The sequence below is a fragment of the Bos grunniens genome, chromosome 23 (assembly GCF_055505025.1).
Source record: "Bos grunniens cultivar Pamir isolate PY7600 chromosome 23, Bosgru_T2T1.0, whole genome shotgun sequence".
NCBI classification, from domain to species: domain Eukaryota; kingdom Metazoa; phylum Chordata; class Mammalia; order Artiodactyla; family Bovidae; genus Bos; species Bos grunniens.
This window is the reverse complement of record NC_141187.1, coordinates 29,998,529-30,050,872: the sequence shown is the minus strand read 5'-3', so window position 1 is coordinate 30,050,872 and position 52,344 is coordinate 29,998,529. Positions and strand designations below refer to the sequence as shown.

General features: G+C 44.7%; 1 protein-coding gene across 1 annotated transcript; it reads left to right on the top strand.

The window, feature by feature from the left end:
* The first annotated feature begins 17,650 nt into the window (after window positions 1–17,650).
* On the top strand, window positions 17,651–30,109 carry LOC147347154 (BOLA class I histocompatibility antigen, alpha chain BL3-7-like). Its single transcript, XM_086370574.1, has 6 exons — window positions 17,651–17,776; window positions 20,450–20,660; window positions 24,151–24,430; window positions 24,550–24,650; window positions 29,860–29,987; window positions 30,071–30,109. Exons 1-6 carry the CDS (start codon window positions 17,651–17,653, stop codon window positions 30,107–30,109), a joined length of 885 nt encoding a protein of 294 aa, XP_086226700.1.
* Window positions 30,110–52,344: the final 22,235 nt, after the last annotated feature.

Here is a 52,344-nt window from a genome sequence, read left to right as displayed (position 1 = left end):
CACTGGCTCACAGAAGAGATAAAGTATCATTGATTAAGGCGGACTTATATTCTGGTGACTACCCTGGTGCCAGAAAAATTGCAGGATTGAAAAAATAGGCCTAGAGATTCCATTTTCGGTAACATGGTTGGCCTGGTTTAAAGGCTTCCTTGTTTAGTGAAAACAAATAAAAATAATAGATTAGGTATAAAAAGCTTCCATAAAATACAGCATCAAGAGAATGAATGTGTAGGCCAAACTGTAAATGTGGGCAATATTTCAGAGGGAAAACTTGTTTTTATGCTTAGAGCATTAGCCAAATCTGGAAAAATCTTACCTTTGGTTTGCTCAAGCTTATGAGCTGTAACAGAGAAGACAATGGCACCCCACTCCAGTACTCTTGCCTGGAAAATCCCATGGACGGAGGAGCCTGGTGGGCTGCAGTCCATGGGTCGCTAGGAGTCGGACATGACTGAGCGACTTCACTTTCACTTTTCACTTTCACGCATTGGAGAAGGAAATGGCAACCCACTCCAGTGTTCTTGCCTGGAGAATCCCAGGGACGGGGGAGCCTGGTGGGCTGCCGTCTCTGGGGTCGTACAGAGTCAGACACGACTGAAGAGACTTAGCAGCAGCAGCAGCATGAGCTATAATAGGAAATGTAACCCAGAATTTATTCGCCTGAAGAGCATAAGAGACATCCTCTCTGTGAAAATCCAGAAACCAAGATTCATATCCTTAGAAAGGATGTGAAGAATTTGGAACCATGGAACCTGCTGGTGGGAGTATAAAAAGGTGCTACCACTTTGGAAAACAATCTGGAAGTCCTTCCAAGTTGGAACCTAGTGTTACTCTGTGACTCATAAATAAATTCCATTCCTAGATATTTACCTGGGAAAAATTAAAACATCTGTCCACACAAAAGTTTATATGTGACACTCACAGCAGCATTAATCATGATAGCCAAACAGCAGAAATAACTCAAATCTCCATCCCTTCATGAATGAATAATTAAAGGCAGTATAAACCTGCATTGGAAAATTATTTGAAAATGAAAAGAAGGAAGTACAGATGTCTAGTACATGGATGCCTAGCATGGGTGAGCCTTGAATACATTATGCTCTGCAAAAGAAAACAAGAATAAAAGATCTTATATAGGATTTTATATAGGATTTATAAGCAAATCCATTTAGACCAAAAATAGATTAGTGTTTGTCTAGAGATGAGGGGAATGTTGAAGGGAAATAGGGGCTGACTTCCCAGGAATAAATTGGTACCTCAGTGCTTGCTTGCATGCTCAGTCTCTCATTCATGTCCGACTTCTTTGGGACCCTTCAGACTGTAGCCTGCAAGACTCCTCTGTTCATGCAATTTTCCAAGAATACTTGAGTGAGTTGCCATTTTCTTTTCCAGGGGATTTCCCAACCCAGGGATCGAACCTGTGTCTCCTGATTCTCCTGCATTGCAGGCAGATTCTTTACCACTGAGCCACCTGGGAAGTTGGTACCTGGATAACAACATTCTAAAAATGCTTCTGGGTGATGAAAACCTTCCAAAATTGGTTGTGGAGATGGTCACATCTCTCTGTGACTATGCTAAAATTGATTCTTTTCAGTGGGTGAATTATATTTCAATAAAGTTGTTCTAATAAGTGCTATGTTGTTCAGTTGCCCAGTCATGTCTGACTCTTAGTGATCCCATGGACTGCAGCACACCAGGCCTCCTTGTCCCTCACCATCTCTTGGAGTTTGCCCAAGTTCATGTCCGATGCATTGATGATGCCATCCAGCCATCTCATCCTCTGACACTCTCTTTTCCTTCTGCCCTCTATCTTTCCCAACATCAGGGACTTTTCCAATGAGTTGGCTGTTCACATAAGGTGACCAAAATACTGGTGTTTCATCTTCAGCATCAGCCCTTCCAATGAGTATTCAGGGTTGATTTCCTGACTGATTTGATCTCCTTGCTGTCCAAGGGACTCTCAGGAGTCTTCTGCAGCACCACAGTCTGAAGGCATCAATCCTTTGGCTTTCTGCCTTCTTTATGATTCGGCTCTCACATATGTATGTGGCCACTAGGAATATCATAGCCTTGGCTATAGGGACGTTTGTCGGCAGAGTGATGTCTCTGCTTTTCAACACACTGGCTAGGTTGGTCAAAGCTTTCCTGCCAAGAAGTAATCATCTTCTGATTTTATGGCTGCAGTCACCATGTGCAGTGATTTTAGAGCCCAAGAAGAGAAAATCTTTCTGTGGAAAGCTCTTAAAGAGATGGGAGTACAAGACCACCTTATCTATCTCCTGAAAAACCTGTATGTGGGTCAAGAAGCAACAGTTAGAACCCTTGTATAACAACAGAGTGGTTCAGGATTGAGAAAAGAGTACAACACAGTGACAACAGAGCTTTCAACAGCATGTCATGAGCCACACAGTCAAAGGCTTTAGTGTAGTCAATGAAACAGAGGTAGATTTTTTTCTGGAATTCCCTTGCTTTCTCTACGATCCAGCAAATGTTGGCAATTTGATCTCTGGCTCCTCTGCCTTTTCTAAACCCATCTTGGACATCTGAAGTTCTTGATTCACATTATTCTGAGGCCCAGCATGCAGGATTTTAAGCATGACCTTATTAGCATGGGTTGTTGTTCATGTACTCAGTCGTGTCTGACTCTTTGCAACCCCATGGACTGCAGCACGTCAGGCTTCCCTGACCATCACCAGCTCCCAGAGCTTTCTCAAACTCATATCCATTGAGTTGATGATGCCATTCAACCATCTCATCCTCTATTGACCCCTTCTCCTCCTGCCTTCAATGTTGCCCAGCATCAAAGGTCTTTTCCAATAAGTTGACTCTATGCATCAGGTGTATTGGAGTATTGGAGATTCAGCTTCAGCATCAGTCCTTCCAATGGATTTCCTTTAAGATTAACTGGTTTGATCTCCGTGAAGTCCAAGGGACTCTCAAGAATCTTCTCCAACATCACAGTTCAAAAGCATCAATCCTTTGGCCCTCAGCTTTCTTTATGGTCCAATTCTCACATCCATACATGACTACTGGAAAAATCACAGTTTTGACTATACAGACCTTTGTCAGCAAAGTAATGTCTCGGCTTTTTAATATGCTGTCTAAGTTGGTCATAGCTTTTCTTCCAGGAGCAAGTACCTTTTAATTTCATGGCTGCAGTCACCATCTGCAATGATTTTGGAGCCCAGGAAAATAAATTCTGTCACTGTTTCCATTGTCTCCCCATCTATTTGCCATCAAGTGCTGGGACCAGATGCCATGATCTTAGTTTTCTGAATGTTGAGTTTTAAGTCAACTTTTTCACTCTCCTCTTTCACCTTCATCAAGAGGCTCTTTACTTCCTCTTCACTTTCTGCTGTAAGGTTAGTGTCATCTACATATCTGAGGTTATTGATATTTCTCCTCACAGTCTTGATTCCAGCTTGTGCTACATCCAGCCCAGCATTTCGCATAATGTACTCTGCATATAAGTTAAATAAGCAGGGTGACAATGTACAGCCTTGATGTACTCCTTTCCCAATTTGAAACCAGTCCATTGTTCCATGTCTGGCTCTAACTGTTGCTTCTTCACCTGCATACAGGTTTCTCAGGAGACAGGTAAGGTGGTCTGGTTCTCTTATCTCTTTCAGAATTTTCCAGTTTGTTGTTATCCACACAGTCAAAGGCTTTGGTGTAGTCAATGATACAGAAGATGTTTCTCTGGAATTCTCTTGCTTTTTCTATGACCCAACAGATATTGGCAATTTGATCTCTGGTTCCTCTGCTTTTTTAAAATCTAACTTGAACATCTGGAAGTTCTCAGTTCATGTACTGTTGAAACCTAGCTTGGAGAATTTGGAGCATTTCTTCACTAATGTGTGAGATGAGTGCAATTGTGTGGTAGTTTGAACATTCTTTGGCATTGCCTTTCTTTGGGATTAGAATAAAAACTGACCTTTTCCAGTCCTGTGGCCACTGCTGTTTTCCAAATTTGCTGGCATATTGAGTGTAGCACTTTCACAGCATCATATTTTAGGACTGGAAAAAGTACAATTGGAGGCAGGATTGCACTTTACAATTTTTCAAAATGATCCAGTAAGGATGACAAAAACCAGTCCACCTTATGAGCCGACTGAGGAGGAAGTTGCCTTTAATAGGTCACCTAGTGGCAGGGCCAGCTCCAGGCCAGATGTCTGCCCCTTCTGCCTCTTGTAGCTGAACTCTTACTCCATGGTGATCGGGCCTCCATTTCCTCTTCCACAGGCCATGTCACATGTTGGAGCAATACCAGGCAACCCGGGGAATGGTTTTAGCCCCAGCAAAAACATCCAGGACACCAAGGTGAAGCCCACTATAGCTAAAGAGAGTGAATTTACCCCTGATATAGAATGATGAGGCGCCTTCTCCTTCCCACTCTAAGTAAAGGAGCAGGGAAACTCTCTAGCCCCTTTCCCCTCAACCCACTTTGTGACATTCTCCTTAACTCTCCACAGGCCCAGCAGAGAAGGGTTTTCCTGAGGTCCTAAGGATCCCTGAGAGCCATTTGCAGAGAGTAACGGAAAAGAGCTTGTAGCTGTTGAGCGAAAAACTGTCCTCTTTACTTCCGTGGATTTTGATTTAAATTTTTATTTTGATTCCATTATTTAAAACTAGATCATTTTTTTAAACTTCTGTGAGATTAGAAAACTGAAGAATCGTCATATTGCTGAAACTCAGTCAGTATATGATTTCTTCTCTGATATTTTCCAGCCGAAAGATGAGGGAATCCAACCGGAAAGAAAGATAAGACAATCATGTCCAGTACATTTCTAAGTATAATAAATGTGACTAAGATCCACCTAGAAGGCTAACCAGGAAAAGAACTTACAAGGAGACTATGAGGAAGTTTGGGGCCATCATGACAGTACTGAATTAATGATGCCTTCATGTGTCCAGTGTATGTGACTTAAAAATTACTCTGTAACTGTTGTGGGGCAGGTCTTTTCATTCATAATTTCACATCCCCTCAACAGTAATGCACCCAAGGTAGATTCTCTAACATGTATTTATGCACAGGAGATTGATACTCAGGAAGAACCACACATGCATTGAGGTCACACAGCTCATAGAGACTGCTAGCCAGACAACAGTCCTAGCCTCGGTCTTGTTTCTATTTTGATTGGGGGTCTGTGCTCTCTGTACCCCACATGCTGCTTCTCCAACCCTAGGGTCCAGCATCCAGAGGACACGTGGGTCAATCAGAAGCAGGGCAGGCAGTGTCACCACCAAGCCTGGGAGAGAACTACAGGGCAGCACATGGAGGCAGCCTATGTTCAAACACTGTTCTCTCCCTCCCAGAAGGGCCTTCATGTCCATGGCCTGGGAGCGATAGAAGTTATATAGAAGGGCAGGGGCTGAGAGCCATTTCCCTCTGAGCTCTAAGCACGGACCAGCCTGAGCCTAATAACCACAGCCCGGGAAGCCCAGGGTATCATTTCTGATGACGGGGCCTGTGTCCACTCACTCTCAGGGTTATGGAATGAGGATGGACAGGGTGCTGCTTCAATTATCTTGGCTAAAACGAGGAGCTGGAAGAGAGAGATTTATAGAAGGATGTTTGCAGACTTCCTGGTAGGTCAATGGTTAAGAATCCAAGTGTCAATACAGAGCCATGGGTTCAATCCCTGCTCTAGGAAGATTCCACATGCCTCAGAAAAACTAAGCCTGTGGGCCACAGCTACTGAGCCCACACACCACAGCTACTGAAGTCTGCATGCCTAGAACCTGTGCTCTGCAACAAGAGAAGGCACTATAATAAGAAGCCCATGCACCATATTAACAGTAGCCCCCACTCTCCCAAACTAGAGAAAGCCTGTGCCCAGCAAAGAAGACTCAGCACAACCATAAATAAATAATAGAAGGATATTTGTAAGACAGCGGGGCCCACAAGGCTGACTAAGAAGGGAACGTGAGTCACACACTCTCACCCCAACTTGAGCTTCTGGCATGAGTGTGAGCAGTGGAATGGCAGAGAGGCCAGGCCTGACTTCAAACACTGCTGATCAGCTCTCTCCTCCTCGGGGGCCGACCGCGGGCAGTGCTCGTGTTACGCAACCACACGTTGCTGCTGGGACTGGTGATGGCCCCGCTGAAGCGTGTGTGCCTGACACACCTGACAGCCTCCTGGTCTGTTCAGTCTTGAGAAAATCACACCAAATGAGGAGGGTGGAGCTACAGAAAGTCATGACTGCCAGGAAATGTGAGGGTCTAGAGCTTGTGCTTAAAAATCATTCTAAACTCACGTGTACAGATGAGGTAAATAGATTCTTAGCGGCCATGAAGGTTGGTCTGTGGCAGAATGTGGATGGAAACCCAGGACTGCTGACCCCCAGTCCACTGCACTTTTCACTGCTCCTCAAGGAAGGACAAAGCCTGAGGGTCCCAGGAAAAAAGTGGAAGACTCTCTTCTTTCTGTTTCATTTCCTCACAGAAAAAGGTGAGACCCAATGGAGCCAGAGTCAGGCCACCAGAAGACACAGGTTTGTCTGAGAAGAGTCTATTCCTGGTCGCGGTTGAGTGTAAGATATTTGATCATAGAGTTTTAAGTGATGGGTGAGAATAACACTAAGAGGTGGCAGTCTAGTAGCAGGTTTTATTTCGTATTGTCCCAGTTCAATCTTCCTCACAAAAGGTTATTAATTTAGAGGGAACATGAGGAATCAAAATTAGATATCAAAAGGATACCCCAGTCTTCAGGAGTTCTGCATGTTGTAAGTCATATAATCTGTTCTTACAACAATTGGCATGAATTTCAGGACAGTTCACCTTGGGAACACGAGCAGATATGCTAGAAAAAGTGACCCAGGATAAGGCCTATGTGCACAAAGCTAAGGGCCCTATTGAGGAGTCACAGTCCATGCAAACAGCCCTATTTACTTCTGTACAAGTTCAACGTGTATTTGTGAATGAAATATGAAAAAGTCTCAACAGTCTGTGTTGGGGGAGCAATTGTGCTTAAAATAGCAGAGTGAAGAAAGTTTGAGATTCTCTGCTGGAGGAAATAATAATTGAGACTTAAACTTTTGAAAGCAAATGATGATTTTCTATTTCTCTGAGGGGCCATGGCCATCAATCCAGAGAGAGGCCAAAGCATAGTAGGGTCTTCGTGAACTACAGGCTAGGGCAACCTCCTCACTTAGAAATGGCTTCTACAGCAGCAATCACTGAAAGTGAATAAAGAAAATTAAAGCATAAAGATATCTGGAAAGTTCACTTTTCTTGTGAGGAGAATGCAGGAAATAGGAAAAATAGGTCATCCTCCAGTGATCACATTGGAGCTGCTCTTCTGTCTCAGGTGCCAAGTGACTGGACACAAACACCTCATCTTCCTGAGACACACACTCCTGCCCTTAAAAGAGAAGTAACACCTTCTCTCTTTGCCACATCACATTTAAGTTGTCAAGAGCCTTAAATGTGTGTTTTGTAAACCGTAGGATGACATGGACATTTAAGTCCTTTTCATAATATCATTAATAATAATGACTTCTCCCATCCTGTGCAGGAGGAAACTGAGGAACAGATGGCTGAAGGGATAGGCTCTGAGTCTAGTGAGGGGTAGGATCTGGGTCTCCTATTCCAACCCAGTGGAGCTCTGACCCTCGGACGCTTTCTCTAGCTGTGCAAGTGGTTCTGAACCAGGACATTGCTCACTTAAAACTACTGTGTCTGAGAATGGGGAACATGTGGCTATGAGTGGCTCTGTACTAGGACCATCTGCTCCTCCTAAGGGATTTACCACCGACCCCTATGTGCTGGTTCAGGACGGCTTCTCCTCTGGGACCACCCCTGGAGGGTGGCATCTTCACACTAGGTAGACTGCATCCTGGGGGTGGCTCTAGAGTCAAATGGAAGAAAGGGAAGGATCTCCCACTGCCAGAAGGAGGGGATCTGGGCTGTAGGGTCACCAGGGGACAGCACTGAGTGAACTCTCACACCCCCAAAACCAAACTGACTCTGATGAAAATTCCCCAATGACAGAAGTGACTTTCAATATCAGGAAGGGGCAGGTGACCTTCACTACTGCAGATAAAGAGGGTACCATTTTTACTCTTCAGGTTCTTTTACAGGGAAATTAGTCCCATTCTTTGGCCTCGAGGAACCAGGGGTACTGCTGTATCCCTGAGACAGACATGGCCTTTTATGAGACCCTGACGAGAGATGAGATTCTAATCACAATGGTCAAGTGTTTCCATGATTTATTGGTCAGCAGTGAGGGGGCAGATGTGGCAGCCACCCTGCCACCACACCCCTGGGATTCTGGAGGACAGACAAAGCTCTGTTTCCTTCACTGTATCTGCGGGATTCCCCATCCCACCCCGACTGCTCCCAACACAGCAGGATGCTACATGTTGCGGTTGCTACATGTCATCATACTATTTCCAGCCCACATCTCCCACCCCGCCCAGATTGCCTCCATGTAATTGCCTCCAGTGGTCTTCAGACATCAATGTGCACAAGAACCTAGGGTGCTTATTGAAAATGCAGATTCCTGGGTCTACCCACAGAGAACCCAACACAGTACTGCTGCAAGTCGGGCAGAGCTTGAGAATTTTCTTTTTGAGAAGAGTTCTGAGTGTTTAGGGGTGGCTCTGTAGAGCAGTGCTTCTGGAATGTTAAGATGGAAGCAATTATCTCAAGGGCTTGTTACAATTCGGATCCTGATTCTCTAAATTGTGCGCTGGTCCCGAGACCCTGCATAGCTACGAAACTCCCACAGGGAGCTCTTGCTGCTGCTCCCCGGACCACACTTTGAGTAGCCAGAACCCAAAGATTTCTCAGCTATCTGGGCCTAAAAGCAAAAGCGCCACAACCAAACACAGTCCTAACTCTCTCTCACTGACTGTGGAGTAGAATCCATTCTCCTTCTTCCCCTCAGGTAGGTGCCCCCAGGGAAGGTTCCTGCCCTGTCAATTTATCTCAGCTCCACACCTTCCCCCTGTGGAGCTCTGTCCTGACATCTAGCTCTACCAGCCCTCCTATTAGAAGTATGAATGTTCCTGGATCTGTGAATTAGTAAATAAGGAAAAAGGCAGCATAACACATAAGGGCGATTAAATGTCAGGAAGGAAAATCACGGAGTTTCCAAACTTGGACACTTCAAGTGAAGGATATTGGACTCTTAGACTTTCTTGGGAGGCTAGACAGATCATTTCCAAAGTTCTCGGGACTACTGCACAGTTTAGAAAATCAGGATCTATGTTTTAGCAAGCCCTTGAGGCAATTGTTTACATCTTAACATTTCAGAAGCACTGCTCTAAAACGATCTTTCTCAAAATGTCATCCCCAAACACTCAGAGCTCTTCTCAAAAATTTGGGATTCTCAAATTCTTTCAGATGTAATCTATAGTCCCATTACTTTTCTCTTGTAACACAGAGAATAAGATGCATTTAAGTTTTCTCCTGAAAGAATAGCAATCCCTCTCTCTTTTTTTTTAATTTATTTACTTATGGCTGTCCTGAGTGTTCGTTGCTGTGCACGGGCTTTCTCTAGTTGAGCGGGGGCTTCTTGTAGTGGCTTCTCTGGTTTTGGAGCGCAGGCTTTAGAGCGAGGGCTCAGTAGTTGTGGATCACGGGCTTAGTTGGTCTGCCACATGTGAAATCTTCCTGGACCAGAGATCGAACCCGTGCCTATCGCATTAGCAGGCAGATTCTTATCCACTGTACCACCGGGGAAGTCCCTCTTTGTATATTTTAACAATTACTCTCCTGCGGTGAAAAAAGAAGACTCTTCTAAAATCAATGAATCAAACCCTAAGACATAACCCAGAGCTCCTGCTGCTCCTTTGAAGTACAGTGTTGTCCATCTCTTGCTCCAATGAACCTTGGTCTCTGACAACCCCCAGCTCCTACAAGCTCTTAACTACTTGCCTATGTCCTTACCTCCATGATCAAATCCTCAGAGCTACTTGAGAGTGAGTATTTCACCTTTTTCATTCAAGTTCACAGGGTGGCAGAAATGTCCAGTGAATGAAAGAACCCAGAGTTGGTTAAGCCAACCCCAGTGAACAGCTTGGGCTTTGCAGTGGACACGGCACAGTGAGGAAACACTGTACAGTGTTCTTCAGGCTACAGTGTCCACAGGATACTTGTTCCCCATAGGAAGGACAACCAGGGGTGATTTACAACAGTCCTGCAGGGATCACTTTGCTGGAGGTGGGTTAGAGCAGAGTCTGTGCTGGGTATGAGCAGCACAATCATTTGGAGCCTCTGGAATGTTCAGAACATGGAGCTGGGTGACTCCAGTGTCCTGCACAGATGAGCTGACTGGGGGGTTCCTCCTGCTGTTATCTCCTCTCAGTCTAGCCTGGTAGGCCCATCTCTTCTGGGCACTCAGACAATGGGCTTATCCAGCACCTCTCTCTTCAAAGGGCTGGTCACCACGCATGCCCTCCCTAGTCAGGGTCTGGAATTTCCCACTTAGACTGACACCCTCCTTTCATCTCATATGGTCTAACACTAGAGCAGTGGTTCTCAGTCTCTGCGGCACAATTCGATGATTTCTTCCCTGCCTGTGTTTTGATCATGGTTTTAACAACCAAACTGATGTCTCAAAGTGATCATTTGTTTTCTTGTACTATTTATAAGAGATATTCTAAAGGTTGGCATGAAGCAGAGGTGGTTACATCATTTTCAGTATTGAAACACAAGTCCCAGATAGCAATGAGATCCCAGACTGGCCCAGCTGCCCTGGGGGTGGAGGGGTGGAGAGGATGATGAAACTCAGACTGATGGACACCAGCTGTCCATTCTCCTCCTGCGGCAGATGGTTCTTTCCTTTAGAGCCACTGACCACCCCCCCAACCCTGAGGTATCTTTATTCACAAACCTGTGGCAAGAAACAATATTTTAAAAGCGACAGGTGATCATCCAGGGCTTCCCTGATGGTTCAGTGATGAAAAATCCACCTGCCAATGCAGGAGATGCAGGAGATACGGGTTCAGTCTCTGGGTCGGAAAAAATCCCCTGGAGGAGGAAATGGCAACCCACTCCAGTATCCTTGCCTTGGAAATCCCATGGACAGAAGAGCCTGGAGGGCTACAGTCCAAAGTGTGGCAAAGAGTAGGACACAACTGAGCAACTGGGCACAAGGAAATGATCACTCTAGAGATGGCTGTCCTCCTTCTCTTGGGTTACCTCTCCTGACTAATTGAGAACAGGGAAAACACTGGACAGACCCATGGGCTGAGACTCACGGCTCATCTCTGGGGCTCACTACAGACTCCAGGCTCCACCCCATGTTCCCCATCTCTGTGCTCCAAGAGTGACCTATCTGACCATCAGCTGGGCAGCTCCTTTTCTGCTGCTCTGGGGCCACTGTTTTTGACGCAGTAATTCCCACTGTCTTAGAAAATAAAGAGATAGTATCCAAGTAGCCCAGCGCTGTGACATGAGGACAGACTTGGATGTAGCTGTGATGTCTTAGTGGGACTCTGGCAACCTCGGAGTCAGGGCCAGGGGGACTCCCCAAGGGCTGCACGGACCTTGCTCTCCTTCCTCTCCCTGCCATGGTTCTCCCTGCACCCCAGCCTAAGTGGGGCTGGTGAAGGAGTTGGGGGAGGTCTTGTTCTGGAAGAGAGGAATTCCTTTAATCACTTCCCCTCTTTGCTTTTCTCTTTTCCCCTCTTCCATGTGTATTTGCGTTATACCATACCTGTAAGGACAGGAAAATACCTAAACTGTAAGTATAATTTCCAAGCAATAATATCGAGCTGACACCTATGTAATTATCATCCTGGTGGAAAATAAAGCTTTTACTAGTGCCCAGGCCAGAAGCCCCTGTGCCTCTACCCACCTCCTTGCACACGAGTCCACTAAGTGCCCCCCCCCCCCACCGCCCCTCTCTGGTTCCTCGCCCTCCACTCCCGTGGCCTCCATCCCATGGTGTCACTGTTTCCTCCCTCTCTTCACTTCTCCAGGAGCCTCCCCATCTCCACAGGCCATTACCTTGGGGATCTCCTCCTCTTCCTCCCTCTCTTTCATCTCATCCTAGGATGAAGAATCCCGAGTTGATTTCCTGAAGGAAGAGCCTCCAATCACAAAAGCAACAGGAACAAGTGACAGGAACTTGGGGTTCAAAGACTGATTTCAGGACATTGAGGGCACCCAGTATGTTTGTGGGGTCCCTCCTGGACCTGGAAACCAGCTGTTATAGCCTGGAGATCAGCTGCTCCCTGAAGCCAAAGTCCTTGGTCATTTAATGGGGAGAGAAATGTCTGTGTCAGAGTGTATGTTGGGAAAACAACTCGGACTCTGAACTTGATGCTGGATGGGGCCCTGACCCACTGGAAGGGAGATCCTGGGCAGGTCCCTGCTAAGGAGGTCAAAAGGGAGCTCAGGTCTCTTGTCGCCAGCCCTGTGGCCTCATGGGAGCGCCACCACTCTGCTCTCTCCTGTTCAGCACAGCCTGGGGAAATGGCTGCCTTGCAGGCTGGACAGCAGCAATGGGAGATGGAGATGCCTTCAGAGGCATCTCTATTATCACTATTAAGTTCAGCTCATCGTCTGGCCAGGGTAGCATTCCCTAGCTATCTCCTTGGGACCTTTCTTTTTTACTTCCCCACTTTCCACACTGCAGTCTGGAGAAGGAAGTCACAATGTGCAGTGCACACTTAAAGAGTGCTCTGCTAGTACTTCCCTGGTGCTACAGTGGATACGAATGCCCCTGCCAAGGCAGGGAACATGAGTTTGATCCCTGGTCTGGGAATATTTCACTTGCAACTAAAGCCCAGGCATCCATGCGCCACAACTACTGAGTCCAAGTGATGCACCTACTGAAGCTCGTGCACCTACAGCCTGTGTTCCACGGCAAGAGAAGTCACTGCGATAAGTCCGAGGACTGCAGTGAAGAGTGGCTCCTGCTCTCTGCAACTAGAGAAAGCCTGAGCGCAGCAGCGAAGATCCAGTGCGGCCAATAAATAAATACGTAATTTTTAAAGGGCTTTCTGCTATAAACATTGGTGTGCAGGGTTATGTGCAAAACTAAGTTTTCAAATGAGTTAGAGAAATACTAGATTGATTAGTAGCCTGGATGGACAGCTTCCATCCATGAGCTTCATAAAAAACTGCTGACTAATTTCTAGCGGCTGCGCTGCTTCCTATTCCTGCCCCAGTGAGCGTGGGTTTCTGCTGCTCCACGTCCTGATCAATACTCGGCATCACAGGTTCTTGGATTATAGCTACTCTAATAGGGGTGTGAGGATGTATCATTGCTGGTTTTCTTTGCATGTCCTAATAACATGTGACAGTGAGCATCTTTCCCTATATATTTTCATTGAGATACCATCTTTGATGAGATGTCTATTCAGACTTTTCCTCATTTTTATTTTTTCCTCAATTTTAATTGAGTTATTTGTTTTCATATTGTTGAGTTTAAGTGTTCTATGCATATTCTAAGTCCTTTACTAGATATGTAAATTTGTCAATAATTTCTCCAGTCAGTGGCCTGAGGTCTATTACTGACAATAGCAATATATATTGATGCATAGTTATATTTTTCTAGTGAGAAAAATTAGAAATTGCTAACTGTCTTGATATCTGAGTAGAGGACTTGAGTGACTGGAGCATGCAGGGGAGAATATGAATTATTTATTTTGTATATTCTTGAGTATTTTTGCATTTCTCTCAGCTTCCCAGGTGGTGCTAATGGCAAAGAATCTGCCTGCCAGTGCAGGAGATGTAAGAGATGTAGGATCTGTCCCTGGGTTGGGAAGATCCCCTGGAGGAGGGCATGACAACCACTCCAGTATTCTTGCCTGAAGAATCCCATGGACAGAGGAGCCTGACAGGCTACGGTCCATAAGGTCGTAAAGCATTGAACACGACTGAGGTGACTGAACGCACATACACACACCCACACACACACATGATATATGTGCAATGTACGGTATACGTGCAATGTATGATACATGATCTAATGTATATTCACTGTGAAACAACTAATAAAGTGTTGAGAGTGATAAATGACAAAGTAAAAAAACCCTGTAATCCTTACACCCAGTGAAATTTGGTTGCATTTTCTTTTAGTTTATTGCACATCTTCCTGCTGAAACATTTTCTAAGCTGATGAGCCCAGACCTCAGTGGCCTCCAGCCTGCACTCCCCTGATGCCATTTCCCGTCAGCTCACTCTCACACCTCCTGAGAAGGCTAGTTCTCATCCCTCTCTCCCTCCTCAAACCCTCGGCTGCCTCCCTACTCCCTGTTCTTAATGCTGAGCTTTCCACTCAGAAAATAATACTCAGTCCATCCTCCTCCCCCCGCATTCCCACACTAGCACCTGTACCTTTACCTTCCACAGTGATGATGGACGCCCCACCCCGCACATCTAAGGCCGCCCCTCAGCGTGGGCACAGGACCTGATTCCATCCTTCCCCGTGTCATCAGTTTCCCACTCTCTACTGGCTCCCTCAGTCCTGCACACAAACATGCTACAATTCCTCTCATTAAAATTAATTAAACATAAATAAATAAATCCAAACAAAATCCTGCCATAAACATCCACCATTCTATGTCCAGTTTCCTTCCAACTACTGCTCCATGTCTAGGACTCTTCTTACGGAACAATTCCTGAGTCCAAAGTCCACTCTCTCACCTACTGGCTTGTCTTTTTATTTTTAGTTAGTGGATCTATGCACAAAATTTTAAGAAATAAAATACTTCTACAAGACTTGAAATCAAGATGGATGTCCCCCATCTCTTGAATATCAGAGACCAATTGTTTTAGCTCCTTCAGCTGATTCTCTATTTCTTCTATGTCTCTTAAAAGCATACCTATAACACTCCTTTCTGGTTTTCAGTTTTATGTACCATTTGTAGTTAATTGGTTTTTCTTTCACATATCCCATCTTCCCAATTTATAATTATAAATCTATCATTTTTGTAATTTTGATTAGCTCAATGTCCAATATTTGTATTATTATAATGATGGAAAAGCTAGTCACGACTGAGCATTTAGTAGACTACAATTTCTTTTTGTTCTTTCTTTTTTTGTGTGGAGGTGACAGATATCTTTATTACCTTGATTCTGGTGATATTTTCATAGGTGTTTGCACATGTACAAACTCATCAAATTATATATATTAAATATGTGCAATTTTTTGTATAGCAATTATACCTCAATGAAATTGTTAAAGGTTTCTCTGGTAGTCCAGTGGTTAAGAATCCACCTGCCAGTGCAGGGGTTCGATCCTTGGTCAGGAAAGATTCCACATGCCAAGGGGCAATTAAACCCGTGCACCACAACTACTGAGCCCACACGCCCTAGAGCCAGTACTCCACACAAGAGAAGCCACCGCAGGGAGAAGCCCAAGCACTGCAGCTAGAGAGCAGCCCCTGGTCACTGCAACTAGAGAAAGCTCAGATGTAGCAAGGAAGACCCACTGGAGCCAAAAATAAATCAATAAATACATTGTGAGAAAGTAAATAGAAAAGAAGAAGATTGGATTATATAGTTTCTAAAACTACTTTTTCATTTTCTATTTTTTGTTTTTTATTTTATAATTTTTATTAGAATTTAGTTAATTTACAGTGTTGTGTTAGTTTCAGGTATACAGCAAAATCAATCTGTTACACACGTACACATATCGACTTTGCTTTTCTAAAGTGGATATTTCAATTTTCCCTGGAATATATATCTTATTTTTGTTGTACTCATTTTATTTTATTAATATTTATTTTAGCTACTTATTATTTATTTTGCTGCACTAGGGCTTCACTGTGGCATGTGGGATCTTTAGTTGCTTATGGATTTTAATGTAACAGAATAAGAAATAGTCAATGATATTCTTTCAGGTCCACTTTGAAAATAACCTTTTAGAAACTACCACTTGTATAGTTTTGTAAGAAAGATGAACATCCACAATTATCTGAAAAGATTATTAAAAATACTACTCCTACATTTGTGTAGGCCTTTTGATCCTCAGAGACTTCAGTCAGAAAAGTGGATTCAGTGCAGAAGGAAACCTGAAAATCCAGTGGTGGTCTAATGAGACAGACAAGAAAGAGACTTGCAAAAACATAAAAATGTAAAAAGCTCCACTCTTCTCACTACCTTATCTATTCTGGGAAATAGTTATTGTTCACATTAAACTCATGGGTTATTAATATTATTATAAATAGGCTAACAAAAAATTTTAACTCTATTATTATTGTGTGGAAAATAACGATAAATTGGCCACATAAAATTATCCTTGAGGTCCTCACTAAGGGCTGAGACTGGGTCAGGACTATAAGAGTAAGCATGACAAAGAGCTCTCGGTGCAGGAGGGGAGCAATCAGGACAAAGTCCCAGGTGCCCCAGGGCACGAGGCTCTCAGGGTCTGAGTCAAAGGAGGTGTCTGGGGTGGGGACCGGAGAAGGCAATGGCACCCCACTCCAATACTCTTGCCTGGAAAATCCCATGGACGGAGGAGCCTGGTAGGCTGCAGTCCATGGGGTCGCTAAGAGTCGGACACTACTGAGCGACTTCACTTTCACCTTTCACTTTCACGCATTGGAGAAGGAAATGGCAACCCAGTCCAGTGTTCTTGCCTGGAGAATCCCAGGGATGGGAGAGCTTGGTGGGCTGCCGTCTATGGGGTCGCACAGAGTCTGACACGACTGAAGCGATTTAGCAGCAGCAGCAGGGGTGGGGACGCTGGTGCTAGGGATTCCCCGTCTCCCGAGTTTCACTTTCTCTCTCACAACTTGTGTCGAGCCCTCCTGCCTGGACACTCGTGACGCGGCCCTAGTTCTCACTCCCATTGGGTGGCCAGTTTTTAGAGGCCAATCAGTGTCCCCGCGTCCACCTCACTCTGGACTCAGGAGAGAATGAGCACGGAGTTGGGGCAGGACCCCACCTCAGTTTTTTCCCGCCTCTCCCCACTTTGCTCCACTCACAGGCCCTTCTTCCTCCTCTAATCTGGAGGGTTTCGTGAATCTCCAAGCACAAACAGGAGGAGGGCATGAGGTATACAAACTTAGATCCCCACATTCCTCTACAGGAAGTCCTTCTTGAAGTCTGCCCACTCCAGTTCCTGCTGCAGCCTCAGTGTTTGTCTAGTAGAGCCCCAAGTGTGGGCAGACGGTGATCCTGGAACATTCTTCCTCCCAATAATTCAAGAACACTCCTCACCTCCTTTAGGGCTTAGCTTAAATGTCGTCTCTGAGGAAAGCCTCCCTTGTATTTAAAATTACAGCCAGCTCCTGCTGGTTGTTGCTGCTGCTACTGCTGCTAAGTCGCTTCAGTCGTGTCCGACTCTTAGCGACCCCATGGACTGCAGCCTACCAGGCTCCTCCGTCCATGGGATTTTCCAGGCAAGAGTACTGGAGTGGGGTACCATTGCCTTCTCCTGCTGGTTGTTCTCTTTCTCTAAATCACTCACTGCTTTATGGTTCCCCGATCATTACTTCAAGGGCCTTGCTGTTTATTATCAGGTCTTCCATCAGCATGTAAGTGGATCAAGGCAGGAATTTGAGTGGGTTTAAATACCCTGCCTAGAATTGTACCTGGCACATAGTAGATGCCCCAAAATATTTGTTGATGGTTGAACACATCCTTAAAGCTGAGACTGGGGCAGGAAACGCAGGCAGTTCCTGGTAAGGGATGAGGAGGAGACTGTGTTAGAAGGAGGAGGAGCTACTCACTAATTTACCCCATGCTGGCAGCCAAGCAGACAGACAGCTCCACAGCGCCCTCACTTGTGGCCACAAGCACCGAGAACAGACAGCCAGACCACCAGCTGCCTCCACAGACTCGTACTCCTGAGGGACGCCTTGATCTGGTGGAGATGTTCTTAGGTGGTGAAGTCCTCCAACTCCCAGTCTTAGATCCAGAATGAGCTGGTGGCATGGCTCAGCTGCAGCCTGTGGGACTGGGGAGTCTCCCCTGACTGGAGAAGACCCCGAACTCCTGGGTCATCAATGGGGCTAGAAATTAGATTTGGGTCTAGGACATTTGATTTCAGGATTTAGAGGTGGCCTGTCTATCAGGTTCACAAATGGGAAGAAGAGGCAGGATGCTAGGGTCATAGCTCTCTGGGCTGAGAAAAGGAGGCTGCCTTCCAGGCTTGAAAGGTCAGGTGGTGTGTTGTTGTTTATTCACTGAGTCCTGTCCAAATCTGAGACCCCATGGACTGTAGCACACCAGGCTCCTCTGTCCATGAGAGTTCCCAGGCAAGAATACTGGAGCAGGTTGCCATTTCCCACTTCAGTGGATCTTCCTGACCCAGGGATGGAACCCACGTCTCTTGCATCTCCTTCACTGGCAAGTGGATTCTCTACCACTGTATCACCTGGGAAGATCAGAATAGCAATTACTCAGAATAGCAGTTCTCACAGTTTTGTCTGTGGAAACCTTGAATTCAATGAGACCCTTTCACGATCATATCTTGAATCATAAGGTCAAAACTAGTTTCACAACATTTCTTAGACAGTATTTGCCTTTGCACTATATCGACATTTGCACTGAGGTGAAACTCAACAAGAATGAAAGCTATGGTACCAAACTGCAATAGTTATTTATTCTTCACCACCACCTACTTTCACACTGAAAAAAAAAAAAATCAAAGCAATATCACTTTAAACTGCCTGGTTAAAGCATTAAAAATTATTATCTGTACTAAATTATTATCCACAATCCACTTTTTAAAAATATCTTACACGATGACATGGATATATGTATATATACACACACAAGATATATACAAGCATTTCTGCAACATTCCAAAGTACTATGTCCCAAGGAAAATAATTTTTATGAGCTGAACTAGCCTTTTTTTTTTTAATGGAATGCCATTTTTACTTGAAGGAAAGAATGACCCAGAATTATGGCTGTTTAGACTTGGACATTTGGCGGACATTTTCTTGAAAATGAACGTGAGCATCTCCATTCAAGAAAATAACTGACAGATGACAATTCACAGTACTTCCCTTGATAAAAGGTAAGCTCTCCAGAGAAAATCAGATTTCTGGAAAATGTGTGTCCAATCACTGTAAGACTGAGAGTTTCTCAGTACCGACAAACCTTTCTCTTGGGATCTGTGGTAATATTAAAACAAATAATAATTTTTTAAATAGTCTGATTCCAGTGTTGATTTACAGGAGTCAACACTGAAGGATGTACATAACTTAGGTTGTACATAACTTAGTGAAACACTACATTACTTTAAAAACTCATGCATTAGTAAAAGATCCATTCAATGTCCAAGATAGGCCTGTGGATTTTAATGTAACAAAACAGAAAATATTCAACAGTGGTGTTTCAGGTTCACTTGATAAAAGAAAGAAACAAAAACCCTCAAACCCTGAGAAACTACCAATTTTGTAATTTTTAGTATCAGAGTTGAATAGCTGAAATAATCAGAGACATTCAGATAATCAGAGACAATTATCTACTAAGGTTAGTAAAAATACTACTTTAACATATTTGTAAGGCTGTATGTTTTGTCGTATACTTCAACCAAAATAACAATTTAAATACAGAAGCAAATACAAAAATCCTGTGGTGTTCTAATGAGACAGACAGTTCAGTCACTAAGTTATGTCTGACTCTTTGCAACCCCATGGACTGCAGCACGCCAGGCTTCCCTGTCCATCACCAACTCCCAGAGCTTGCTCAAACTCATGTTCATTGAGTTGGTGATGCCATCCAACCATCTCATCCTCTGTCATCCCCTTCTACTCCTACCTTCAATCTTTCCCAGCATCAGGGTCTTTTCAAATGAGTCAGTTCTTCGCATCAGGTGGCCAAGTATTGGAGTTTCAGCTTCAGGATCAGTCCTTCCGATGAATATTCAGGACTGATTTTCTTTAGGGTGGACTGGTTGGATCTCCTTGCAGTCCACGGGACTTTCAAGATTCTTCTCCAACACTACAGTTCAAAAGCATCAATGCTTCAGCACTCAGCCTTATTTATGGTCCAACTCTCACATCCATACCTGACCACTGGAAAAACCGTGGCTTTGTAGCTTTGACTATATGGACCTTTGTCGGCAGAGTAATGTCTCTGCTTTTTAATATGCGGTCTAGGTTTGTCATAGCTCTTCTTCCAAGGAGCAAGCGTCTTTCAATTTCAAGGCTGCGGTCACCATCCACAGTGATTTTGGAGCCCAAGAAAATAAAGTCAGCCACTGTTTCCACTGTTTCCCCATCTATTTGCCATGAAGTGATGGGACCAGATGCCATAATCCTCATTTTTTGAATGTTGAGTTTTAGGCCAGTTTTTTCTGAGACAAGAGACTTGCAAAAATGTAAAATTAAAAGATTTATTCTTCTCACTACCTTCCTTATTTGGGGAAATGGTTCTTTCTCATTTAAAAAAACATATTATTTCTGTTAACATGTAAAGAGTTATCAGTATTATAACCCTGCCTGGGTTGTAATATGTTGGGCCTTCCCACGTGGATTCTCCTGATGCTGTTCCAATTCTCAGTCCCATTGCCTGTTCGGTTCTACAGAAACCAATCAGTCTCACTGTGGTAGACTATACGCAGTTCCTGCAGTTTGACAGCGACGACCCGAATCCAAGGATGGAGGCGCGGGCGCTATGGATGGAGCAGGAGGGGCCGGAGTATTGGGATTGGAACATGCAGGGCATCAAGGACACTGCCCAGACTTTCAGAGTGAACCTGAACTCCCTGCGGGGCTACTACAACCAGAGCAAAGTGGGTGAGCAACGCTGGCCCAGATCCAGGTCACTAGCACCACCCCCAGGTACCAGCCAGGTTGCCTCAACACAGGTGGACCCGCTGGGGACCTTCACCCAGCCAGAGTCAGCGGGTCTTTCAGCCAATTTCATTTTCAGTTCAGTTCAGTTCAGTCGCTCAGTCCTGTCCGACTCTTTGTGACCCCATGGACTGCAGCACGCCAGGCTTCCCTGTCCATCACCAACTCCTGGAGTTTACTCAAACTCATGTCCATTGAGTCTGTGATGCCATCCAACCATCTCATCCTCTGTCATCCCTTTCTCCTCCCGCCTTCATTCTTTCCCAGCATCATGGTCTTTTCAAATGGGTCAGTTCTTTGCATCAGGTAGCCAAAGTATTGGAGTTTCAGCTTCAACATCAGTCCTTTCAATGAATATTCAGGACTGATCTCCTTTAGGATGGACTGGTTGGATCTCCTTGCAGTCCAAGGGACTCAAGAGTCTTCTCCAACACCACACTTCAAAAGCATCAATTCTTCAGTGCTTAGCTTTCTTTATAGTCCAACTCTCACATTCATACATGACTACTGGAAAAACCATAGCCTTGACTAGACAGACCTTTGTTGGCAAAGTAATGTCTCTGCTTTTTAATATGCTGTCTAGGTTGGTCATAACTTTTCTTCCAAGGAGTAAGTGTCTTTTAATTTCATGGCTGCAGTCACCATCTGCAGTGATTTTGGAGCCCCAAAAAATAAAGTCTGTCACTGTTTCCACTGTTTCCCCATCTATTTCCCATGAAGTGATGGGACCAGATGCCATGATCTTCGTTTTCTGAATGTTGAGCTTTAAGCCAACTTTTTAACTCTCCTCTTTCACTTACATCAAGAAGCTCTTTAGTTCTTCACTTTCTGCCATAAGGGTGATATCATCTGCATATCTGAGGTTATTGATATTTCTCCCAGCAATCTTGACTCCAGCTTGTGCTTTATCCAGCCCAATGTTTCTCATGATGTACCCTGCATGTGAGTTAAATAAGCAGGGTGACAATATACAGCCTTAAAGTACTCCTTTCCCGATTTGGAACCAGCCTGTTGTTTCATGTCCAGTTCTAAATGTTGCTTCTTGACCTGCATACAGATTTCTCAGGAGGCCGGTCAAGTGCTCTGGTATTTCCATCTTTTTGAGAATTTTCCACAGTTTGTTGTGATCCACACAGTCAAAGGCTTTAGCGTAGTCAATAAAACAGAAGTAGATGTTTTTCAGGAGCTCTCTTGCTTTTTCGATGATCCAATGGATGTTGGCAATTTGATCTCTGTTTCCTCTGCCTCTTCTAAAACCAGCTAGTGAAGTAATGCTCAAAATTCCCCAAGCCAAGCTTCAACAGTGCATGAACTGTGAACTTCCAGATGTTCAAGCTGGATTTAGAAAAGTCAGAGGAGCCAGAGATCAAATTACCAACATCCACCAGATCACGGAAAAGGACGGCGGCAGACACGGCAGCTCAGATCACCAAGCGCAAGTGAGAGGCCTCTGGTGATGCACAGTGCTACAGAAACTACCTGGAGGGCACGTGCGTGGAGCAGTTCCACAGATTCCAGGAGAACAGGAGGACACGCTGCTGCGCACAGGTAGGAGGGGCGCGGGGCCTCCCTGATCTCCCCTTGGACTGGAGCTGGCTTCCCACGAGGAGAGGAAAGTGGAATCAGTATCAGAATACCACTCTTCCTTCTAGGCGGGAGAGGGAGGAATCCTTCTAGGTTCTCTGCTGGGGTCCAGCCCCAGCTGATTCAGGGTATTCGAAGCAGGGACGACGTCGGCAAGGATCAGGATACAATAGCTTCAGTTAGATATTAATTAGAGATATAAAGAGTAATAGAATGAGGATAGCTCAGTAGGAAAATTCAGTGGAGAAAAGAGGCTGAGTAGCTTGGTTTACACGGGAGACCAATAAAACTTCAAGACAAGAAGTTTGCACCACTTATGTAGGCCGCAGGCGTCCTTCCGTTCTCCCGAAGTAGAGGAGACACTGAGGCCTCCCCGGTCAGATCTTAGAAGCCCAGGCATAATTAGTAAGCATGGCACGTTCCATGCTCCAGATGGAGACTCAGCCAGAATTTGAGAGAGAGAGAGACATGGGGAGACCAGTCTTTCGAGGAACTGATCCCAATTCTTTATTTTCCATGGTCTACTTTTATACACTGAGATGTTATGCAAAAGTCACGTGGGTCAGCAGTCCTGACTTTTATTAAAGTCAGGTGCTTCATACAAATGTATACAGAGGTCTTAGGGGTGTTACATCATCTTCTGGCCAGGGGGCCTGCTGACAATTTATGACCCTCTCCTTGTGACAGCGGTCAGTCAACCAGGACACTTATTTCTCCAGGGGTGATTATTCTTAAAACAGACGCCACCCAAATAAAGTTACGTTCCTATAGGGTGAGGGTGTAGTGGGTTTTAGTTAAGAAAAGAATTTACTTAGCCTAAGGTCTAATGTAATTTATATCAAAGGTTAATACTTATTTCTTCTATATATTCATTAATGTGTGGAAGGGCAGGGGATGTGGAGACTTAGCAACAAACATTGGCTCAACAAATGAAAAACCCTTCACCAATACAATTTCTAATCAGCCCACTATACTTATACTAATGGTTTTCTAACTTTCCTAAGGAACCTGTTTTTAGAAGGTTTAAAGCATCTCGTGCCTCTCACAGTTGGGAGGCTGTAAGCAATCACATGTGGCCGGACAAGCCTGTCAGGCAGGCTAGAGAACCTTCAGAGGAGTTTGTAGGTTAAAACACTCTTGTCATGCCCAGAAGTTTTTATTAACTGGAGCTCTAGGTTAACTCCTTCTCCGAAAGAGGTGGTTGGGGACAGCCCCCCATAAAGTCAGAGGTGTAGGTGAGAGCACATAGTAAAGTAGGCAGGCTCTGGTTACGGGGGTAGATGCTCGAGGATTTCCAGGCGGACTCCTGAGGCTCAATCCCGCCTTTGCGTATGTCAAGCCTCCTTCCTCATGACCTTTGCCATGGGCAGAGTGCCTCACGCTGGCCCCCAACAGTTCTCGTATTCTGTACTAGAGAGTGATGCATCCAGAGGGCTAGAGTTTCTCTAAGGGACAATTGAGGAATCCAGTCTCATGGGGTTGGAAAGGAAGACTATCCCTGAAGTAACTGATCAATAATTCCCTATGACCTTGACAGCAATATTGGTGAACCACGACTTTTTCTGTCAAGGCCTTGTTCTTGGCCTGAAAACATCTTTGGAGGTCTGACTCCAGAATTTCTGAGTCATTCATTCTTCACTCAGATTGGGTCCAGAAATCTGTTTTATCCCTTTGAGACCTGGAGCCTTCTACATTAGTGTCCCAGACCCCAGGGTCCAGGCTGGTGTCTGCTGTTTGTATTTCTTTTCAAACCCACTGTCCTATCCATTCTCAAGATGGTCACATGATGCCTCTTCAAGGGCCCATGGAGATAACACAAAGTGTGAATTTTCCGATTCTTCCTCCTTAGACCCTCCAAAGATCCATGTGACTTATCACCCCATCTCTGACCTTGAGGTCACCCTGAGGTTCTGGGCCCTGGGCTTCTACCCTGAGATTTTGCTGACCTGGCAGCATGATGGGGAGGACCTAACCCAGGACATGGAGCTTGTGGAGACCAGGCCTTCAGGGCATGGAACCTTCCAGAAGTGGGTGGCCCTGGTGGTGCCTTCTGGAGAGGAGCAGAGATACACCTGCCGTGTGCAACATGAGGGGCTTCAGGAGCCCCTCACCCTGAGATGGCATAAGGAGTGGGATGAATGGTCAACCTTATTATCAGGAAATCAGGAGCCTTCAGGAGAACTTCAGCAAGGTTAGAATTCATACCTGAAGTCAGGTATGACTTTCTTTTCTTTCCTTTCTTCCACAGAACCTCCTCAGCCCTCTGTCCCCATCATGGCATCACTGTTGTCCTGGTTCTCCTCATGGTGGCTGTGGTGAGTGGAGCTGTGATCTGGAAGAAGTGCTCAGGTAGGGAAGGGAGGGATCTGAGTTTTCTTGTCTCACTGGGGGTGTCAAGCCCAGGTAGAATCTTGCCTGCCTCATCCCTTGGAAAAACCATCCACACATATGTGCTTGCCAGTTGGAGCTGAGTGCTAACATTTACCTTTCTGTAAAGTATATGTGAACATGAAAACAAATTTTTCACCTTAATCATTCTGATGATGGGGACCCGATTCCTAGCAGTTGAAGGTCAGAGGGGAGGGTCCTGGCTGAGGACAGACCTCCAGGACGGCACTCGGTCCAATGCCTGCACATCTCCTTTTTTCATATTTCCTGACCTTACCTGGGTCTTCAGTGGGCCCAGGACTAAGGGGCTCCTCTAGGATGTCATGGCCCTGCCTCCTCCCTGGCCTATTATGTGATGCTTTCTCCCCACAGGCAGAGGAGGGAGCTATGTTCAGGCTGCTAGTAAGTTTGGTGGGTTGGAGGGTTATCCCTGAGACCCTGGAATAGTACAGATGAGAGCCCATGGGGGATCTCACCCATCCCATAATCCCTCCTTTAGGCTCATCTCCTGTGGGTTCTGACCAGGCCTTGTTCTGTTTTATCCCAAGCAGCGACAGTGCCCAGGGCTGTGATGTTACCTTTCACCAGTCCTAAAGGTGAGACCCTGGAGGGCCTGAAGCAGGAGAGGAGTAGGTCAGAGGTGGCATGACTGGGTAATGGGGATTCTCTGAGTGGGCATTTGGAACATACAACGGACTGTTTAGGATGTCAAGACGTTTGTGACTGACTTAAATTTGTTCATGACCATTTTCTTCTAAGTGTGGGACAGCTGCCTATGTGGGACCGAGTGACACAAGATTAGTCTCCCCGCCCCCCACCATTGTGACGTCAGATCCCCTGACCCCTCTTTCTGCAGCTGCATCTGAATGTATCCGTGCTCCTATTAGCATAACCTGAGGAGGTGGGGAGACTGGCCCACCCCTGTCCACCACTCCCCCTACCCACCCTGACCTGTGTTCTCTTCCCTGTTTGACTCCCCTGTTTCGGCGGAGGCGGGGCTGGGCCCTTTCTACCTTTGTCTTAACATCATGTTGTGCTAAGAAATACTGAAAATAAGAATCTGGATGTGAATTTGTTTTTTCTAATTCATATCATGAGGGTCGATGGGTTAATAAAGAAAAAGATTCTTAAAGTTTGAGATAGGAAACAAACGGAAGCACTGAGAATCTTCCAGCATCTACATGTTTGCTGTGTTGAGTCTGATCTCAGTGGGGCCAGAGAAGGATATGAAGAGGTATGAGCCCTCTCCAGTGAGTTCTGAGTCCTTTGTGAGCTTCAAAGTGGTCACTGGTTGGATGGGTCATCTTCTCTGTTTCTTTGTCCTTGTCCCTTCCGTAGAAACTTGTCCCACCAGAACATGTGATCACAGGGACTCACAGGCAATCCCAGAGCTCAGCCATATTGGGAATGACTGAGGTGAGTGATCAGAAAGCACTCAGATTGGGGAGGAGTCTTAAATCCACACTTCAACATTTGTATTTTCCTAGGAAGAAAAGGGCTAGAGATGCATGTTGGTTTCTCTACCCTACATAGGTACATAGCCAGGTGGAAGACTGAAGTGTCATCAGCTCAAAATAATGAAAACCAACGGATTTCTTTGAAACTATTACCTAAATGGATTTCTCACTCATTCCTTAGTGTAAACAACAGAATACAAATTTTTCTGTTACATAAATGAAAATTGTGTGTATGTGTACTCTTGAGAGTCCCTTGGACTGCAAGGAGATCCAACCAGTCCATTCTGAAGGAGATCAGCCCTGGGATTTCTTTGGAAGGAATGATGCTAAAGCTGAAACTCCAGTACTTTGGCCACCTCATGTGAAGAGTTGACTCATTGGAAAAGACTCTGATGCTGGGAGGGATTGGGGGCAGGAGGAGAAGGGGACGACAGAGGATGAGATGGCATCACTGACTCGATGGACATGAGTCTGAGTGAACTCCAGGAGTTGGTGATGGACAGGGAGGCCTGGCGTGCTGCGATTCATGGGATCGCAAAGAGTTGGACACGACTGAGTGACTGAACTGAACTGAACTCATTTCATTTCATTTCAGGAAAAGCCACAGAATAAGCTTGAAGTTACACAGCCAGGAACAGAATCCACAATCCTCCTAGGTGGGGTTCCACTAGGACCCACTGGCCCCAGCTGAGCACAGATGTGACAACTCACACCACTGACCCCGTACCGGGCTGGGACTACTTTCATTACTTCTCTTGGCAAATGGGTGTCGTTACTGCCATTCATGCCACCTTTGCCAAATGCATTCTTCACTGTTGCAGCTTATGTCACCACACTCTGAGCCAGAGTCAGTATGTGTTCACCTCACTGTGGACTTATGCTGTGTCCACCTGCAAGAATGTTGGGGAAGCAAGTTTTCCTCTCATATGGAGGGAAGTAGTCTCTGCCTTCTACCAGGGCACTTAAAGTCTGGAATTCCCCTAACATGGGAAGAGGGCACAGTTACTGGGGGTGGAGGTTGGGAATGAGAGATGGAAAAAGAATGACAAATTTCATTTTGGTTTTGGCTGTGTTCAAACATTGCTACAGACCAGTGACTCTTTGTGCCTCCCATTTCTCCCCTTTTAAATGTGTTTGGGGCTTCCCTGGTGGTCCACTGGTTAAAAATCTGCCTGACATTGCAGGGAACATGGTTCAATCCGTGTTCCAGGAAGATCCCACACGCCGCAGAGCAACAGAGCCCACTGGCCACAACTACTGGAAACCACATGCTCTAGAGCCTGTGCTCTGCAACAAGAGAAGCCACCACAGCGAGAATCCCCTGCTCTCCACTACTAGAGAAAGCCCTTGCACAACAATGAAGACCCAGCACTACCAAAAATAAATAGATAGATAAAATGTTTTTTAAAAGTGTATGAAGTTATCCTATGCCCGTCCCACCATTGTACAATAGATCTTGATACAAATGGCAAGATTCCATTATTTTATATGGAAGACTAATATTCCTCTTACATTTTCATATCCTTTCAATCATCGATGGGCACTTAGCTGTCCCTATATCTTGACTATTGTAGTAATAATACTTCAGTGCACATGGGGGTGCACATCTCTTTTCTCTCCACTGATCAAGCTGGTTTTAATTGTTGACACAAAAACTTGCATGTTTCATACTAAAACTTGCCGGGAGCCACCACGGGAGATCCCACCCATGACAAAGGTCATGTGGAGAAGACCTGACAGGCAAAGGTAGATCAGGACTCAAGGGAGTCCCTGGACTTGCTCAAGCATCTACCACGAAACCAAAATCTGTCTACTGTTGACTATATTATGCTTTCACCAACTCTTCTGACTTTAACAGGGGGCTATCCCCGACCACCTTTCTCTGAAGAAAATCAACTTAGGGCTCTAGTTAATAAGTCTCCTGGGCTTGAAAGGAGTATTTCCATTCTAACCCCTCTGTCACCATTTTAGCTTGCTTGGCAGGTTTATCCACACTCTTGCAACTAATGCATATGATTGTTCACAACACCCCAAGCATAACCTTCGAGCGATAAAAAAGCTTTATTAAAATAATACTGCATTGTTGAGCCAATGTTTGCTACCGAGTTTCCTTGCCCTTTACCCAAGGTGCACCTGGGAGTGCATTAGCTAGTACAGTTGGTATGCAAGAAACGCAAGCAGAAGCCTTGGCATTAACAACATAAGACCTTTGAGTTAATAAGTGCTTTCTTTGTTGTAGCCACTGCACCTTTGCTCCATAAGAATGTAACATTATTTAGTAGATTGGATGAATAAAGAGAAACACTTTAAGGGAAAACAAGTTTTCTGGTTGACCAACCTTTATCAGAAAAGAGTCATAAAATGTTGGCAGGCCACAGGGCCAGAAGATAATGTACATAACACAAAGACCCTTGTAAATGAAAAGGTATGCAGAAAACATCCTGGTCCCCATGAAGGTCAAACTGATGTAATGTTGAGCTGACTCTGCGTGACTTTGTATCTTTCACTTCTGGAAATGTGTGTAACTCAGGATATAAAAGCTCCTTCTGAAAATAAAGCTGCAGACCCAGCTTCATCAGAGCTTGGTCTCCCCGGGTCCTTCTTTCTTTCTCTCTCTCTCTCTCTCTCTCTTTTCAGTCTGATTCCCTGGAGCACAGAGGCTCTCTGAGTTCACTTTTTTGCCCAGGCTTCTAAGAACCAATCGAGAAGGCACTCTGCATCTTCACTCCGGAGAGAAGGCGTTCTGCATCTTCGCTCCTTCGAGAGGGTGCCTGTGGCCTCCGTGAACAGAGCAAGTCCCGTGACAGGGGCTTTATTGTCTTTCTGTGTAAACCAAGGAATATCAGCCTCCTTCTCTCTCCTTTACTCTCTCGCTGATGCCGTTCATCCTGAGGGTATCCCTGGCTCTTGCTGGGGCTGGACCCCAGTAAAAACTGGCCCTGCACAGGTGTCTAATGAACGACCTTTTGACAGCAGAGCCCCCTTGACAATCATGCGCCACCATGTTTTAACATGGGTCCCCTGAAGAAGCAAGTAATTCAGATGCGGCTCTGAAGAGCAGATTACCTCACCTTTTTTGTGCCTCCAATGTCCTTTTCCTGCGCCTAAGACCACCCTGCTTGGGGGATGGGGTGGGGGAGGAAGAGACAGGCATTTGGCTTGTAGGATCTTATTTCCCCCACCAGGGATTGAACTCGGGGCCCTTAGCAGGGAAAGTGCTGAGTCCTACTCACTGGACCACCAGGGAATTCCCCTGGCCTGCTTCTTTGTCCTGGAAATATCGCAAGCCCCTGGCCTTTGGGGAAGAAAACATTCGATCTGTCCTCCCGTCACCTCACTTGGCTGCCTTGTGACTAAATCCTTTCTCTGCTGCCAACCTTGGCATGTTGCGGTTTTGGCTCGCTGCTAAGTGGGCAGATGAACCTGTCTCAGTAACATCCTCACTTCCAGGAGGGCTCTAGGCTTTACAGCCTTGCCTTCTGCCTCCCACTTGCCTTCCAGATAGCAGCAGCGGAGCGAGGTGCAGGCAGAAGGGCTTCCTTTAGTAGAGGCTTGACTGGGTGGGGCGGGCAGGGCATGGCACTGGCCAGTCAGAGGCACCTGAAGAAGAGCTTGGGGCTCGGTCCAGGGTGCACCCTTTGGGGCCCAGCTGGCAGGCAGGGCATCACGGTCCTCAGCGGAGAGATGGCTGCTGCACCATAATCTTGTTCCAGACGCCCAGGCCCAAGGGCGTGGACAGCACAGCCTGACGGTGGAGGAAGCTGAGGCTTCGGGACCAATCCCGGAGGGCAGCCAGGAGCTCCTCCAGGCCAGTTCAACTGATCTCAGGGTGGGCAGACAGGTGAGTGAGACCAGTGAGGAGCAGAGATGGAGACATCTGTTCAGAGCTCTTCAGGCCACATTGCCCAGGTGGTTTGCCGACAGGTTCAGGTACCCCAGGCGCAGCCTTTCCAGATCAGGTAGCTGACCAGGGTCCATGAGGCCTGGGTCACTCAGTAGCAGCCACAGCGCTTAGCTCCAGATGCAGGAGGCTGTGGGCTGGCAGGCTACTCAGGGCCTAGGCTAGGGCAGTGGCGCCCAGGCCATTGTAGGACAGAGCCAGTGTCTTCAGGCACTGGGTGTCTTGGAAGGTGCTGCTCAGGGCCGCCTGGTGGTTCAGGGAAAAGGTGCGGCTTAAGTTACAGGCTTGGAGGTACACAGTGCTGAGCGAGGGGCAGGCCTGCAGGACAGAGGCCAGAGCCTGGCCACAGCCATCCCACCAGGAGTTCCCCTAGCTGGTGGCAGATGGTGGCCTCCTCCTGCAGCTGCTCGCTCCTCTGTGCTCTAGCCTTGGTCTTGCTCAGCTGGCAAAACTTGTGGTCCAGCCTCATACTCAGGGGTTCCTTCACCCAGTCGCCCCACCCAAGGTTCCAGACATCCCGCGTTCTCCATCGCCATGGCTGCCACATCTCTTTTTGAGTTAGTGTTTTCATTTTCTTCAGATAAACACAGAAGTAGAATTGCTAGATCACGTGGTAGTTCCATTTTTAATTTTTTGAGAGATCTCCATACTGCTTTCCAAATTGGCTGCTCTAATTTTATATTCCCACCAACAGTGCATAAGAGTTCCTTTTTCTCCACATCCTCTACATTTGTAGAAGACTTTAATTAAAGTCCAGCTTATCAATTATTTCTTTCATGGATTGTGCCTTTAGTGTTGCATCTAAAAAGTCATTACCGTACCCAGAATTCATCAAGGTTCTCCTATATCACCTTCTGGGTGTTGTACAGTTTAACATTTTACATTCAGGTCTATACTCCATTTTGAGTTAATTTCTGTGAAGGGTGTAAAGTCTGTGTGAGACTGATATTTTTTCATATAGATGTCCAGTTGTTCCAGCACCATTTATTAAAGAGGCTATCTTTCCTCCATTGTAGTGCCTTGCTCTTTTGTCAAAGGTCAGTTGACAATATTTATGTGGGTCTATTTCTAGGCTCCTCATTCTATTCAGTTGATCTACATTGTCCCTTAGCACCCACAGGGGATTAATTTCAGGGCCCCTCAAAGATACCAAAGTCTGTGGATGCTCAAGTCCCTTTTAAATGATGTCATAGTGTTTGTACATAACCTACACACATCCTCCTGTGTACTTTAAATCATCTCTCCTCCTCCTCCAAGTCGCTTCAGTCATGTCCCACTCTGTGCGACCCCATAGACGGCAGCCCACCAGGCTCCCCCGTCCCTGGGATTCTCCAGGCAAGAACACTGGAGTGGGTTGCCATTTCCTTCTCCAGTGCATGAAAGTGAAACGTGAAAGTGAAATCGCTCAGTCATGTCTGACTCTTAGCGACCCCATGGACCACAGCCCACCAGGCTCCTCTGTCCTCGGGATTCTCCAGGCAAGAGTACTGGAGTGGGGTCCCATTGGCTTCTCCAAATCATCTCTAGGTTACTTCTAATACCTGTAATACAATACCTGTAATTGCTATGGAAATGGTCGTAAATACAATGTAAATGCTATATGAATAGTTCCCAGTGTATAGTAAACTCAAATTTTGCTTTGGGGAACTTCTGGGAATTTTTTTTTTTTTCATCTTGGGGGCAGTGGTTTGCCCTTGTTTCCTCTCTTTTATGAATTCTAGAAGAATTGGTAATTTTTCAGCTCATTCAGGTTTTTAGTTGTCTTAAGGACAGAAATGTAATTTCCAAGCTGCTTATAGTAGAACTGAAACCAGAAACTCCCCAAAGATCTTTTCATGGAACTTCCATTTTCCATTTCTAGAAAAGATGGGCTATAGTATGTGGACAAATCCTTGCACTGAAAAGCAGTAAAAATACCATGTTAAACTCAAAAACCATCTTCTTAAAAGCATCAATGAGTTGACAAGATAGTAATAAATGACTTAGCCTCCCAAAGAAGGGAAAGATCCTGCTTGCCCTTCATAGAGAACTGTGTCCTGGAAATGGAGAAGCAGCCCTGTAAGTTTATTGCACCAGAGTCCAAACAGGCAATCCTGCACTTCCAGCTCTTCGCCCCAAGTCCCTGACGTTTTCACCCATCTGTCTTCCTTCAAACTTTAAACCAAGTTTTTAAAATTCTGATTATAATGTATACGGAAATTCTATAATATATATGGTAACGTATGTTCACTATAGAAAATTTATAAAATGATGAAAATAAATGATAATAAAAATAGCTGTAGCCTTCACACTTGGAAATATTCTGTTGTATTTTCTTCTAGTTTATTATATAAACTGATGCTGCCCAGGTGCCAAAGCTCTAAGTTGATGGGTACAGATCTCAGTGGCCCCAAGCCCTGTGTCTGTATCTCTGCCTTCCAACCAGTGATGATGGATGGTCCTGCACATACCTAAGGTCACCTCTCAGCTTGAGCATAAGATTGGGCCCCTGCTTCCCCCAATAATCAACTTCCTAGTCTCTACTGTATCACTCATTCTTGCATACAAATGTGCTATAATATTAATACCTCTCATTAGAACAAACAAAATGAAACCAAATAAATGAAAACAATATGGTCCCATTAAAATCCACCACTTGATGCCATATCCCCCTCCAACCAGTGCCCCATTTCTATGACTTTCCTTATAGAACAATACTTGAGTCCATGCTCTCACCTACTGTGCTGTCTTTTATTTTTATCAGATACATATATGGACATATCTTGAAAAATAAATACTACTACAAGGCCTGTTAATGGAAATAATTGAGTGAGTGAAAGTCACTCAGTCGTATTCAACTCTGTGCAACCCCACGGATTGCAGCCTCTGTCCATGGAACTCTCCAGGCAAGAATACTGGAGTGGGTAGCCATTCCCTTCTCCAGAGGATCTTCCTGACCCAGGGAATGAACCCAAGTTTCCCGCATTTCATGCAGATTCTTTGCCATCTAAACCACCAGGGAAGCCTCCCAATCTTCCATACATCCCATTTCTGATTCCAGAGCCAACCTCTTTAACTTTGTGTGTTTCTCTTATTGGTATTTCTGTTCCTCTAAATAGCACATTCATGATACTCCTTCTTTGTTTTTGTATGTGTATCCTTTTAGTGAATTAGCTCTCTTCAACATACCTGCTGCTGCTGCTGTCACTTCAGTCGTGTCTGACTCTGTGAGACCCCATAGACGGCAGCCCACCAGGCTCCCCCGTCCCTGGGATTCTCCAGGCAAGAATACTGGAGTGGGTTGCCATTTCCTTCTCCAATGCATGAAAGTGAAAAGTGAAAGTGAAGTCGCTCAGTCGTGTCTGACTCTTAGTGACCCCATGGACTGCAGCCTACCAGACTCCTCCGTCCATGGGATTTTCCAGGCAAAAGTACTGGAGTGGGGTGCCATTGCCTTCTCCTTTAACATACCACAATCCTTCAAATAGTTGTTTTATAATTTTTATTAGCTCAGTGTTCAGTGTCTACATTATTATTACCATATAAACAAATGCTACTCACGGCTAAGCATTTAGTAGACTGTGATAATTTTTCTCCCTTGAATTTTTAAAAACATTGTTCTGGAGTTAATAAATGTCTTATGCCTTCATTTGCTTAGTTTCTGTTGTATTGATTATGAGATCACTCCCAAATTTCCTCCACAGCCTAAGTCCTTATGAATATATTCAAGCACATCAGATATTCTACCAACTTCGTCTCTTTGCACACTTTCCCACGGCCCTCGGTGCTGCCACATGGGGACAGGTTCCTTGCTCACATGGGCGTGGCTGACATTCGGAATCTCCTTCACTTCATCCCAGGCTGACCTCTGCCTCTCTTTCCTACTGGCTTGCCCTGTTGCCTGGATCTCACATGTTCCCCTCTTTGGTTTTCAAACACTGTCCCTTTACTCCATCTTGTTAGTATCCTGAGAAAGGGAACATGTAAAGTAAAATATTGAAACTCTAAATATCTAAAAAAAAATCCCCTGGAGAAGAGCATGCCAACCCACTCCAGTATTCTTGCCTGAAGAATTCCATGGACAGAGGATCTGGTGGGCTACAGTCCATGGGGTCTTAAAGAGTTGGACACGACTGAGTGACTAGCGTGCGCGCGCACACACACACACACAAATATCTAAAAATGTCTTTAGGCTACTAGCATTTACTCACATGCTGCTGCTAAGTCGCTTTAGTCCTGTCTGACTCTGTGCAACCCCATAGACGGCAGCCCACCAGGCTCCCCCATTCCTGTGATTCTCCAGGCAAGAACACTGGAGTGGGTTGCCATTTCCTTCTCCAATGCATGAGAGTGAAAAGTGAAAGTGAAGTCACTTAGTCATGCCCAACTCTTCTCGACCCCATGGACTGCAGCCTACCAGGCTCCTCCATCCATGGGATTTAACAGGCAAGAGTACTGGAGTGGGGTGCCATTGCCTTCTCCACTTACTCACATAGTGACTTGGTATAGAATTCTGTCTTGGAAATAATTTCCCTCAGAATTTAGAAAGCATTGCTTCAGCATTTTCTAGCTTCTCCAGAGAAGATTTTTTTTTCCCTCTTGAAGTTTTCTAAGTCTCTTCTTTTTTAAAAAATCTTATTTACTTTGTCTTTGGTTGCGCTGGATCTTCGTCGCTGTCCAAGGGCTTTCTCTAGTTGCACCTAGCGGGGCGCGCTCCTCTTGTTGTGGAGCACAGGCTCTAGGCTTGCGGGCTCAGTAGTCGGGGTGAGCATAAGGGCGAGTGGGCTGTGTAGTTGCGACACACAGGCTCAGTAGTTGTGGTGCCTGGGCTTAGTTGCTCTGGGCATATGAAATCTTCCCAGACTAGGGCTGAGACCTGTGTCCCCTGCATTGGCAGGTAGATTCTTAACCATTGTGCCACCAGGGAAGTGCTCAAAGTCTCTTCTTTTGCACCCTTTTCACCAAAATTTCACCTGTGATATATCTTTGTGTGGATCTGTTTTCATCTTCTGTGCCGAGAACTTGGTTGGGACCATTCAAAGTATAAACTTTTGTCTGTCAAACTCTGAGAAACTTTCTTGAAATTTTAAAAATATTTGGTACTATCCATTCTCTTTGAAACTTATATTCTTGATGTGTTGGAATCCCTTGCTGATAACCCAGAACTCATGGTTCTTCTTTCCTTCTTGCCATTTCTTCTCCATTTTGTAGCACTAAATGGAAGTACAACTTAATTTTCTAATTCTTCTATTAAATTATTTATTTCTATGATCATATTTCTAATTTCTAAGAGTGCTTTCTTCTTCTCTGTATACAATAGTATGTAATTCTGGTCTTTTTTCATATGCCATATCTTTTTTGCATCTTTTATATATTATTGATTATAGTCATATGGAATCCATTAGGTCTCTTGATTATCTTCTTTTATGATTTCTGCTAAATGTTCATTTCCCTTATGACAGTTAAAGTGCCATATCACCAGGGTCTTACCCTTGCTCTTCCTTCTGTTTCCAGGAACTAGCAGATCCTGACCCACTGGAGGCCTCAAAACATATCCTGGATGATGGACTTTAGTGTGGCTCAGGCAGTTAAGCCACACTGCCACTTGATGTCCTCCTGACTTCTGAACCTAGCAGCCTCTTATCATAGAACATTCTGGAACACTGCAACAGTTCACTAGCACGGGGTGCAGAGTCATGCCTGCTACCTCATGGACTGGGACCTAATGGAAAACAGGTCACAAAGGTTTCTGACGGAAGATATCCTGGGTTCAATCCCAACCCCAACTCCACCACGTCCTTAAACTCTCTCAGTACAAAATGATCACAAATTGGGTGCTTCATGGGTTTGCTTTGAGGATAAAATTTGACCATGTAAATCACATGGTCTTATTGCCTGAGACATATTAAGTGTTCCTTTATTCACAGTTTTCATTATTATAATGGGCTTCCCTGATGGCTCAGATGGTAAAGAATCTGCCTGCAATATGGGAGACTTGGGTTTGATCCCAGGGTGGGGAAGATCTTCCCTGGAGGAGGAAATGGCAACCCACTCCAGTGTTCTTGCCTGAGAAATCCCATGGGCAAAGAAGACCGGCAGGCTACAGTCCATGGGCTCACAAAGAGTCAAACACGACTGAGCACATCATCATTATATTGACTACAGCATTTAGATAAGTTCCACTCTTTTGCTTATATAAACCACAACTCAGGAAACATCGTTAAGCACATATTAATATTTTTGAGACAGGTGTGATTATCTTCCTAGGATAAATCCTTTTTAGGAATTTAGTTATTTCTCTTTTTTGCTTTTCTTCTGGCCGCATCGTTCGGCATGTGGGATCTTAGCTCCCCAGCCACGGGTTGAACCCATGCCCCCTGCATTGGAAACACAGAGTCTTAACCATTGGGAAGCCAGAAAAGTCCCAGGAATTTAGTTATTTCTGCATCAAAATACAAGCACACTTAAACTGTGGAGATGATTTGCAAAAGTGCCCTTTAGGAATTTTACACTACTTTGGGTGGGAGGGAGGCTGAAGAGGGAGGGATATATATCTATATACTTATGTCTGATTTACCTTGTTGTAAGCAGAAACCAACACAACATTGTAAAGCAATTATCCTCCATTAAAAAAAAATTTTATACTACTTTATTTCAAAGTTGAAAAAAGCATAACTGCTTATTAAAATTTAATATACTCGTCAATTCTTTTACTCCCCCCTCCAAATTCTATACTTCAGGATAGAGATGAGCAAAGGAGTCTGTATTTTAGATAGCTTTCTGTGAGCGGTTGAGAAAGTGGGCTTTGTACTTACCACACTTAATTTTATATTATATAATGTTTTGGTTGCCTTCCCTTGTGGCTCAGCTGGTGAAGAATCTGCCTGCAATGCGGGAGAACTGAGTTTGATCCCTGGGTTGGGAAGATCTCTTGGAAAAGAAAACAGCTACCCACTCCAGTATTCTGGCCTGGAGAATTCCATGGACTATATAGTCCATGGGGTCGCAAAGACTTGGACATGACTGGGTGACTTTCACTCATTCAATCTTTTGGTATCATTTATATTTAGACCATATATAGAGAATCTAATATTCAATTACTAAGTTAAATGTTCCCTTTACTCCTTACTTTGTAACCCTATAATATTCTAAGAGTAAACATAAATTAATAGAGTTGATAAGAAGAGGAGAAAAAAAGAGGTTTTGTTTCCCCCAATACTATGACCAGTATTTTTCCTTATACTGACAATATCCTCCTCATTCACTTTCATCTCTGACAAACTGATCTATTTTGTTATATTCCATTTCTTAGTCCACATTTTCATTCACATTTATTACTAATATATTTGTTTGACATTTAACCTACGTTATATGACAAAGACTTTACACAAATAATGGTGCAAGATAAAGGAACAGCTGGGAGCAGGAGATGTATAAGTACAAGTGGGCGAAAGACAATATGATTGAGAACCACAAGAAACAATAGTACATAAAACTTCAATATTTTAAATTATAAAACATAGAAAATAAAACAACCCAGATATTTTGTGTAAAGAGAAAAATGACAAGTTTGAAAATGCCATCATGGAGCATTAAGAATCAGATTTACTCTCTTGTCTTACACAATGACGAAATCAGATAAAACGTGAAACAACAGTATTCAGACCCTGGACATCAGGCAGCACAAGCACTGTGACTTCTACGAATAAGAAAACGAAAGCGGCAAGGCCTACAATTGTCCAGCTTCCTTCCTGGAGAGAGCTTCCAGGACACAGTGTGGGAAGAGAGGAGCCCTAAGAGAGCCCAGCAGTCCCAGTGAGTTAAGGGGACAGAGTTGAGAATTGCAGAGACCAGGATGTTAGAATTAGCAGACAGTGACAATAAAAGTTACTATAGATTATTATAGGACTTCCCTGGTGGTCCAGTGGTTAAGACTCTGCCTTCCAATGCAGGGGGCACAAGTTTGATCCCTCGTCAGGGAACTACATTGCACAGTGCAGTCAATTTAATAAAAAGTTACTATAAATGTACTTCTTATGTTCAAAAAGTTATACCAGAGACATGAAAGATGTTTGAAAGATCACAATTACAATTCTAGATGAAAATCTCTGAGATAAAAATACACTGGATGTGTATTGGTAGACTGGTAGATTATGGTAGATGTGTAATGGTAGATATGACATTGCAGAAGAAATGATCAGTGACCTTGAAGACGTAAACATAGAAACTTCCCAAAATTACATGAAGTAATAATTATTAAAGTGTATTATTAAGTTTGGAACATACATTCAAGCAACATTGTTCATAATAACCAAAACACAGAAATAACCTAAATGTCTATGAACACATGAATGAATGAATAAATAAAACGTGATATATCCACATAATGCAATATTATTTGACCATGGAAAGGAATGAAGTACTGATTCATGCTACAATGGGGATGAACTTTGAAAGTATTTTGCTTTGTGAAAGAAGTCAGTCACTAAAGATTGACATTGTGTTATTCCATTTATCTAACGGGTCCGTTTCCTCGAAGAGTCAGACACGACTTGGTGACAACGGGGCCTTAATAAGTGAATCTATAAAGACAGAAAGTAGGTTTGTAGTTGCCTAGGGCTCAGGGAATGCTGGATGGAAATGGGGATGACTGCTGAGAAATAATGGATGTGTGGTGATGAAAATGTTTTTGAAAATGTTTTTGGAGTGATGAGAATGTTCTAAAATTGATGTGGTATTTGTTGCATTAGTTCTATGAACATAAAAACTACTGATTAATTAAATTATTGAGTAACATATGTGAATTATATCTAAAAAAAATAAAACTTCTAATGAAAGTGATGGCTCAATTAAATGAAATATAGATGCCAGAACTGCCATGGCAGTTTGTAGAAAGAAAGATGAAAAGGTTCAGAGAAGGGGGCATGCTAGTCTGAATCTACGCTATAGAACTGGAAAACACACAGGTGACTATTTCCTTGGAGAGACACAAAGGGTACTGTTTATCAGGCAATAAGGAATGCACAGGTAAGGGGAGTATCAAGCTCATTGTGTCTGTCCTTGGTGAGCTGGGGCTGACTCTAGGAGATAATATCACAGAACTTAGCATTAACGTCTCCTTAGCATTAGTGGGGATAATAAGATCCCAGAAAGCCAGAGGACAGGTGACAGCAAGTAAGAAACAAAGTGAGCAGAATTGTCAAAATAGCCATCATTGTCAGAATTGAAACCAGAGAAATTCTGACTGTGAGGAATTTTGGAAATGGGTAACAGACCATTATACTCCTTGGGGCAAGATAGAAGGGCAGCTTACAAGAGTGTTGCCTAATATTTGAGCCAGTAGAAGAATGACAAATAAGCTGAAGGCTGAGATAAACGGCCTCAATAGAAAGTTATGATTCCTTGACCAGTTTCCAGATCTCAGACCCAGAATCCATTAATTAGAGGCCCCCATAGTTTCTGTAACACTATAGCAGGTGTGGTACATTAGTAATTCCCCAAGTCCTTCACTAAAGGAATCAACGGCCACAATACACTGAAGAAAGAAAATGCCCAGATCTTTGCTAGGCTTATTAGAATTGACACTAATTCTTAGGGAACCAAAGCACCGTCATGGACTCCCATTAGAAGAGAGGTATATGAGGACCAGGAAATAGTTTGTGTCCTGTCTCAGGTCCACCCATGTCTCAGTGGATTCTCTGTGTCCACACATCCCCCCTGTGATTATTTCCCCAGTTTCCAAATGCGTCATTAGAATGGCCATGTTTAACAATTGCTGGAACCTCACGTTTGTTTGACCTGTGCAATAAAAGTTTGGTGATAATATAGGGCAGGTGGAAGCCCATGAAATAGCCTTTGAACCTTAGCCAGGATAGAAAACTAAAACAATTTTATATCTCAAGGGTAATGAAAGTGCTTAATACCACCCTTGAATACACAAGGGATGTGGGGTGGAGCCTGGTCCAAATATATTAGCAGTGAATTTGCCAGTCTGGTTCTAGCAAAAATTGGATGGATCGTGGTAGATGACAGTGGACTGCTAAGAACTTAACTCGAATTAGTTTAATTGCAGCAGATGTGCCGAATGTGATTTTTTTAATTAATTTATTTTTGACTGCACTGCTGAACAGGCTTTTCTGTAGTTGGGCCAAGCGGGGCTTACTCTCCATTTGTGGTGGGCGGGCTTCTCATTGTGTGGGTGCCCTTTGACCCTAGCCATCATCTTGTGATCCTTGACTTTCTCCCTTAAGGCCTGTTCTCACTCTGAGAACCCCCTGACTCCAGCTTTTCTGAGTCATTTAGCCTCCACCAGAATCAGGACCTTTAGTCTGTATTCTCCCCTCACATTTTTAGAGCTCCTGTCTTAGTCTCTCATTCTAGAAACTTCCAAGGACTAATGTAGATCATCCCTGATCTCCAAGATGTTATCTAGCTTTTGTGCTGCCTTTTTGAAAACCTTGGTCCTGAATGTTCCATAGCTCAGAGGGTAAAAAAAATTTCATAATAAGTCTGGGGATCTGATGTACAGCCTGGTGACTATAGTTAATAATAATTCTGTATTGTATACTTTAAAATTGATCTTAATCATTCTCATCAGCCCTCTCGAACAGACACACACATAAGGCAAGTTGATGAATACATTAATTACCTTCACAGTGTACATATATATCAAAGCAACATGTAGTACACTCTAAATGTGTACAATTTTTGTTAAGTATACCTCAGTAAAGCTGGGGAAAAAATCACTGTCTGTCCTTTCTCAGGATGATCACATGATGCTGCTTCAGTGACCCATGGAGGTTACACAAACTGACTTTTCTGATTCTTCCTCAGACCCTCCAAAGGCACATGTGACCCATCACCCCATCTCTGACCGTGAGGTCACCCTGAGGTGCTGGGCCCTGGGCTTCTACCCTGAGGAGATCTTACTGACCTGGCAACGCAATGGGGAGGACCTGACCCAGGACATGGAGCTTGTGGAGACCAGGCCTTCAGGGGATGGAAACTTCCAGAAGTGGGCAGCCCTGGGGGTGCCTTCTGGAGAGGAGCAGAGATACACGTGCCGTGTGCAGCACGAGGGGCTTCAGGGGCCCCTCACCCTGAGATGGGGTAAGGAGGGGGTAGGAATGGAGCTTCCTCTCAGATAAAGCAGGAGCCCTTCAGGACTCAGTTCAGCAAGGTCAGGACTCAAGCCTGAGGTCAGGGCCTCTTCCCTTGCCTCCACAGAACCTCCTCAGCCCTTTGTCCCCATCATGGGCATCATTCTTGTCCAGGTTCTCCTCATGGTGGCCATGGTGGCTGGAGCTGTGATCTGGAGGAAGAAGTGCTCAGGTAGGGAAGGGAGGGAGGGACCTGAGATTTCTTGTCTCACTGGGGGTTTCAGCCCAGGTAGAAGTTTACCTGCCTGGTTATTGGAAAGTACCCTCCACACACTTGTGGAGTCTGGAGCTGATGCTAACATTCTCCTTTTCTAAAACACGTGTGTTATGAAAGACAAAATTTTCACCTTCCTAATTCCAGTTGGGAACCAGGTTTCCAGCACTTGAACAGCAGAAGGGAGGTCCTTGCTGAGAACAGACCTCCAGGAGGGCAGGTGGCCCAATCTTACACGTCTCCCTTCTCTGTGTTCCTGATCCTAGCATGAGTTTTGACCACAGTTCCAGAAAGTTCTCTGGGGTCCAGGACTAGGGGTTCCTGTAGGGTCTCATGACTCAGCCTTCTCCCTGGCCTCTCACATGATATTTTCTTCTCACAGGTGAAAAAGGACGGACCTACACCCAGGCTGCAAGTAAGTGTGGAGAGGGTGATTCCTGAGACCCTTGTGAGGGTGCAGACAGGAGGCCATGGGGGGCTCACCCTCCTCAAAGTGCCTTCTCCAGTTTCTCTCCTGTGGGTTCTGACCACGTCCTGGTCTTGTTCTCCCCCAGGCAGCGACAGTGCCCAGGGCTCTGATGTGTCTGTCACAGTTCCTAAAGGTGAGACCCTGGAGGGTCTAGATTGGAAGGGGGATTGGGGCAGAGGGGACACATTGGGTGCTGGGGATCTCTGAGTGGGACATGTGAGCTTGTGGGGGACTGTGGAGAATGTCAGCCCTTTCATGATTGACCTAAACTGGTTCCTGATTCTTTTCTCTCACAGTGTGAGACAGTTGCCTTGGGGGGACTGAGTGATGCTCAGTCCCACTTTGTGACGTCAGATCCCCAGACCCCTCTTTCTGCAGCTGCATCCGAATGTGTCTGTGTTCTTATTAGCATAACGTGAGGAGTTGGGGAGACTGGTCACCCCTGCCCACCACGCCCCCTCCCAGCACCCTGATGTTCTCTTCCCTGATACACTGTCCTGTTCCGGCAGAGACGGGGCTGGGCCATCTCCATCGCTGTCTTTGCTTCATATGCACTGAGTAATGATGTCTTATTTCCTTTTTGAAGACAAAATCTGTATATATATGAATTTGTTTTTACTAATTGGTGCCATGATGGGGGATTAAATAATAAAGGTGAAGATTCCTAAAGTTTGAATGAGGAAATAAATTGAAACACCAAGAACCTTCCAGATCCATCCACATCTTTGCTGTGCTGAATCAGCTGCGGGAGAACAGGAGGAGGCTGTGAGGAGCTGAGTGTGAACAGGGCTGTGCCCAATCAGTGATCCGTGCCTGGTGGGCATGCATGCACTGCCCATGGTCACTCCTGGACTGGTTACTCTTCTCCATTCCGTTGTCCTTGTGCCCTCAGTAAATCCTTGTCCCACCAAGGACCTGTGATCATGGACTGAGAAGTCACCTGGGCCTTGTTGATCTCCAGCACCATGGGCAGGGTGCGTTTCTTAAACAGTTAGGCTAGGCTCAGGCCTTGGTCCAATCCTTAGCTCCTGTCATTTTTGAATGTGTTTATTTTGCTTATTTAGTTACTGGTATTATTGTTGTTGGTGTAATGACTGTTCTTTTTCATTTGTAGAGCCCGGTCTCATTCTTCTCTGGGTGACCCCATCTCTGACAACAGCAGGGGTCACTTTGCCTGTCATTGTCCCCACAAGTCAAAGGATCCATGCACACAGGATCTCAGCTGTGTCAAGAGAGAAATTTCAGAGCCATCCAGCTCTTGCTCCCCTTCTAGAGATTTTGCTGGATTCTTCTTTCCAACTTTTCTTCATCTTTTTAAAGGAACCACGTGATGGAACTTGCAAAGAGGAGGGACCCAATAGTTTCATATCTTGACTTAATTCTTGCCGGGTTTCTCTCTTCTCTGCAGTCTGCCCCCTTTTCTGCCCTTACATCTTCTAAGGCTACTGTTGGCTCCCGTCTCAACTCATGGATTTAGAAAACAGAGTCTAATAAAATCACAGCAGGTTGAATATAAGAGCTGGAAGCAAAGGATCTTCCTTTCTGAAGAGATAAAGAGCCTTGTGTGTGGTGTGCAGGCTGATCGGTGTGGGAGGGAAGGGAGATCAACCTTTGTGAGTAAAATACAGGCGGCACTGAGGTCAGTGCAAATGGATGTTGTGCTGTAACTGCCACGAGACAGCATGTGGCCTGAGGTCACATCAATAAAGACACTATCTCTGGAATAGGGAAGTGCTTTACTGACCATCTATTGAACTAATATGTGTTGTGTGACAGAGACACGACACACTCTTTTTGCATCTAGGAGAGCTCAATGAACTAACAGCAGACAAACCCTGTCAGCCATGTACAGTGTGTTCTAGGGAGAAGGGGCAGAGCATGACTATGAGCCTAGTAAGTGAGGGAGTGTTTCCCTTACAGGTTGATGAGTGCTCTGAGGAAGGTGACCCAGGGTACAAGTGTGTGGAGACAGGGCAGGTGGCTGTGTTACTAGGCTGGACAGTGGGCCTCATTGAAAAGGTGACCTTTAAGTAAAGATGTGAAGAACATGAAGGAATGTCCACAAGGAGGGCTAGGGGAGGTTCTCTCCAGATAGAGGAGCCTCCAGGGCAAATGCACGAGGGCAGGAGAGTGTCTGTGTTCAAGGGAGAGCCAGGAGGCAGCTGGGGCTGAGGAAAAGGAATTGCACTCAGATCCCATGTCCGGCCAGATCCTGTGGGCCTCCAGGATGTTAGAGGGGATTGATTTTATCTCAGTAAGCTGTAGAGTCATAGGATGATACCAACAGAGGAGGACCTGCTGTGACTGCTCTCTGGAAGCATCAACCAGGCTGCTGTGCAGAGTCAGGAGGTGAAGCGCGAGGGAGGCGCAGAGGAGCCTGAGGGAAACAGCACAGGGTCCAGGCTGGGGAGGCTGCTGCTTGTCTGGGGTGTGAGCAGGGAAGATAGTAGTGAGTGAGTGGATTCTTGATCTATTCTGAAACTGCATTTTACAGCATTTCCTAGAGGATTAAACCTGAGTTATGAGAAAGAGTGAAGGAGGACTGCAAATTTTGAGATTCGCAAGTAAGCATGTGGGGCACCTACTGTGGAAATGAGGGGACTCTGGAAGGAACATATTTGGGGAGGCATCGCCACCAGCATTTGGTTTAGGGAAGTGGCAGCTGAATTGGGTTTACTAGTCTAGGGTTTAGGTGAGATGACTTGACTGCAGAAATAGATGGAAGTGGTGACACCATATAAATGATGTTTAAAGCCTTGAGAACAGATGAGGTCACAGATGAGGGGACAATTGGCTATAGAAGCAGAGGGACAAGGACTGAATCCTTAATCCCCTGGGCAATGGGAACTGATCAGACCACACACCTGAGCAGACGGCACCATTCTGACGTCTAGATGGCACATGGAAAGGGGTCCTGAAGGACATGAAGGAATGTCCTTCACCTGCACTCCTCTTAGAGACAGAAGGTTAAGAATAGATTTATATCATGGTTGGTGCTGATCTTCAGATCACACATTTCATAGCAAGAACACAGATCTGGATTCCCACCTGGCTATGCACCAGCCTCCCTGTACAGCTCGTTCATAATAGATTCCCAGACTCTGAGCCCTACACTCTAGATGGTGGATCTGGGAAGAGTCCTGAGTATTTTGTAACAAGCTCTACAAGCAGTCCTGAGCAGACTGGGATCCACTGACGTTAAAGATCAGAGAATGATTAAGGTAGGGAGGGGTCTTAAACACACATTTAAATGTTTTTTTTCCTGAAAGGAAAAAGAAAAAGCATTTGGTGTGAGTTACATGTTGTTTCTGCCGTGTGCTATCACCAGGCTGAAAATTTAGGAAGTGATTATCAGCTCACCATAAAGAGAGTCTCTGAGTTGCTAAGAGAGTAGATCTAAATTTTCTCCACACATGCAAAAGAGGTAATTATGTGACATGATTCAGTTGTCAGATAAAGCTATGGTGGTGATAATTTTGAAGTACAGAAGTGTATCAAATCAACAATTGTACACCATAAACTGACTCAATATTGTATATCAATCATAATAAAGCAGAAGGAAAAGTCTCTGAATCCTTGCTTTCTGAGTCTTCCCTGCATGGTATTCTTAGGTAGTTCTGGGTGGAAAAAAAAGATTTCAAATTGTTCTAAATGGAACAGAGAGAGGCACACTTGTGGTTTTGGGTTTGTTTCAGGGAAAACCACTGAACAGCCCTGAGGCCACAGCTGGGAACAGAATCCTCAACCCCACCCTGGTCGGGTCCCACACACGAACCCCTTCCCCTGCAGGTGAGCACAGATACCCCTGTTCACAGCACTGTCAGCCTTGATGCTGGACAATGGACCCTGGGCTAGACCTGATCTCTGCTGCTCCTGACACCTGGACGACACACCGCCACCCCTGCTCCATGTGCCACATGTGCCTAAGGCATTCAGTGCAGTTCCAGTCTCTCTGTGGCATCACGTCCTAAGGAAGAGTCCAGCATGTGGTAAACTGCCTGGTGGAGCCTCAGCCTCTTTCTACCTGCAAGAATATTTAGGAAGCAAGGTTTTCTGTCTAATGGAGAAAGCTGTCTGCTTCCACCAAGATCATCAAGTGTGAAATTCCCCTCATTTGGGAAGAGGGCACAGATTCTGGGGTTGGAGAAGGAGAGTGAGGGAGGGGAAAAGAATGACAAACTTCAATCTTTTTTGAGCAGTGATCTAGATCAGAACTTGGTCTGCTACATCATAACCAGTCAGGTTGGATGAATGAATCATATCTTTCAAATTCTTCTGTGACGTTGCATTATGAGGGCCAGTTTCTGTCTACTCTAGTTTATACTCTCAAATAAGTGAAGTGCACTTCTGAATGATGAAATGATCACTCAAAATGTCCCCCAGCTGCCCTTGTCTCTTTCCAGGATTAAAAAAAGAAGATCTATAAGTCTTCATGGGACCCATACATATATACTGACATTTTATTGCATATTAACTTTTGTAACTTAGGCAATTCCAAAGAACATTCAAACTACTGCACAGTAGCCCTCATCTCACATGTTAGCAAAGTAACACTCAAAACTCCCCAAGCTAGGTTTCAACAGTATGCGAACTAGAACTTCCAGATGTACAAGCCGGATTTAGAAAAGGCAGAGGAACCAGAGATTAAAGTGCTAACATCTGTTGGATCACAGAAAAAGCAAAAAAGTTCCAGAAAAACATCTACTTCGCCTTTATTGACTGCGCCAAAGCCTTTGACTGCATGGATCACAATGAACTGTGGAAAATTCTTCAAGAGATGGGAATACCAGACACCTTACCTGCCTCCTGAGAAACCTGTATGCAGGTCAAGGGGCAACAATCAGAACCCGACATTGAACAACAGACTGGTTCCAAATTGGGAAAGGAGAACATCAAGGCTATGATGGGACCAGATGCCATGATCTTCGTTTTCTGAATATTGAGCTAAGCCAACTTTTTCACTCTCCTCTTTCACTTTCATCAAGAGGCTTTTTAGTTCCTCTTCACTTTCTGCCATAAGGGTGGTGTCACCTACATATCTGAGGTTATTGATATTTCTCCCTGCAATCTTGATTCCAGCTTGTGCTTCTTTCAGCCCTGTGTTTCTCATGATGTACTCTGCGTATAAGTTAAATAAGCAGGTGACAATATACAGCTTTGACATACTCCTTTTCCTATTTGGAACCAGTCTGTTTTTCCATGTCCTGTTCTAACTGTTTCTTCCTGACCTGCATATAGGTTTCTCAAGAGGAAGGTCAGGTGGTCTGGTATTCCCATCTCTTTAAGAATTTTCCACAATTTATTCTGATCCACACAGTCAAAAGCTTTGGCATAGTCAATAAAGCAGAAATAGATGTTTTTCTGGAACTCTCTAGCTTTTTCCATGATCCAGTGGATGTTGACAATTTGATCTCTGGTTCCTCTGCCTTTTCTAAAACCAGCTGGAACATCTGAAGTTCACAGTTCACGTATTGCTGAAGCCTGGCTTGGAGAATTTTGAGCATTACTTTACTAGCGTGTGGGATGAGTGCAATTGTGTGGTAGTTTGCGCATTCTTTGGCATTGCCTTTCTTTGGGATTGGAATGAAAACTGACCTTTTCCAGTCCTCTGGCCACTGCTGAGTTTTCCAAATTTGCTGGCATATTGAGTGCAGCACTTTCACAGCATCATCTTTCAGGATTTGAAATAGCTCAACTGGAATTCCATCACCTCCACTAGCTTGGTCCGTAGTGATGCTTTCTAAGGCCCACTTGACTTCACATTCCAGGATGTCTGGCTCTAGGTGAGTGATCACACCATCGTGATTATCTTGGTCATGAAGATCTTTTTTGTACAATTCTTCTGTGTATTCTTGCCACCTCTTCTTCATATTTTCTGCTTCTGTTAGGTCCATACCATTTCTGTCCTTTATCGAGCCCATCTTTGCATGAAATGTTCCCTTGGTATCTATAATTTTCTTGAAGAGATCCCTAGTCTTTCCCATTCTGTTGTTTTCCTCTATTTCTTTGCATTGATTGCTGAAGAAAGCTTCTTATCTCTCCTTGCTATTCTTTGGAACTCTGCATTCAGAAGCTTATATCTTTCCTTTTCTCCTTTGCTCTTTGCTTTTCTTCTTTTCACAGCTATTTGTAAGGCCTCCTCAGACAGCCATTTTGCTTTTTTGCATTTCTTTTCCATGGGGATGGCCTTGATCCCGGTCTCCTGTACAATGTCACGAACTTCATTCCATAGTTCACTAGGTACTCTATCAGATCTAGTCCCTTAAATCTATTTCTCACTTCCACTGTATAATCATAAGGGATTTGATTTAGGTCATACCTGAATGGTCTAGTGATTTTCCCTACTTTTTTCAATTTAACTCTGAATTTGGCAATAAGGAGTTCATGATCTGAGCCACAGTCAGCTCCCGGTCTTGTCTTTGCTGACTGTATAGAGCTTCTCCATCTTTGGATGCAAACAATATTATCAATATGAATTCGGTGTTGACCATCTGGTGATGTCCATGTGTAGAGTCTTCTCTTGTGTTGTTGGAAGAGGGTGTTTGCTATGACCAGTGCATTCTCTTGGCAAAACTCTATTAGCCTTTGCCTTGCTTCATTCCATATTCCAAGGCCAAATGCCTGTTACCTCAGGTGTTTCTTGACTTCCCAGCTTAGCATTCCAGTCCCCTATAATGAAAAGGACATCATGCAAAATGCTGGGCTGGATGAAGCACAAGCTAGAATCAAGATTACTGGGAGAAATATCAATAACCACAAATATGCAGATGACACCACCCTTACGGTAGAAAGCGAAGAGGAACTGAGGAGCTTCTTGATTAAAATGAAAAAGGAGAGTGAAAAAGTTGGCTTAAAGCTCAACATTCAGAAGACTAAGATCATGGCATCCAGTCCCATCATTTCATGGCAAATAAATGAGGAAACAATGGAAACAGAGACAGACTTTATTTAGGCGGGCCCCCAAATCACTGCAGATGGTGACTGCAGCCATGAAATTGAAAGATGCTTGCTGCTTGGAAGAAAAGCTATGACCAACCTAGACAGCATATTCAAAAGCAGAAACATTACTTTGCTAACAAACGTCTGTGTAGTCCAAGCTATGGTTTTTCCAGTAGTCATGTAGGGATGTGAGAGTTGGACTTCATAAAGAAGGCTGAGTACAAGAAAACTGATGATCTTGAACTCTGGTGTTGGAGAAGACTTGAGAGTCCCTTGGAATGGAAGGAGATCAAAGCAGTCAATCCTAAAGGAAATCAACCCTGAATATACATTGGACGGAGTGATGCTAAAGCTGAAGCTCCAATACTTTGGCCACCTGATGCGAAGAACTGACTCATTGGAAAAGATCCTGATGCTGGGCAAGATTGAGGGCACGAGGGGAAGGGGATGACAGAGGATTAGATGGTTGAATGGCATCATCAACTCGAGGGACATGAGTTTGAGCAAGCTCCAGGGGTTGGTGATGGACAGGAAAGCCTGCTGTGCTGCAGTCCATGGGGTTGCAAAGATTTGGATACGACAGAGCGACTGAACTGTACTTTTGTGTTTCTTTGTACATGCATTTGCTGGGGAAAGTATCTATGAAATTGATCAATTACGTGTGACCCACACAGAAGTCTTTTAAGTACCAGTTTAGACACCAAGCTATAATCTCTAAGTCCATGAAGACTAATAATCTAACAGTCTAAGCAGATCCATGACATGATAAAAACACTCATCTTTTTCCTGGCAATTACCAGTCTGGGTCAAGATAAGGCAGTTTACTTGCTTATGCTCACTTTCAATGTCTGTATGTGAGCTGATAACAAGCATTTCCCAAAGCAGCACTGGCTCACAGAAGACATAAAGTATCATTGGTTTAGATGGACTTGTATTCTGACAACTACCCTTGTGCCAGAAAAATAGCAGGATTGGAAACATAGGCCTTGGAGAGTCCATTTTTAGTAACATGGTTGGCCTGGTTTTAAGGTTTATGTGGCCAGTGAAAGCAAATAAAAATAATAGATTAAGTATAAAAAACTTCCGTAAGTACAGTACTAAGAGAATAAATGTTTCGGAAAACATAAATGTGGGCAATATTTTAGAGGGAGTTGTTTTTGCCCTTAGGGCATTAACCAAATCTGGAAAAATCTTCCCTTTGGTTTGCTCAAGCTTATGAGTTGTAATAGGAAATGTAACCCAGAGCTTGTTCATGTGGGGAGCATACGTGACATCCCCTCCTTGAAAATCGAGAAACCAAGATTCACATCCTCGGAGAGGATGTGGAGAGTTTGGAAGCATGGAACCTGCTACTGGGAATATAAAATGGTGTTGGAAAATACTCAGCCAGAACAGAGTATTAAAGGCAATATTGTGTCCTGGGGATAATGAAAGAAATTAATGTCATCCTCAAAGACTTACAGGATGTAAGTGTGGTGGTCACATCATATCCAGTTAATTCTCCACTGTGATTCTTGCAGAAACTGGCATGATAATTGCCAGTGACAGTGAGACAACTGTAACTCTCAACCTGGCTACTTTCTTTTCATTTCCTACCTTTATGTTTCTACCTACAAAGTTCTCTCTTTTAATTCCAAATAACCTAGAAGTTTGCCCTAGTACTTTTGGAACATAATTTTTCTCTGGATATATGAGGAGTGAGACCCAAAACCTTGGACTTGAACTCTCTATTGTTTTGGTCTCTGCATTCCTAGCCTTAGTTCTGTGAGAAGCCATGTGGTCAGATGATCCCAAAGTCATCCTGTGCTTGGCAGATCTAAGGTGCTCCCAGTGTTCCCTCCTCTGGGAACAATATCTCTGTATAATACTCACTTTTGCAACATAAGCTGGACTCGTGACTCTCTGGTAACATTCAGGAGATTAATAAACATACATTTTGGGATCATGGGGAAAAAAGATATGAGGAACCCGTGGTCAGCTGTCTCAGGACTGGCTGTCCAGGCCAGGCTGGGGAAGCAGAGATTCCAGAAGGAGGATGAGGGACCTGCATTCCTGTCCTACCTGAGAAGTTCCTCCTCTAGGTCTCAGCTTCCGCAGGCCCTGCCCTCAGACAGGAGGACAAGGAGGAAGAGACTACCAGCAGAGATTCTCATCCTGTCTGGAATGTGAAGGAAACTGTCTGTAAAGAGGACAGGAAGGAAAGTGAAGAGAGAAATGCCCCCAAATCAATACCTGGTGACCAAACCCTCCCCTGTCAGACCCCACAGCTGGGAATATGAGGAAGGTAACATCTCCAGGCTCCCTATACTGCCCCCCACCCCCAGCCCAGCTCTCCCTTCCTCCAGCTCACAGTAATGTCCCAGGAGCCAGGGGTGACACTTTAAATACATCTCTGCTCATCTAACAACAGACCATCATGAACACACACTCTGGGAATCCTGTTCTCCCGATATGTATTAATTCACTGTGTGCAGCAGAACCCAAGTAACACTGGTCTCACAGGAAGGAAGCTGGTGTGCGTCTCCCAGGACAGTGAGGCAGGGAGTTCCAGGGCTGCTAGGACAGCCCTGCAGGGCTGCTTGGGCTTTCCTGGTGTCAGATGGTAGAGTCCACCCCCCTGTGCAGAAGACTCGGGTTCAACCCCCGAGTTGGGAAGATCCCCTGGAGAAGGACATGGCAACCCACTCCAGTATTCTTGCCTGGAGAACCCCATGGACAGAGGACACTGGAGGGCTACAGTCTGTGGGGTTGCAAAGAGTCAGACACGACGGAGCGACTAACACCTTAACCTTAGGGCGGCCCTGTAGCACAAGGTTGTCCAGGCATCCAGGTCCCCGAGACCTTTCCTCTCTGCTCTCCCTGGGACCTTGCCCTTGTTGGCATGGACCGAGGACCTAAGACCACATTCATGGTTTGGGAGCAACCAGGGAAAGCAGGAAAGGAGGAAAAATTTCTTCCCTTGAAGATCAAAATTCAAAAATTTACATCTGCTTCATCATATTGGCGAGAATTTAACCATGAGGACAAGCAGCCTCAGAGAGATTGGAGAATGAGTATATTTTAAATCTGGGTGACTTTGTCTAAGAAAAACTCTATTATTATGGAAGATGAAGGATTTTTCCTATACGTAAATGTTTAAAATCATCAGTGGAGAATCATTATTATCAATATCTTAAACTTAATTAGATTGTATTTTAAAAATAGAACAATCTCAAAATATATTACTAACTGATAACAAACTCATAGATAGAATGTATGGAAAATACCATCTTACAAAATGGACTCTCTCTCTAGAATACTGTCTAAACTGTAACACTTACCTTGTCCTGGGAGGGAATGTGGACAGATTTGGATGGGATGGAGGAGGAAATTTACTTTTCACTGTAACCCTTTATGTCATATGAACTTTTTAGACTTTATGCACGTATTAGTCGGTTGAAGAAAACCCAACGCTGATTTGCTCATCATTTGTTATGTGGTTACTAGATGTCAGGCTCTTTACTGGGTCTCAGTGAGTGACACACCAAGGGATTCACA

Coding starts and splice junctions, on each gene's coding strand:
- LOC147347154 (XM_086370574.1), top strand. CDS start 17,651: ATGCTGGCAGCCAAGCAGACAGACAGCTCCACAGCGCCCTCACTTGTG. Junction 17,777..20,449: donor CTGAGGGACGCCTTGATCTG/GTGGAGATGTTC, acceptor TCGGTTCTACAG/AAACCAATCAGTCTCACTGT. Junction 24,431..24,549: donor ACCCTGAGATGGCATAAGGA/GTGGGATGAATG, acceptor TTTCTTCCACAG/AACCTCCTCAGCCCTCTGTC.